Source organism: Lynx canadensis, chromosome A3 (genome assembly GCF_007474595.2).
Source record: "Lynx canadensis isolate LIC74 chromosome A3, mLynCan4.pri.v2, whole genome shotgun sequence".
Taxonomy (NCBI): Eukaryota; Metazoa; Chordata; class Mammalia; order Carnivora; family Felidae; genus Lynx; species Lynx canadensis.
In genome coordinates this window covers 3,803,309-3,873,466 of record NC_044305.1, presented here as the reverse complement: position 1 = coordinate 3,873,466, position 70,158 = coordinate 3,803,309, and the positions used below count along the sequence as shown (strand labels likewise).

The following is a 70,158-nucleotide window of genomic DNA, read 5'->3' as shown; positions in this document are numbered from 1 at the left end:
TGTCCCTAAGCTTATTTAGACAAAGTCTGGCTTCCCCTTCGGTTTATGTGAGGGTTTTCTCCCGAGCCCCAACCGTGCCTTGCCCTGCGTCCCTGGGTGTCCAAGGCTACTTGTAACCATGAAATCTCATTCACAAGTCTATTGTGATGGAGAACAAAGGCAGCCAGTCGACAAAGACCTCGTCAGAGGTAAGAGGCAACACTGCCCTGGGACAACCTTTTTCCACAATGCTTTTTCTGGGACACACAAAAAGTGTCAGAGTTCCCAACTCTGTTGTGGGAAATGTACCGGTGGCAAACACCAAACTGAAAAATCTTAGAGCGGATGGCGTTCTGCCTCAGTTTACCTTTAATTTCATTACCCCTTGCTTTGCTGGTTTGTTTTTAAACCCCCCCGAGACAAGCTCCTAGGGGTTTCCCCCACCTCTTTCCCAAACACACGGGCTTTGGGGAAGGAGGAGGGCGGTGGTCAAGAGAATATGTCAGGCAAAAAGAGGAGGCAATCATATGTTCCTCAGTGACACAGAAAAATACTGCATTCAAACCAATTTAATTAGCCGATGTGGAAAAACAAAAAACCAGCAAGGCCAGTGGCCCCAGGTGCTTGGTTTTTCAACTGATTTGATCAAATCGATGGATGGTCCTGCCTGGATGAATCTGTGTAAACACAGATCTCAAAACTGATTTTTCAAGAAAATCTAAGAGACTGATGCCGAATAAGTATTTAAGGCCGACAAACAAACAAACAAACAAACCCACTGTGCAAATAGCAAATAAACTGGTCTCCTGTCACTGACAACTCTGTAGGGCAATTTACTCTTTATTCTGTCTGGACATCACAAGAATCCTTTAATCTGAAATATTTTCCAAAATGTCATTAAATAACGTATCTCTTTCCAAACACAGGCCAGACTGGAATAGAGGCCTTCATTTCTCTACCTGGTGGGATCTGACATTACAATTCCCTTTGACAGAGAAACTGGTCAAAAAGAGTGTGGTTGTCTTCAAAGTCCAGGCAAGTTTGAAAATTGTAACTCGGGTGACCCGAGACGCACCGTGCGCGAGAATCTCGGTCACAAACTGGCACGGGTGATGCTCTGCCCGAGGCATGGGAGGGCACGGGAGTCCTTCCTCGCCTCTGTGTAGTGATCACCCCTCCAGGGAACCGGCCTCCGAGAAGCCATTGAAACAACAGGACCCAGGCTTGCAATGTTCCACCTGGAGAAAGAAAGAGTTTCTTCTATAGAAAAATTGTGTGGTCTGGACCGTCGGGGCCGCAGCCGCATCTGGACTGTCTCTGGCCCTCATTTACGGAGCACTGATGCTGGCTGTCCCGTCCTGGCCCTGAGCCTGTAGCCACATCGGGGTTCGTGCCTTCCATGTCATTGTCACTGACTTCTCTGCCCTGTCCCTTCTCCTGTTATTTGTTTTAATCAAGGAGTCAGAGCATCTCTTTCACTTGAAACTGTTATTATCTTTAACCCCCGCCCTCCACCCTCCCTGCAGGTGCCTTTGGAGAATCCGCAGCTGACCACGCACATCGCCCAAACGGTGGTCATTGTCACAGTTCAAGCGCCCCGCGCTGTGCCGGGCACCTCGCGCCCACGTTATAGCAGCAGCAGGCCGCGGATCGTGTTTCAGGGCCCCTCCCTGGGTCGCGCGCTGTCCCTCCCTGCCGCCTCTGTCAAGTGTGGGAGGGAGAAAGACTCTGAGCAGGTCACTGCAGACGAGCTATGTGTCGTAGATGAGCTGAGAGAAGGAAGGACCCCTGTGTCCTAATTACTTTTTGCAAAGACTCAGGATTTCCCTCTCTGCCCTTCTGGTCTAGACGAAAGGGTTCTGACCCCTCGCTTGGCCACCACTGACGACAGGACTGCTTTTTTGTGGGGGACCGGAGCTCTTTCCCCCTCCTTTAAAAAAAAACGTATTCCTTTAAACTGCGGTAAGAACTCCGTAATGTAACATTTACCGTTGCAACCATTTTTAAGCGTACCGTTCCATGGCCTTAAGTACATTCCCATTGCTGGTCCGTCCCCACCACCCGTCTCTGGAACTGTTTCAACTTGCCAAACTGAAACTCTGTCCCCTTTAAACACTGACCCCCTTCCCCCACAGCACCCCACCCCCACCATACCCCACCCCTGGCGCCCACCATTCCCCTCTTTGTCTCCAGGAATTTGAGGACTCCAAGTAATTCATGAGAATAGAATCGCAGGGTGTTTGTCCTGATGTGACTAGCTCATTTCACTCAGCACCACGTCCCCATAGTTCATCCCCATTGTGGCAGGTGTGAGGACGCCCCCAACCCACCTGTTAGGCTGCGTAATGTTTCTTTGTACGTACGTGTAGACCACGTTTTGTTTATCCATCAGCCATCAGTGGGCAGTTGGGTTGTTTCCACCCCTTGGCTGAACAAGCGCTGCTATGAACGTGGGTTTGTATCCCTGCTTTCGATGCTTATTTTCTGTTTTTGTTTTTGTTTTTGTATTTTTTCTGATAGTTTCCATCCTAACGGGCACGGATTGACATTTTGTGATTTTGATTTGCATCTCCCTAGTGATCAGTGATGTTGAGCATCTTTTCATGTGTTGGTCATTTGTATGTTTTCTTTGGAGAAATGTCTATTCAAGTCCTTTGCCTATGTTTGAATCTGTTTGCTTTTTTATTGTTGAGTTGAGGATTCTCTGCATATTTTGGATATTAATCTCTTACCAGAGATGTGACTTGCAAATATTTTCTCCCTTTCTTCTGTGCTGTGTGTTCTGTGCACTTGCCTTTTTGCTCTGCTGGTGGTGTCCTTTGATGCACAGATTTTTTTTTTGATTTTGATGAAGTCCAAATTGTCTGTTTTTCCTCAGTTGCCCGAGCCTTTGCTGTCATATCCAAGAAATCATTGCCAAACCCAATGGTATGAAACGTCTCCTTTATGTTTTCTTCTAAGAGTTTTATACTTTTAGCTCTTACATTTGGATCCTTGGACGATCTTGAGTTAATTTTTGGTACAATTTTGTACAATTATATGGTGTTACATAAGGGTCCAACTTTATTCTTTTGCATCCCGCTTTTCCAGCATTGTTGAAAAGACTTTTTTCCTCGTTCAATGGTCTTAGCACCCTTGCCAAAAGTCATTTGAGTATATATACAATAGTTTTTTCCCTAGGCTTGCCATTAGAAACTTTTTCTGTATTTATGCATTATTTGAATTTGCCACATTTCCACGGCATCTGTGTGATTTTGGTTCTTGTCTAGCCGTTCCATTAGATTATAAACTTTCTCAGGACAGTGCCCAGATTTTTTAGCGTTTTGTAACTTGGTGTTGCCTAGGGACCTTGTTTTTTTTATTTATTGACGTTATCTGACTGATGTAGTCAGGTGTGCATATACCTGAGTGACCTGGTAGGTGGGTCCACCTTGATCGCTACTTGACGCTGGCTGCCCTTGGGCATGTGACAGGCAGACTATGCAATATTCTAATGACCTTGGATAGCCAGCCTCCTCCTCTGGCCCATAGACACCTACCCATTACTTCTCAAGTGTTGAGCAAACAGGTGAGCCTCGTAGGTACATGGTGCTGGGAATGTGGGGATGATCACTGGTCTCTGGACCCTCCCCCCATTATCGGTGGGGGACAGTGGTCCAGTAGGGAACACAGTTGGGTTCTCTTCTGAGTCCCTTCTTCTGGATCGTCTTCCTCTTCCCAGCTCTAAACTCTGGATCACCTCACATCTCAGTCTCCAGATGTCTTCTCGACCCACATTTACTTCTGAAGTGAGCTTATCCCTAAAGCTATAAATGCAACCTATCAGCTCACCACTCCCCAGTTCTAATCTCCAGACCCAACCATCCCCCTTGTGAGACTGTGGTTAAGTCTCTGAGCCTTTCTGAGCCTCAGTTTCCCCATCTGTAAACAGGGATAAAATGACCTTCCTAACTGCTCTGTATTAGAGAAGTTGCTTGCCAATGTCTGACACCCAGCAGGTACCCCAAAGGTGATAAACATTATTTTCAGTTTATCTCACGAGGGTTCTGCTGTAGGACGGCCCTGCGATCACTTACATGATCCGGCATCCCTAATGGGGAACATTTGGGGAAAAACTGAAAGCAAGAAGTCAAATATGGTGGATGCCAGCTTCTCTTGGCTGTTCTGCATGTAAGGCAGGCAGCTCAGAGCCCCTCCTGGTCTCCTCAAAGTGTGAAGTATGTGTACTATTTGTACTTTTCCTTGTTAATCCGTTTTTCCAAAGGTTTTCACTTGTCGCTCCCTTTTGTCCTTCAGTCTGTTCGGAGCAGTGATCTTAACAGATGCCAAGATTGTTCCGAGCTGTAAATGACTGTGGTGTTGAGAGATGGTGGCTGGTGACAACGAGGGAGTCACGGAGCCAATACATGGACCCTGTGTCGGGGGGGAGGGGTGCTTTCCGAGACGGGCCGCTGCGACCCCTGGCCTAGCGCAGCGTTCCCGCCAGTGGGTGTGCAGAGGGTGGGGGCGCCTAGAGCTGGAGGGAGGCCCTCTCCGGACTCTGGGTTACGCGGTCAGCCTTCGAGAATAACTTTTCTCTCTTTCATCCCGGCACTTGTGCGTGGGAAGCATGCTTTGATTTGGAAGCAGAGGTGAGGGTTGGGGTAAGAGAGAGAAAGCAGTTGAGCACTGCGGGAAGGGCCTTCTCAGCTGGGGGCACACGGGCCGCCCGCCGTCCGGTTTCCGCTACGAAGAGTGTATGAAGAACCCCCCTCACTCAGACAGAACTTCCTGGGTTCAGACCCCTCCCACACTGTCCCCTCTGGGTTTCAAGCCAGAACCCTAGGAGGTGTTTCCTGTCCTTCCCAACAGTCTTCTGTCTCCCCTCAAGTTCAGGACAGCGACCCCCTATCCACAGTCTCGCTTTTCACGGGGCCGGTGACTCGTGGTCAACCCCCGTCCAGTCGTCAGGTGGTCGGGCGCAGCCTCGGGCTGTGTCGCTCACCTCACTTGGCATCACCATGGAGGCAGCTCATCGCCTTACATCCTCACAAGAAGAGGGGAGAACGGCACAAGAGGCTCTTCTGAGAGAGAGAGGGAAGCCACACTCACATAACCGGCATGACAGGGTATTGTGGTAATTGTTCCATTTCCATATCGATGCTGTTGACCTCTGACCAGGCCTGTGTGTGAGTTGCGCTTTCTCGTAGATATGTGTGCGTAGGAAAAAGCAGGCGTAGGGTTTGGGGGTGTCCGTGGTTTCAGGGATCCACTGGGGGTCTTGGAACGTATCCCCCACTGATAAGGCGTGGGGAGGGGGTCCTGCACCTACCAAATCCAGTCGGCTCTGCCCCCAAAACATTTTCTGACTCCGATCATGATTCTTTGTTCCTACCACCACGATCCCAGATTAAACCACCAACATGTTCTGTTTGGTCTGTACGAGCTTCCGGACTGATCTCCCTGCTTCTGTCCTTGGTCCCTACAGTCCGTTCTCTACATGCGGCTAGAGCACTCAAGGGCCCAAACGCAGATCCACAGAGGGTTATATTCAGGCCTTGAAACCTGCTTTGGCACTGGTTGGTGCGGCTGGATTTCTAACCCGTGTGGAGTCAGCCACCCGTGTACTTCTTACCGTCTCTCTCTTGTGGTGACATGGCGGCGTCAGCCCCATGCCTGTCCCGCCATTGTATGTATTCAGGGAGCAGGTAACTGGGCTCCCCGTGTACCGTCTACAGATGGAAGGTAGTTTTGCCCCAGGATGGATCACAGGCAACATCTCACCCTTCCCTGGTGCAGACCATGTGGATCACGAGATCTGGAACTTTTGAACAGATGGTATTCAGATGAGGTTTGGGACATAGAGTTGAAGCCATAATGGGTTGAGACTTTTGGGAATTTGGGGTGGGGCGAGTGTGCTTGGCATGTGGGACAGATGTGAATTTGGGGAGGCAGACGCCAGACTGTAAGTGGGTTGAATGGTGACCCTCCCCTAACCGTATGTCCACATGAAACCCGTGAATGAGACCTTATTTGGAGGATCTCTGCAGATATAATTAAGTTAGATGAGATTATTCTGGATTAGGGCGGGCCCTAAATCTGATGTCTCCTGTCCTTAGGAGAGGGGAAGAAGAGGCTGTGGGGTGGGATGGGGTCAGAGTGAGGGCTGATGGGGGCTACCCTACCCCAACCCAGAGCTCCAGAATCTAGAAAGCACCAGAAGGAGTCTCTGCCTTCAGAGCTTGATTTCAGTCTTCTAATGGTGAGATAATGAATTCCTTTTCTTTCATGCCACCAATTTTGTGACGATCGGTTACAGCAGCCACAGAAACCTAGTGCACATCCTTCAGCCTTCCGGTCCTCCTCTTTGTCAAGTGCCGGGCTCGATTCCACCCTTCTGGGATCCTCAGACTGGCTGTTTTCTTTCCGGGAACACCCTTCACCCAGACCCGTCAACATCTGGCACCCTTTCATCTGGGGGTCCACTCCAACATCAGCTACCGAGAGTGGTCTCTGCCAGCACCAATGTGAACGGCCTCCCTGGCTGCTCGGGGTTGCCCCGCCATTCCTTCCAGTTCATTCCACAGTCTAATTATGTTCTTCCATGTTCTTTATTCTCCATCTTCCCCCAACAGAACTATAAGCATCTTGAGGGCTGGGACTTTGTTCCTTAGTGCCAGAGACAGTCCCTGTGTCATGGATGGTCTTAAGTAGATTTGCTAAGTGGATGGATGGATGGGTAAGAGGCAGAGACGGCCCCGGTCTTGCAGGCTCCTGTTTTCTCACCTTGTGTACAGAGGCAAACGTGGGGGCCCAAGGCCACCAGCAAGCCTGTGACGGTGCTCACGGTGCACCCCGTGACCCCGGCAGCTGGCAGGGCTTCTGCCCTTTGCCGTTGTGTTCCTTCCTCTTCTGGCTGGAGACTCTTTTCAGGGGTCTGGGGTTCCCATCTTGCTTGGTCGCGGGCTCTCCCGTGCCCCCGTCACCCGCCAATGCCTGGGTGCCGACCGCTGGCCCGGCGAGCTCAGGTGTTCGAGTCTGCTCCTCGCTCCACCCCGGCTCCAGCCCTTCTCTTTGTTCTTTCTTCTCTTCTTTCGAGTACCGATCATCTTGCTTAACGAGCCCACAGTGATCAAGGGCCATTCTCTCCCAGGCAGTGGAACTCCAAGGTGGGTGGGCCACAAGGTTGGGCACCTGTGCCGAACACACACGTGGGTGTTGAATGAACCACCAGGCCATCGGCAACGGCAAATGGCATGGTTATTTTGAATGATCTAAATTTGTGACTCACCCACCTTCTGTCTCCTGGAGAGACTCCAGTCTGCAGGGGAGTTGAGGGACCCTCAGGCCTGCATAGAAACCAGTGGCATCTCCGCTTTCCCTGTGGGCTCCCCCCAGGTGGTCTGCCTTGCTTCTGAGAGAATAGGGGAGTTGGGGAGGGGGCGGCAGCTGGAGATCCCTCGTGAGGTCTGGTGGCATTGCCAGAGGGTCCTCTCGATCCCGCCTTGCACGTTCCCAGCCTCTGCTCCCAAGATGGCGAACACAAGTCAGCTCCTGGTGGAAACAGGCACACAGGTCTGCAAGGCCAGAAGATTCCTGCCTTCTCCCCTAGAGAAGGGGCTGGGTCCACTTTCTTCAACATGAACCCTAGTTATTAGAGCACATCTCAAAATCAGGCACTCCTCATTCCCAATTTGTGGATGCCAGCTCGGTTCAGCAAACTCGCTTGATGAGCTGTGGAAGAGACACTAAGGATATGAACGTGATAATGACGTGGACCTTCCCCTCAAGGGGCTCCCCTTCCATCAAGGACGTGCTGCCACAGACGAGGAAGCGTGAGAACGTGATAAGAAGCCTGGGTGTGGTGTCAGACAGACCTCAAGTCTGGCCTAGGGCCTCCCTTTGTTTTGAGCTTTAGGACCTAAGGCAAGTTATCTAATCTCTGTGCCTCAGTTCCCCAGATGGTGAAAGGGATCATAAAGGTATCTACTCCGTGGCTGACCCGGAGGTTCAGAGCAATGAGATAGGGAAAGAGCTCATTACTGTGGTGCCTGGCACACAGCAGAGACAATAAATGATCGCTATTAATCATAACCAATGATTTGTAGATAACTCTGTTGACTCCCGTCTATTGGGTTTCATTTCTGGCCACGTAAACGGCATCCCTCCCGTGTTTGCTTCGTACTCGGTACTGTGGTGGAAAGCTGGTCCCAAAGGCATTTGGGGAGCCAAAGTAGAGCTCTTGGTTTTGAGATGGGCGGTCTTCTGGAATTGTCTTCAGACTGTCTCCTGAAGTGCCCCAAGCCTCCCTGAAGCAGACATGATACATCAAAGTTTTCAACTTTTATCAATAACTCCTACACTCTGCAGAAGAAGTGACCCTGGGGTTGCTTTTGAGTCCGTGCCTGGGAGTGCCTGGCGGTAGGGTCTGTGGCTGTGCGGTAGTGAGGAGCCCAAGGAGGGGGAGCAAGGTTCACTGGGTGATGGGAATGGAGGGTGGAGGCAGCCGCTGGGCGCCCGGGGCCGCCCTTTGGAATGAAGGCCCGCAGGCCCCGGTCTGGCCACACCCTCAGCCACGATCAAGCAGGTCAACCAGCGCTGGGAGGCTGGGAGGCCCACTGGCCTTGGCCCAGAAGGAGGCTGGGTGGAGATCCCCGGGCGGTGCTCGGAGCTGCTCTCCCATTGGCTGGCCGGCCCTGCTCATTTGCATGCCGGGATGTTCCCTCTTCCCTGCTCTTCCCTCCCCGGCACCGGGGCCCTTCCTTCTCCCTTCCTTCTCCGGCGGCTTTCTCTGATTCCCAGGCTCGGTTGGACTGTCCTGGCCCAACACCCTGAGCTCGACGTTGTGGCCATTGTCACATGAGTCCCCTTAGTTTTGTTGGGCTCATGCCGCCTCCCTTGCTAAGGGGTAAGCATAGCATCTGAGGCCAAGTGCCCGATACACAAGCCGAGAGCAAGTGTGGGCCACTCCCCTCGCGGGGCTCCACGGTCACCCTTGTCATCGTCAGCATGGCAGCAAAGCTGTCACCAGCATAGAGCTGTTCAGATGTACGTATCATTGTGTAAGTCGCCTCACTTAGACTCTTCCCAGCAGCCCCGTGAGCCGGCTGGGGGTCACTGTCGTCACGGTTTTTCCAAGGAGGACACAGATTTGGAGAGCTGAGCAGGGTGTTCACAGCCAGCGTGGTGAGTGGCGTCTAAAACCGACCGGATACGGATGTCCTGGCCCACGGCTCCCTGCAGGCAGGCTCCAGTGCGGGGGGGGGGGGGGGGGGGGGGGGGGGATAGCTCCGGGGGCGTGGGGCCCTGGGGCCAAGGCCTCGATACTAATCCCATCGTAAGGCCCCTCCCTGGTTCTGCCTCCAGGACCCGCTCCCTCTGCAGACAGCTTACCTTGAACACCTCCCTGATGATGGTTTGCTTTTTTTTTTTTGCACAAAGAGAGGGCCAGCCAAGAGCTGAGAGCCTTTGGCACACAATCCTATCTGGTTAGACATTTGATCAGGCTGTTTTACACTTGCATTTATGTTATTTTCTAGTTACTTTCTCTGTAGGGCATGCGAAACCGGTTTCCGTTTGTGTAAAGGACATTGTCTCTTTCTAAGGCAAAAATTTGGAGGAGAGACGTTGTGGGGTCAGAGAGATATTGAGTGAGTGGTGGCAGAGGAGTAGCGGCGATGGGCCCAAGGATGAGTGTGTGACGTCCTGCCGCATGGTCCGCAGGCCATGCTCACACTTGGCCTCGCGGCTTCAGGATGTGCGTCAGCCTACGGACCGCGGACACCGGGAGCCCCTCGTCACTCCCGCCCCACGTCGTGGTCTAGCGATTCCCCACCTTTCCTCATCTCCCCTGCTGATCACATGCTTCTAAGGTGCAAAGAAGTGTCTCACTTTTGCGTACCCCCAGGCACCAGGCACACTGCTCCCTAGTCGCTGGTGGTCCATGGATTGTTCCCTCGTGGGCTGAGCTATCACACGACAGTACCTGCCTTGAGCGTTTGGCATGAGGTGATCACTTATTCGTAAACTCGAGGAAAAGGCCAACGCAACTCATCATTTTCCTACTTGTAAGCGTCTCCTGGCATCTCATTCTTTCTGGGCTGTGGTGGCCACAGCAGGGAATGGGGATGGCTTCTCTACCATGGGGAACTGAGAAGATTGGAGAACACAGGAGGAGATGCAACCCGTAGAGACCTTTCGAGAAAAAAGATGAAGTGTAAGGCAAATGTTGCCTGGCATGTCATTGGCTCTGACGGGATCCTGTGCCCATCCCTGGATGAATCAGAGTCAGGCCAGAATTAAAATTCTGACCCCACCCCCTCCCAGCTGTGTGACCTTTGGCAAGTCATTTCTCCTCCCTCGGTCTCATCCGTGCTATGGTGACAATGGTGGTACCCACTGGGTAGGGGTGCCGTCGGGATGATGTGGAGAGAGTGTCGGGAAGGCATGAGTGTCCCTGTGGAGCATCTACTAAGTGTCAGGTACGGGGTCACAGCACTGAACAGGGAGACGTGGCCAGTGCCCTCTAGCAACATCATGGTCACGGTCACCGTCACCGGACCATCCCAGAAGTAGGCATTTTGTCACGGTTCTGAAGAATGTTGTAAACGATCAGTCCTGAGAGGCCAGGAGAGCCACCGGTCTTGGTCTGGGGTCTGAGGGAGGTCAGATGACTCTGTGAAGAGTGACCGGTGGACTGGCCTTGTCACTGTCCCCACGTTCATCCCGCACGCGGTTCCCTCTGTCCAGAACGCTCCGCCATCTTTGTTCAGGGCTGGCCTTCTCCTTCAGCTCTTCTGCTAACCGGCCTGTCCCCAGAGTGCCACCCTCTCCACTCGGTGCAAAGTGGGGTCCCTTGCCCTGCCCTCCTGGTCACTCTCTAGCTCTCCCTTCACGCGTGTTCCCTTATAGAACTTGTCCCAACCCCAAATCGCATTAGTTAATTATTTGTGTTTTTACCGTTTACTGTCTTTCCTGCCGATTGCACGTGGGCATCACGGAAGCTCGCGCCTGGTTTGCAGTCCCAAAGGCAGCGTCTGGGGCACCTTCCGGGGCACCATCCGGGGCACCGTCCGGCTCCTGGTCGGGGCTTAACAAATAGTTATTGAATGATGAAAGGAACAAACTTAGAACCCTTTTGACTGTGTTTTCACTGTGACACCAGTTGACATCCTCTGGAAACTAAGAGTTTAATCCTACGGTTAAAACAAAACAAAAAAAGGCCGTACTGTTTCCCTCTCTTGCCCCTCCATCACCACGTTCGGGCAGGAGAGCTTGCTCGCTGCTCTCTGGCTCTGGGAAGGTATCAGGTCAAATCCTGCCCTCACTGCATTTCTGAACTTGAGTTATGACTTCCAGACTCGACGGCTTTGCTCCTTTGTTCAACTGATGTCCTGCAGAGGCGGCTTCTCTCGTCCTTTTAGAAAGAAATCTTGCCTACACAAGGAAATGTGGAGCTCATTAAAAACCCGGTTGTGAAATTTCTTTCTGAAGGAAGTGCGTCTGTGCTACAACTCCAGAAGTTCTGAGGGATCCCTTCCTTATTTGAACTTCTGGAAAGTTCGGGAATCAGGCGGCGCCTTCAGATTCTGTCCTGCCTTTCCCCGCTCCCAGGCCATCTCTGCTCCTTCACCCTACCTGTTTTCAGGTCCCTCTCACCCTTGGTTCCTGTACTTGTCCCCCAAGCCCGGACGGTCCCTGGGTGTGAGGGAGACCGAGGTGAGGAGGGCAAGAGTGTGACACAGCACAGAACGTAGGCAAATCCAACAGGTATTTTTTCCTCTGACCCTCGGAGTGGAAGTTTAAATATTTCCATGTAAGGCAATGCAGCTAGCCGGGTGAGGAAGCCCTCCTCAGACCCCAGTGACCATGAATCACCTGTACTCTACGCATTCCTCTATTTTTAATTGCTGCTGATTCTCACGTTTTGCACCTTGGGGCCCAAATTCATGTTCAGGTCAACCAACGCTGACTACCGATTCCTCAGGATCGAGGTGCCATTTTATGCCTCCTGTAGGATTTCGGTCCCTGCCCGTGGTGGGTTTCACACCTCCCTTACCATGCCCTTGACCCCGTAGCCTGGCCGTGTCCTCCGAGTCACAAGAGCTTGGCTGCGGGAGCTGCCTTGGCCAGTGGGATGTTCACAGACGTGGTATCGACAGAGGCCTGCGAAGGGTCTGTGCGTCGGGTTTGCTGTCTCTGGGGCCCCTCTCTCTGCCGTGGGAAGGACACGCCTGGGCTGGGCTGCTAGAGGACGAGTAGCAAATGGAGCAGAGCTCGGTCATCAGTTTTTTCCTACCCAAAGTCAACCTGGATCTCCCGGCAGCCAGCTGGTAGCCAGTGAGCCCAGCAGGAGCGCGGAGCCGCCTCGTGGACAAACGCTCTTTCTCGCCATCATTATGGTGTGGGGATGTTTGTTACATACACTGTCGTGGCCGTAGACGACAAACACATCGTCCTCCAAGGACGTCTCATCTACCAGGAGAGAACAGTATGAGTACAACTCTAACCATAGCTGCTACTACAGCCGGGTAACCCTTTTTTTTTTTTTTTTTAATTTTTTTTTTCAACGGTTTTTATTTATTTTTGGGACAGAGAGAGACAGAGCATGAACGGGGGAGGGGCAGAGAGAGAGGGAGACACAGAATCGGAAACAGGCTCCAGGCTCTGAGCCATCAGCCCAGAGCCCGACGCGGGGCTCGAACTCACGGACCGTGAGATCGTGACCTGGCTGAAGTCGGACGCTTAACCGACTGCGCCACCCAGGTGCCCCCGGGTAACCCTTTTTAAATACTTGTTCATTTTGGGTCAGGCCCCGTATTCAATCGTTTGCCTACATCCCCTCATTTAATCCATGCATTGGCCCTACTAGGTAGTTCTTACCGTTATCCCCATTTCAAAAGCGAAGCAACCGAGGCTCAAAGAGGTGAAGTGACTTGGCCAAGGTCACGCAGCTGGCACGGCTGGTAGCCAGGATTTCCACCCAGCCAGGTCTGGCTCCAGAGCCCAGGAGTGTTACCGTTAGTGTTGCTACAAGTCTTTAGAGGCTATAAACAGGTGTAAGAGGGTCAGAAGGTATTTCCTGTAAGCAAGCAAATCAGGGAGAACTTCCTAGAAGGGGCAGCATTTGGGTTTTCAAGTGGCTTTGGGTAAGATTCATGCAAATGGGGTGGAGGGAATGGAGGAGAGTGCTTGCGTGAATATTTTTCTTCTGCAAACAGATCAAGGCGTTGGAGAGCCGCTGGAACCAAGTTCCCCATATCCAGAGACTGGTCGCGTTGGGCAGACACAGGAACTCACCATGTTATGAGCTTAGGAAGGATACAGTTTGCGATGAATTCCTCTGATAAGAGTCAAGGCTACTTCAAGGTGGGTAAAACAGGCAGGTGCGTGGTGGCATGTTGACTTAACTTGCTCAAAAGCATCTCTCCCACGAATCTACTAGGATGCCTGAAATTCCCACCTCCGGCAGGCACTGAAGGCACCCGTTAAAAGCACGCATGTCGAGATAAGTGGAGAGGGTGTGTTTGTATGGGTGAGCGGTCCAGGTGGGGGCTCCTGGGAGGGGCTCGGGGAGGTATGAGTTGGAGGCGTCGCTGAAGAAAAACAGGTCCCGACGCGTAGGACGGGGGTTCCCAAACTAAACCTGCCTCCGCCGAGGGCTGATGCTGTTGAAGGTGGAGACTCTGTCTCTCTCTCAGGAAACGGTCCCTCTGGGGCACGCTGTTGTGCCGGGTGGCATGGGGCTCCGGGCTGGCATTGCATGTGATGGCGGTCTAACGTGCTGTTTCAAGGTTGGGGCGGCCCTCCCTCCCCTCCACGCTGTGTATTTCTGCTGCCACAAGAAATGGTTTTGGATGAGCACTCGTGTCTCGCTTGCTAGAAGCGTGGAGCCTCAGATCTCCTGGACAGGTTTTAAATCTTTATTTTGGTGACACTTCCCATCCCCTGTCCAGGTCAACGAGCATGCCCGTGCTGCTGCTGTTCTGGAGACAACCATCGGCAGCTGCGTCTATCGCCAGCTGATACTTGTTGACCCCCTCATCTCTGCACCGGCTGTCTCGACAGGCTACTCCATCCAGGGTCGCGATAAGTTGGGGCAAAACATCAGGATGCTTTTGATACAGGTAGCAGAAACCTAGGTTGAGCTGGCTTAAACAAAGATGGGAATGTACTGGTGGATGTAGGTGAAGAGTCCTGGGTGCCATGTTGGACCCAGGGGCTCCACCCATAGTCTCAGCTCCCTACTCCTACTTTCTACTTCTGCTCTCTCTGTGTTGGACAGACTTTTTCCTCGTGGTGACGAGATGGCTGCCAGCACCTTCAGGCTTCCCTCTGGTTCGCTCAGCAACTCCACGGAAAAAAACATTCAAAGTCCCAGAACTGAATCTCATTGGCTCTGATGGGGCTGGGCTTGGCTCACGGCCCCGTCCTCCAACCAATCGTTGTATTCAAGGTTGTGTAGATTTCCTCTGGCTGCTAGAACAAATTACCACAAACTCAGTGGCTTAAAATAACACAAATGTATTATTTTTATTATTCCGGAGGTCTGCCTATCTCAAAGGTGTGGTGATGCTCTGTTTAGTCCACAGACATAAGCCTAGCCCTGGAGCCCCACACAAGCTGCACAGAGTGTGGGAAGAGGTAGTTTCTCAAGGGAAGAGATAGTCCAGACCTGGCGGAACAGGATGTTGAAGGGGTAACAACGGCAAACGTCCACCACGGAAAATGCAGGCAAAATTTGGGAGCTCCTTTAAACGGGTTTTGCTAGACTCACTGTCAGATTCCTTCATGAGATCAACCGATTTCTTTTAGCCCTTCAACGCACGCAATTTGGCAGGGCATTTCATTTCAGTGGGAACTTTATACACGATGAATGCCGCTCTTAACACAAGGAGGTTGGAGCCGCGTACATCCTGCAGGGTGTCTTACAATGAGCCCCATGCTGACAAGGAGGTGCCCAGCTAGGGCTTGGATGCTGTAGAAAGGCACTTAATTATCTGGTTTCTGAGCAAGTCCAGGCTTCTGCTGGTTAGGCTGGTCAGGAGGAAGAAACTCCAGGGTAATGGAAAACTACATAATGTATTACGCTACTCTTAGTTAAATCCCCTAAATTTAAAAGAAAACAATCTTCAAAAGAGTCATAAAGCACATGAAGAGCTAACTGGAGGCGATGCTTATCTAGATAAGTCACAGTATTCTTAACGGCTGGATTCTGAATCCAAGTTCAAGTGAGAGGTACAGTCTCAAAGATCCAGCTGCGTATCTGCCTGCTTGGAAGAAGTGGATGGAAAGTAAACGGAACGACCCTGCCCTGCACTTGGCGGGATCCCGGAAGCGTCCTGATACACCGCTCCCCTCGGGGGCGTGCTCCATGGTGGAGACCACCAGGGAGGGTTGGCAGATGCTGGAGGAGGAGAGGGGCCACTTATTAGTGTCCGCTGCAGAGGGAACAGGGTCCTTTGAGTGACCTTCCATCAGAGAGGCCGGGAATAAGAAGCTAGACGTGTGGCGAGGTGACGATTTGTCAACGATATGCAGGAGAAAGTGAGGATGATTATAGACCCGGGGTAGGAGTTTGAGAGGCAGTTGCCCGATGGCCATGAACTCCGTCCCTGGAATTGGATAATACTGAATCTGAATCCTGACTTTGCCACTTTAATAGCTGTGTGACCATGGGCCGGTCACTCTAACCTTTTTGAGCCTCTATAAGCGTGAGCCTTTTTTATCTAGAAAATGGGGATAATGATAGTATGAGGTTTTTTGAGCTGTCACAAGGGCAAAACCATGATTAAAACCCTCACCATCAGCTCACCATCGAGTCACGTGAATTGTCCGTTTCCCTCGCACACTGTTTAGCCTGAAGTCCGGGTGGACTGGTAGTGTTCCAGCCAGCATTATTTTTTCCTTTGAAAGTGACAGAATCCCAAGTAAGCTGAAACAAAAAAGAAATGATGAGCTATTACAAATGAAAGTGTAGGGATAGTACGGATTTCAGGCCCAGACAGATCCAGCTCCAAACAGGACACCAACCCAGTCTCTCCAGCTCTTGGCTCCCCTTTCCTCTGTGTTGGGTCCACCGTCAGGCAAGGTCTTTCTTCAAGGTGGCAAAGGTGGCTGCCCGTAGCTTCGGGTACATTTCCTTTCTCCTCCACAATCCCAGTGAATAGAGAACTTCTCTCCCAAGTGTTTTAGCAAAAGTCCTGAGATCGACCGATTCGTCTAACCTTGCCCAGCCCTGAACCGATCACAGTGGCCAAGCAGACAGGATCTATTGATTGGCCAGATCCCAGTCACAAGCCTGCGTTGGGAGTCCCAGGCCCACCGAGCACACGGACGAAGGATGGGTGGCCAAAAATAACCAGTGGTTCCTACAGTGGCCTTCAAGTTTACGGCTAAGGAATCCACCAACGCGCCATTAAGTGGACAGGTAATCCAGCAGAAACAGGACGAGGAAGCTTGAGAGTACTGACTCACAGACCACTCCCGATTTTCTCAAACCCTCCTCCCTCCGCACACCCGGCCACCATCAAACCACGAGGGCACATCCTCCTTCCCCTGTCCTCTCTGCCCTCCCCCTGCTGCCCTCTCCCCTCCAACCTGCCCCTCCTCGTCTAGTTTAATGAGATCTTTCCAGACTTCAGTTATCGGCAAACCAGCTTTGTCATCTTGCCAAGTCTCCAAACCACCTTTACGATGACCGCTTCATATTTTAATTCAGGTTACTTTTTTTTTTTTTTTACTTAAATTAATTTCGAAAGGAATTCTCTTCACCACCACACATGGAAAATCCAGCGTCACTTGCCACAAATACAAGACAAAGGTAAAGGTAAGTGCAATGAGGACATCACCGAATCCTAGGTCCAACAACAGAAACAACCAGATTCAAGAATCGGCATGGAACTTGGATAGACACGTCTCCAAAGAAGACATCCAAAAGGCCAATAGACACGTCACGAGGAGATGCTCAGTCGACATCATTCATCATGTGGGAAAATGCAAATCAAAACTACAGTGAGATACCACCTTGCCTCACACTCACCAGGATGGCTGCTATCAAAAAAAAATCAAAAACGAAGAAACAAGTGTTGGCGAGGACGGGGAGAAACCGGAACCCCCGTGCGCTTTGGTGGGAATGCAAAATGGTGCCGACAGTGTGGAAAACAGTATGGAGGTTGCTCAAGACACTAAAGACAGAATTACCATCTCATCCAGCGACTCCGCCTACGGGCATACACCCAGAAGGGTCGAAAGCAAGGTCCGGAAGAGATGTTCGCACAGCCGCATCCATGGCGGCGTTATTCCCAACAGCTAAAAAAAACACGGAAGCAACCCAGTGTCCATCAACAGGTGCTAAGCCAAGTGTGGCCTATACCTCCAAGGGAATACTATCCAGCCTTCAGAGGGAGGGGCATTCTGACACCTGCTACAGCAGGAATGAACGTTGGGGACATCGTGCTAAGCGAAAGAAGCCAGACACTAAAGGCTTGTCTGCCGTGGGGGAGAGAACACGGGGAGTTAGTGTTTAACAGGTACAGAGTTTCAGTTTTACGTGACGCAAGAGCTATGGAGAGGGGCCCAGCCCATAGCTGCACAAGAATGTGAATGCATTTAGTACCACTGAACTGTGCGCTTAAAATGGTTACGAGGGGAAATCGTATGTTATACATATTTTACCACGGTGTAACAAAAGAAGAGTGAGAGAGAGATCCTATGTGGATTCTATGGCCTGCCCGAGGCTCTAAGCCTGTGGCCTCTGCCTCTCAGCTCCAAAAGGAAGACTGTGTGAGAGTGGTTATAGACATTCCGGATTGAGGTGCTCTCCTGGGACTAGTCAGAAGGGCTGAGGAAGGCCAGAAAAGGGGAGAACTTTCTCCCTGGGGAGAGCAGATGTGTGGTTGACTGTCGCGGTGGGCCCCCGCTCAAATCGTGGGGCTCAGGTTGCTGACCTGGTTAAGGATCAGTTAAAATTCTCCCTCTACAGACCATCCAGCTGACGTGGCATCTTCTGGCCTCAGCACCCTGTATCCTTGGTTCTCTGTCCCTGCACTTCCCGTGCCATCGAGTAGATGAGAAGCCTCCAAGGGCAGGGCCGGAGCCACGCTGGTCTCCTACAGTGCGGGTGCCTGGTACGTCCACCCCGGTGGTTGGTTTTGGGCCATGCGGCCGAGGGCAGTGGACCCAGCCAGCGGTCTGAGCAGCTCTGACCCCTCCTGGGTCCGGGCACACCTGGAAACCACCTTCTACCCCTTTTCTCTTTTTAGCTGCTTCGTGGATTCATTTCCCTTTCTCCAGCCATCCCTCAGTCCAAGCCATTTTACCGTGTACACGAAGGATATTTTAATTCCACGGAAAGGATGATGCTGAAACGATCTACGTTCTAGCCCAGCAGGAACAGAAGATAACCCTAGCCTTGGGTTTCCCTCATTTTCAAAGCACGGGGCCCAAACACTGAAGCAGAGCCCCCCACGAAGCATCTGTCCTGTTCGGTGACAAATGACCCTCCAGGATGTCTTCCACGCCCCACTCCTCGACTGGGACTCAAGGACGGGGCAGCGTGGAAGGGGTGGGGGTGCGCTCCAGAAGCTCCCGCGTCAGCTCAGTTCTGGGGGCTTCGGCAGATTCTGCAGCTTTGAGTGGTGCACACAACCGACCATCTGTGGCGCTCGTGGGTTCCGTGGGTTCCGTGGGTCAGCACTCAGCCGGTCCGCTGGGGCCAGTCCGGGAGGCTGGGGCTCTGGGCACCTCTCGGCTCGTGCGTCCACGTGTCCGTGGCTGGCACTGGCCGTGGCTGTGAGGCCTCAGATTCTCTCCACGTTGGCTGCTCTGTGTGATCTCTGCGTGCGGGCTCGTTCGGGCTTCCTCCCAGCACGGTGGCCGTGTTCAGAGGACTGGTGTCCCCGAGAGAGAGAGCCGGGTGGAGGTCGTGACACCCTTGTGACGTTTGCAGCTGGTTAGGGGAGTAGTCCCGGGGGGGAACATCAGAGGACCTGGGACGTGTGTTATGTCGACCACCCGTGCCCTCCGTGTGGCTTGGCCCGTGAGCTGGCCATTCAGGGAGTCCCCGGGGAGTCCCCGGGCCGTGCAGGGAGTCCCTGGCACCCCAGTCCAGCACAGGTGCCCAGTGCCAGGTGGAGCCCTGCCTCTGCGTGTCGTCCCTCCCTCTGGCGGGGGGACGCTGGTAAGGGAGGGGGTCCAAGGGCGTCCAGGTGTTCTCAGAGGTCAGCAGTCGGGCCCAAATCCCTGGGAAGCGTTCATTCATTCACTCACCCGCTCCGTTCATTCATTCACTCCCCGACTCTTTGGTCAGAGCTTCCCGGGTGCCCAGGCACGGGTCTCAGGCAGGTGGTACGAGACAGCAACATAAAGCAGCCCTGTCTTCTGTGCTGCCCAGGTGAGCGGGAAGGGCCCTCACTACTTTGCACTTGGACGCCCTCGGAGGAAACGGAGTTCGGGAAGCCGGGAGCCCTCCGCTGGGCAGGAGGTCCAGGACGAGCTGCCGGCGAGGCCGGGCCGCCCAGACCCGCTAACCTGCCTCTGGGTTGACTTTGCTCCCCTGCCACCGCCCACACCCGCCGGCTCCGAGCTCCCGGGAGAGGCAGGGAGACGCTGCCTGCCGGTGCCCGTGAGTCACGAGTGTAAAGTGCACCCGGGGCCTTGGCAGGACGGTCTGTGCCAGGGTGAGGTGTCACTGGGCGACCACGGAGAAATGCTGCTCTCCAGGAGACCCTGAGATAAAAGATAACAGCCTCCCGGCGCGCGGCCGTTAATCGCCGGCAGCGCTCTGCGGTGGGAGCTGCAGGTCCCGGGACAGCGAGGCGGTGGGGGGCGAGGGGGAGCGCGCGCGGGTGCGTGTGCACACGCGCGCGGGTGCGCGAGCGTGCGCCGCGCGGCCTCCCGGCCCCGCCGCGCCCCCCCCCCGCCCCCCGCGCGCCGCCCCCGCCCCCGGCCGGCTGGGTGCGCCTCGGGCCGCCGCGCCGCCCGCTCCCCCCTCCCCGCCCCCCGCCCCGGCGCTGGGAGGCGACCCCCGGCGCGCCCCGGGTTCAAAGGCCCCGCGCGGCAGCCCCAGCCCCTCCGGGGGGCGGGGAGGCGAGGGGGTGGTGCGGGCGCCAGAAAAGCCCGAGCCCACAGCCGGCCCGGCGCGGCGATGGGCAGCGCGCTCTGACGCGTGTGAGCGGCGCAGCCAACTCCCGGCCGGGGCGCGGGGCGCAGCGAGCGAGCGAGCGCCGGCCTCGGACCCCGCGGCCGGAGGGCGAGGCCGCCGCGCCTGGCCCAGCGCCCTTTCTCGGCCACAGGCGTCCGTGCCCCCGGCCCGGTGCCCCGCGCCCGATCGGGGTTCATGGAGCCGGGGCTGTGGCTCCTGTTCGGGCTCACGGTGACCTCCGCCGCAGGTAAGCGGGCGGGGCGCGGGCCACTCCCGGCGCGAGCGCACACAAAAGGACCCCCGCCCGGGCCGGGGGGGCGCGCGGGAGGGTGCGTGGTGGGGAGCGGTCCCTTGCCTGGGTTCGCTCCCCCCACCCCCGGAGGCGCCCGGGGGCGGGCTGGGGCCGGAGGTTGGGGGTGGGGGCCGGGGGGGGGGGGCTCTGGAGGTTGCGGCCCGCCGGAAAGCCAGAGATGCGGCCGGCCCCGCGGACCGGGTTGAAGTTTTCACGAAGTTGGGAACTTTTCAAAAAAGTTTGCCAACTGTTCAGAAACTGTGCAAAGACGATTGCAAAGTTTTCAACGGGCGCAAGTACCTTGCGGACTTTGCGGAAAGTGAAAATAGCTTGCAAGCTTTTCCCCGAGTCATGCACGCAACTCGTAAACTTTTCCGAAACTGTGCACGTAGCGTTTGCAAACTTTTCAGAACATGTGGCAGAGCTTGGAGGCTTTACAGAAAGTGCAGCAAGTTTGGTTGTCCCTCTCCCCCAGGCTCTTGGGAACGAACGGTGGGGGTGTGAGTCGGGGGTGGGGGCGGGGGGTTCTGCACGCTCAGGAGCCCCTCCGTCTACCTCCCGCAGGATTGGTGCCTGGCCCCCAGCCTGGGGACGCTGGCAGGAGCGGCGTGCCTGGGGCCCCGCCTGCAGCCAGATCCGAGGGGGACATCGAGGGCGCCGTGGCCACTACAGCAGTGCAGAGTCCAAGTCCCAGAAGCCCTGGGCAGGGGCAGGAGCCAGGGCGGTTTGGGGAACAGGCGCCCGAGGGGGGTCCCGTGCACCCCCGAGCGAGGCGCTGCACGTGTTTCACCTACAAGGACAAGGAGTGCGTCTACTATTGCCACCTGGACATCATCTGGATCAACACTCCTGAGTGAGTCCGCCCGGTCCTGGGTGGTGGGAAGTGATGACAGGGCTGGGGGCTCCCAGGCCCGGCCCACATCCTCGTCCCCCCGGGGAGCGCCTTAGCCCGTTCCTGCCAGGTCAGCCGGGAGCCTGCCCTGGCACGGCCCCCAGCTCTCGCCGCCCCCCCACCCTGCTCCCCACGCCGCGGGCTCAGGCCGGGTCTGCAGGTCAGGGACATGTCTCCTATCCCCTTTGAGGGCCTGGCCGGGAAGAAACCCAATCTCAGAGTTTCTGATCCGGTGGAAGGGGGGAGCCCTCCCTCCGAGAGAGGTGAGCTGGCCAGAGGGATTAGACACCTGAGACGTCTTTCTTCGACTGAGGAAACTTATCTCCTGCCCCAGGGGCTAAGTGGGCCCCCTGCCCCCCGACCCTGCCAGGCTCCAAGGGGTTTCAAATTCCTCGAAAGCAGCGTGCTTTCCAGAGAGCACAGGGGTGGGCCTGGCAGGGCCCGGTGGAAACTTCCCAGGCAGGGTGAAATTCCACGGGCACCAGGCTCCTTTCTTCCTGGGGGTGCAGTGCCGACTGGTCCTGCCACAAGCTGGCCTCCATCACCCAGTGTCGCCCACCACCACCTACTGCCACAGACCTCCCCGTCTCCCCTCCGGCCCCTAGGGGCTCTTTCTGTAGGACCAGGGCAGTGCCACCGGGAGTCCTGGGGTCTGGAGTCCACCTTCCAAGGCCATGGGTAGAGAGTGCGCTCTGCCGTGGGAGGATTTGAGTGTCCCCCATTCACTTACTCGATTTGGGAATCTCCTTCCGCAGAAACATCGCCTTACAGACAGTAAAGAGGGCTTGACCTTGCTCTGGTCACCTGCCTCCTGGGCGTTGTCTCCCCCGAGCTCTGAAATCTGGGACTCCGTGTTCGGTTCCCCAGGTGTTCTTGGGATCTCTTGGGACTCCTGCTGGTGCCCTACTGGGGATTCCTGTCGAGGAGCTGGTGGTGAATGGGGACCTTTTGCTGGGAAAGGCGGCTTTGCTGCTGTGTTTGGGGCCACCCCGATTCACGTCCCCCACGGCTTCCTTCATCCCCAGCCTCTGAGCACGCTGGGTGACAGCTTTGATGGGCTCACCCGCCACGTTTCATGAGCCCCTGCAGAAGGAGGCACCGAGGAGGGTACCCCTGAGGGGTCGAATAGCTTTCAGACCAGGTGACAGGATCTCTAAGCGCATCCGGGGTAGGTCTGGAAAGTGACCCCATTATGCCAGAGCGGCAGACGGGGCCAGCTTCACTGAACCACCTCGACACCCGCACGGGGGTCCCAGGCTCAGAAGGACCCACGCTCGGTTTCAGTCAACACAGGACTGCGTCTTGCCTTAGCCAGGGGCCCAAGCTGTGCATATAGAAGGAGAAAGGAGAGCCGACTGAATTAGGGGCAGCGGGCCTGGGGCAGAAGAGGGTTCGGAGACCTCCCCCGTTCCCTGCTTGTCACCGGGCTCCCGGCCGCGGCTAGAGGCCTGATTGCTTGAAATGCGCCCAAGGGGCTCAGCAAACGCCCGCTGGTCTGTTGGCAGCCGTGTCTTGTAATTCCGAGTTGTCGCGTATGTAGCTGTGGGCCTTTGACTTTTTTAATTTTTTAGGGCGGCCGCCTTGCTGGCGTCCTCCCTCGCGGTTTGACCTCTTCCCCTCTTTCCTGACCCCGATTCGTTTTAAACACTAGGAAAGAAGGATGAACTATGGTGTTTGAGAGCTCTGTGTACAAAAAAAATGACAGCAGACAGATGGGCACTCTGAAGTAAGACAAGCAAAATCGCTTTCATAGGGAAGCTTTCTCCAGATGCTCTGCGTCCTTCCTTCTTTCCCCACCACTCCCCTCGCCCGCCTCTCTCCTTCCCTTTCTTCCCTTCCTTCCTTCCAAAACTCTATAGGTTGGTAGACAGGTCCGTAGACCTCTCGGACAGGACGGGAACGTGAGAAAATGGGCTAGGGACAGGGGACGTGGGCCTTCGGAGGATGAAGGAAGGACACAGCCGCCGAGCTGAGCCAAAGGGGCGATGGTGGAGAGCAGCGAGGTCTTTTCCGGGTCCCTCTCCGTTCCTGCCCCCGCCTCCCGTGGCAGACCCTCCGGTCCGTGGAAACTTCTCCCGCGTGTGATGTGCATTCTGGCCTCGCCGCTGCGCCGGGAACCGCAGGGGCCTTGATCTTCACGCCTACGTCGAGAGTCTTGACTTTGGGTGACGTTGCGGCCCCTCGTGTTGGCGCGGAGACAGACCCCACAGTCCTTCTCTGCCTCGGGAGGACATGGGCAGGCGTTCCGTGAGTGTGGTTGCTCGCGCCGTGTCCGAGGACCTGAAAGCTGCAGGTGGACCGTGCGAGGTACCGCCGAGGCCCCTTCTGCATCTTCGGTGGAAAGTCGACGTCCGGCGAGGGCTCGAGAGACCAGGTTCGCGAAGCATCTCGCGGGTGGAATTGCTGAGGGTGTCTGGCTCTGCCACAGACTTTTACAGGCTTCCTTCTTGCAGACCGAGCTCGGCGAGCGCTCTCTGCCGGGTGCTAGACGTTCGGGACCGCCGGTTGGCTTTGCTTAGGTCCGGCCGCCTGGCGCTTCTTCCTGTCTTCGCCGTCACTGAGGTTCGGGTCCGCCGTGCTTCCTCCCCCAAACAAGGCTTCTTGTTCCAGCGTGCGTGCACGCTCTCCAGAGGCCTGCGCATCCCAGCAGACGTGTGCGGGAATGTGGATTTTTCTCGGGGGGATGTGGCCCGTGACTTCCATTCAGCCTCTAGGAAGTGTGTGGCCGGCCCCAAAGAGGAACCCAATGTGTCCTGGGCAGGTGCACTTCCTGGGCTTGTGGAGGCGCAGAGCCACGGCACAGGGTGGTCTTCGTGACTCCCCTGGGCCGTGTCGGGGAGCTTTCGCCCCTCCCCCGACAATCCCACCGTCGCCCACAAAAACGGGAAAAAAGCCTCCAAATCAGAGAAACACATATCCCATCTTAGGATCGTGGAAAGCTTGCCAAGAATAAGATAACGGGGGAAGAGGTGGTGAGCAAGTAGCGTGTGCGCTTACACACATGTACACACGGGGCCGTCCTCTGCGAGTGCTTGAGAAACAGAAGTGTCCTCGAGCCCAGTGGGGGATTGTGCTGGGGGTCGCCAGAGAGAAAGAACTAATAGGACACGTGTGTGTGTGCATGTGTATGTGTGTGTGTGTGTGTGTGTGTGTGTGTAGAGATGTCTGTGCAAGTATGTGCACATACGCCCACAGGAGGCATTCTGGAGGCAGAATTCTTTCCTCGTCAGGCACCCCGGTTTGGTTTTGTTTTGTTTTTTTCCACTAAGGCCTTCGACTGATTAGTTGAGGCCCACCCACATTACGGAGGGTAATCTGCTTTACTCAAAGTTTGCGCATCTTAACCTTACATCTAAAACAAACACCTTCTCGGCAACATCTAGACTGGCACCTGACCAAGTATCGGTACGGTGGCCTGGCTAAGTTGACACATAAAATTAACCCCTCTGTTCCTCCCACTCTGTTCCCGAGAACTGACGGCACCTGCTGTCTGTTCATCGCTCCAAGGACATAGTGAGGGAGAGGCGTTGTGTGCTGTGATGGGGAGAGTGTTTTCCAGACGCAGCTCTGGGCCACGTGAACCGACCAAGGGGAACGCATTTATGAAGCGGGTCGTGCGGATGTGTGCAGTCTCGACTGTGGCGGAAAATCTGGGATCTACGGCCCCTGCTCGTGGGAAGGCACCAGACGCAGGCACTCTGCCCTGTGTCCTGGCTGGCTAGCGGACTGACTTGGGTGTGGTGACCCTCTCTGAGCGCCCCCTGGGTAAGGTGTCAGCGCCAGTGTGACCCTGGGGTGGTGGCCTCACAAGATGACCCGCCCGCCACCGTCGCTGCATCAAAGCCTGCCACGCTGACTCGGCCCAGCGGGAATGACGTTTGTGTTGGGTTCTTTTCCTCTCCCAAAGAAGTAGAACAAAAACGATAATGATGACGGTAATTAAAAAAACACTTGAACTTGCATTTTAATGTATTTTAGCACAAAAAGGCAACGCTGCCTTCGTCGTTGCCTCCTTTGTCGTTCAAGAAGGTCACGTTCACGTTTGCAAGAAGGCGCATTCCACACGTTAGACTGTCCCAGGGAAATGGGCGCACTTGGGACCCCAGCCTCCTGCCGATGCGAGGCCCGCTGCCCGCCCCCTGAGTCGGGACTGGACGTATTGTTGTAGCTGGTGAGGCGGAGGGTCAGAGTGTTTCTGGCCGTCGTGATAATCACAGCGACACAGACGATGACGACGATGGCGGCCAACGTTGACAAAGACCGACTCCCGTGTGTAAAGACGTGTGACAGTGACGCCAGAAGGGAGAGGGGACACGGAATATAGTGAATATATCGCCAAGACACGACCATAAAGATAACGGTACCACCTCTAGGCCGGGGCCAGTGCCTCCTGCCATGCCCCATGCTGCGGTTGGGGGGCGCCCGTGAGCAGAAAGTTCTTGCTCAAGTACGGCTGAGGTCACCTCCTTGGACGGGCTGCCGCAGGTCTTGCCTGGCCTAGGAGTGGGGGGTGGGGAGGGGTTAGCACTGAGCGAGCCACACCATCTCCAGCCCTCAGTGGCGCTCCTAGAAGGTCTAACTGGCATTGCGTTAGCACGGGGTTGACAGACCTGGGGGTAAAGGTGTGCCTGGCTGCCTCCAGCTGCCGATAAGCGGCTTGATAAGGACACTCCGGACAAAGGTTATTCCAGGCTCCGTGAGACTTGGTTCCGCCCTTTCGGCCCCTCCTTGCTTTCTCTTGCTTCCCTGTCCCCTTGGTAAATCATTGGAATGTTTGGGGCTTGGCATTCTGTGTAGGCATTGGCCTGGGGCTCCCCTCCGTTAGTGGGGAGGTGGGGACAGCCACCGGGGTCTGTCATTTCAGGATAATGTGAACGGCCAGTTTGGAACCTGTTTGTTAAGTGCCTCATGGCGAGGTCTCCGTAAGGGGTCTGTCCGCGTTCTCCTGTGCTCGCCCGAGTAAACGCCGGGCCTCTGGTCTGCGGGGACGACCCTGCCCAGGAGCCGAAGGGGCTCTGCCAGGAAGCCATTCCAGGAGACACTCTGCGCGCTGGTTTACAGAAAATAATTCGCCTTGCGCCTGCGAGGAGGACACGGGAGAGAAGATGCTGTCGGCCAGACTGGACGTGAGTTTGAACCGCTGACGGTTTTGCTTGACTTTGTGAGCCTTTCTCCCCGTGGGAACCGTGTCTGTCTCCTTCGAAATCTGGTAAATGTTCAGATCCAGGTTTTGAGTTCAGGTACCGTGTCCCTGGGGACACTTCAAGGCAAGATACGTCTTTAGGAGTTGAGGGCCTTGTGGCTAAGCCTCAGTTTGTTGGAGAGGTCGGTGCACGGAAGGTGACCTCACTGTAGGGGTCGCTGGGCCCCAGAGCCCCTTTCTGTGCCCCGGGGTGGGTGTGAGTAGGCCGGGGGTGGGGTGCAGGGGCAGAGACGGGCTTGGTCAAAGCGCAGCAGATCCCCACGATGACAGGGGCTCGAGGCGAGGGGCAGTTTGCTTTTCAGCTAGAAAGCGTGGAAGGAAAGGCGTGACCCCATGTGACCCCGGGGGGGCGAATTTGGGTCTCTGCTAGATGAAAGGGACCTCACAGCTGGGAACTTGGCCTTAAATCTGAAGGCAGGTGAAAGGCTCTGACATCTCCTGTCTGGTTTATTCCTGCAAGAATTTAAAACAAAGGAAGCTGGGAAGCAAAAGGCCCTTTCCTTCAGGAGGCCCTGTGGCTGTGCTGGGGCCTCGCCCGGCTTTTCTGCTCCAGCGCCCAGGCCCGGGCCTCCTGGGGACCCGCCACACCGCCGCGCACACCCCCAGGCGGCCCTGCGCGAGAGGCACTCCGCCTTCGGCAGGAGATGATCTCTCATTTCTGTGTCACCTGTCAGGTGGAAACGTGGTGCCGTGAAATGGGACACGCGCCCTCTTGCCCCTACTGGGGACAGGAAGGGAGAGCCGTCTTACTGCCAAGGGAGGGCCGCGTGTCCGGACAGAGTTTGGGATGTAAACTCCTGCCCACCCAGCAAGTGTCCCTCGAGCGGACCGACAGCGGGACGGGGTATCTGTCTGCCTCTCTCAGCCGCCCCAGCTTGGAGCCTTGGGGAGGCCAGAGCTTTTGGAGAGCTTGTCCAAGGGCTGGGAGGTGCAGACCTTCCCTTCTTCTGTGGGCTGCTCAGGCCCGACCGGGCAGGAGGCCTCGACACACAGTAACCCCAGAACGGGGCAGCTGGGGAGCCCTGTGTCCCAGCCCAGCAATTTACAGAAGGAAACATTCATTTCAGGAGTCCCTGAGAGGCACGAAGGCCAAAGTGGCAATGGGGCAAATGGCCCATGGCGGGGTGTGTGTCCGGGGGGGACAGCTCCACCCATGCCTCGGGGAGCGTAAAAGTTCTGCCAAAGGTCAGAAGCAAGTCAGCGAGAAAGCAGAGGTGTGTGTATCTTTCTCTCCTGGACTGTTTCCACGGGTGTTGGGCAGGGTCGAGGATGGGGTGAGGCCAGTGACATCCCTGAAGGTGTGCCCAAGCGTCCGTCGTAAAGATGAATGAATGTTAATGCGGTATTTAAAAAAAAAAAAAATTAAAGCAAGAAATTCATGATCAACAGAGTATCAGCATTTGTAATAAAGGCAGGACTGGACGTCGCTTACCCGGCCTGCCCCACTCGCCTTGCCCTGACCCCAACATTGAGTTCTCGGTTGGCGGTAAAGCCCGTGTCTCTATAGGGACTCAATTATTCTTAGTTTGTGATAAGTGGCCGATGGATCAGGGCTACCAAAAGGACATGACCCAAGGACGCAAACAAGTAGATCAGGAGGAAAACGAGTCTTTATTATAGTTGCGCTGGAGAGTAGGTCTTTGTTCAGTCGGATTTTCCATCCTTACAGTGAAGTTTCCTGAAAATTAGCAAGAGCGTCTTCTCTTACTGTGGATTCTTTAAAGGGATGTGTGATGGCGTCTGTATTTTCTTTTTTTATCCCTCTGCGAATACCCCTCCATCCCTGAAAAAGGATCTGCTCCTTATGTTACCTCCACTGTTTCCACTGCTAGGAACTATTTTGAGCCACATCTGTGTGGCTTTGCGTAAATTTGTAATGAGGCCGTGCCAGACAGACGTGGAATTGCCCACATTTGCCCCGGAATCCGTTAGGGTCACGGGGGGGCTGGGGAAGGAAACCCCACGTGCACGCTTTCGGGCCATACGAGACGGAGGGGAAAACACGCATCTGCAGGGTTCCGTAGATGGCTTCGTGCCCCACATAGCGGAAGGCTTTGTCTCCCCAACTTCTGTTTTGAGCCGTTAACTCTCAAAAACCTCACAGCACACCATAAGCACGGAGCATTTTTCTGCTCCCCTTTCCTTGGACCCCTCGTGCCTCCAGATCTCCTTCCATGGGTGTGTGCTGTGTTTGGGAAGAATGTGCCTGTGTCCCAGGGAGCAGGTGCTGTGATAAAGTCTGTGGCCTCGGTGTTATTTTTCAGCTTGTTTAGATGGGAAGAGGACACAAGACATGTAAACAATCTAGGCCAACGCGTGGTGGTGAGACCCTGGAGTCTGTTGGGGGACAGGGACCCCGCCGCCCCGCCATTTAGCTGTGGTTTTATTGCTGGAGCGAAAGGTCGGGACTGCTCCGGCCAATGCTGTTTGGAGACGGGGTGATGCGGGTGTTTGGGGATCTCTAGGTGGAGTATGGAGATGGACAGACATTTCCAGAGGTCCAGCCAGCCCTTTCCTTTCTCAGGCTCAGAGGAAAGGTACTCCCCGGGGGCTCTCAGTAAGCTAGTCTTCCGTTTGGACCAGAAACCTGGGTCAGCCTAGCGACCCTCTGGAGTCCCCTCTGGTGCCTCACCCATTGATGCAACTGGCTTTTCCGTCGTGCCACTGGTGTGGCCAGCAGGAGCTCTTGTCAAGACATAGATCTTTCACTTCGAGGAATCCGGAGACCCCTTCTCTCCAGGAAAAAACCCTCCAGGATGGGCCAGTTGAGGGCAACAATAGAAGTCCGATATGTCAGCCAAGAAGGCAGAACATTTGGGAGATGGGGTGTAGCCCAGAAATAACGGCTCGTTTAGAAGTCACGCCTTCCTTCCTCCGTTCATTCAACACGTACCTGTTACTGAGATAATTGAGGTGTTACTGAGCACCACGCTGAGCCAGATGCTACATCTGCGTGCGGAAGTGAGCAAGACAGAAATGATCAGTGGTTCCGGTTGGAGAGGCCCAGTTAATTCTGATCAGGAGGGACAAGAAGGAAGCCAGTAGAGATGTAGAATAGACCATCATTCTTGGGTCTTAGTGATGGGGGTCAGCCCTTCGCAGACTCTGAAAATGTCTCTTATTCTCGTAATACTCCCAAACAAACAGCCAAGTCCTGGATAAGCTCAACCTTTTTTTTTTTTTTGGGGGGGGGGGTGGATGAGTGTCCTAAAAAATAGTTAACCACCAACACACAGCACATTGCTGACTTTTGATATTTCTAAACACTGGAGGATCACTGGCTGTTTTCGAGGCTGCGGGAGGAGGAATCTCCACACGGGCTGGTGGCCGGGCGAGCGGTCCGCCTTGGGGTCTTTCGACCCTAAGATGCAAGGATTTTCTGCAGGGGAGCAGAGCTACAGATTGCCCGTTCATTTCACGTTGTTTGTGAGCATAAGATTTGTGTCGTCCCCTTTTGAACCAGAAGGCACGTGTGTATCTTCTGCTTGTATAACAGGGTCGCTGAGGAGCTGTATTTCCTGGTCTGTTTTCTTTCCTGGAGGCCGGAAGGGCCCCCTGTGGGTTGTCTGGCACGAGGCCTGGCCCGCAGCAGACTTGCACAAGCATTTGACGGGTGGACGGGGGATCGATTCGCTGGAGGCGAAGGCTTCCGAGGTGGTCAGCTGAGAGTCTGGGGCTCGGCTCCGGGCATCTTGAAACGGAGGAGAGTGAGTGGTCCGCCTGCTTTAACCTGCCCAAAGCGCGGCGTGATTCAAAGCAAACATTTCACAGTGGGCACACCTGGAAGGAGAGGACTCCAGCCAGCTTAGTTTGCTGGGTTTTGTCCTGACTCTGAACCCACTCTTTTGTGCTTTGTTGCGACGGAGAAAATTTCCGGCAGCTGGAGACACTCTGGGTCTTCCTGTTGAATCCAAGAGGTCACGGTCACTTCAGTCGCAAGAAAGTGAGTTCCGGATCAGCTGGCCGTCACTGGTCACCAGCCACAGAAACCTAGTCTAGACTAATGTGGCATAAAGGACATTTATTGGAAGGACACAGACTGAGAAGAAGAAGCATCAGAAGCAGGAGGGGGACCGGGACTGCGGGCCCAGGGGCTCAATGGGACGGACAAGGCAGCATGGGGCCCCCTGGGAAACAGTAGCTTTCTGATCTCGTGTTGCCCCACTTGGGCATCTTGGGAGAGACAGGATCCCATTTGCCCAACTCGGGTCACCTGGTGAGTCCTCAGGGGCAGGTGAGGCACATTGATGGACAGTCTCGCCGAGACCTCACACGGGAGGGAGGGATAATCCCCCAGAGGAAAGGTAGGCGCTTAGATTCCAGGAGACAAACGCAACCAAGCTTGGCCTCAGGCTCTAGAGGATTCCAGGCTTTCAAGTCCTTTAAGAGGGGTCCTCCTGACTCTGGGCTTGCGTCCCCCCTGCCTTCTCACCTTTGGGCTCAGCAGGTGCACTGGGTGCTCGTGGAAGAGAATGGCCATAGCCTGTGGCTACTCTCTCCTGTCTTAACTGGTCCAGAGTTCTTTCTTCACAGTTCTCCCCGGTTAGGGGGACCAAGGCAGTGAGCGAAGGTAGGTCACACTTTCTTCCTTGCCCAAGAAGACATTCCTAAGCTCGGGACTTGCCTTCTGTGGAAGGAAGTTCGGGAGACCTGAGATGGGGCGGTCGTTAGAAGGCGCACTGGGGTTGAGAAGTGGGTTCTCCGGGGAGTGGCGGGAGGTATCTGATGACCGTGTGGGCTGCGGGGTCGGCCGGCAGGGTCACACCTTCTGTACAGTATGTTCCCTGGGCCCAAGGGTGAATCTGCCTCTGCTCCCCCTTCCAGAAGGAAGAATGGGAGCAGAGGAAGTAGAGCCTCAAATTGACATTCCGATGGAAGTGAAAACAATCTGTTTGTGTCAGAGACTGGAGTGTGGGCTTTTTAAATTGCAGACGGCTCTATTTATAAAAATGGTATCGAGGGCTGATTTTGTCACTCTGTGACATGTGTGTCCTGTGACCTGTCTGACCCGGTGCTATGGGACAGGCCACCAGACTCAGATGCCCACGAGGGCCGGACAGGTAACACAAATGAGCAGAAGGAGAGGTGTTTGCAGGGATTGGGGCAAAATAGAGCGTTCATGCCCCATCTCTGACTTTGTCACTAGGCTTGTGATGACGGTTGAGCCACGTTGGGGATTGGGGTTGGTGTTGACACAGCCTCTAGTTATCTGAGAGAAGCTGGAAATCGGGATGTTCAATTTCATAAAAATTGTCAAATGAAAAGAAAAACCCTCTGTTGATTGGATGAAACCCATAAATTGCCAAATTGCCAACCCCTGTGGTGGGTTAAAGCTGTGTGTGAACAGGGCCACTTTGTCTTGTCTGTCTTGTTCATGGATGTTCACCCAGAGTCCAGTCCAGTCTGATATTTGCTGAACGCTGCTCAGCGGGGTGGGGGGAAAAAACTGGGTTTTCAATGACAATTTGATAAACTTTCCTGGGAGATTAGAATTTGGTCAGTGAATCTCTTTTTGCTGCTTCTGGCTGGCCCCTGCGAATGTCTCTATCCCTCCTTTAAAGTTCAGGTATAGGGGCGCCTGGGTGGCTCAGTCAGTTGAGTGTCTGACTGCGGCTCAGGTCATGATCTCGCGGTTCGTGGGTTCAAGTCCCGCGTCGGGCTCTGTGCCGACAGCTCGGAGCCTGGAGCCCGCTTCGGATTCCGTGTCTCTCTCTCTCTCTGCCCGTCCCCTGCTCGTGCTCTGTCTCTCTCTCTCTCAAAAAATAAATAATAAAACATTAAACAAAATTTAAAGTTCAGGTATAGAAGCCAGTTTCCTAATCAGAAAGATGGAGATAACAAATCCATTTATATGAGAAGGCAACACTGAACTTAAAAACAGAATCTTAAAAAAAAAAAAAAAAGGCAATTTTCCTTATTTTAAAAACTTCTTGCAGAGAAAAATCAAGCGCTTCCTGTGCGCTATCCCCCCCTGTGATAAACTTTCCTGGGAGATTAGAATTTGGTCAGTGAATCTCTTTTTGCTTTTGGATTTGGATTTGGAAGTTTAATATTTAACAACATTCGTAGATGACATTTAGGAAAAAGTGGTAAATAAGGAACACCGTGATAAATAACACTGGCACCGCCGTCCCCCATCAATAAGGAACGTACATAGGTGGCAGGACAGTTTATTGCACGGACAGACACCATGTGAGCCGCCGCGTGTGAAGGTACGCCGGAAGGGTGTTCTGTCTTGTCTAAGAGCATTTGGATTGATCTTCTCGTCTGCGTCTCCTTTGTGTGGAGCTCTTGTGTTTTAACCGAAACCCGAACAGAGGAAAGAGCTGCCTACTTTTTGCAAAGAACCGCCTTCTCCAAACCCTGCTGTTGAGCAGTGGGCTAAACCAATTGGCCAGAGAGGGTGCTGGGCAGGGGTTCTGAGCCGAGCGGACTTCATTTTCATCGGTCCACCATTAGGTGCTTCCAATTCGCTGTTCAAGAAACGTTAAAAAGTGCGAACGGGCACCGAGACGAGTGAAACCCAAGTGCTTGTTGGACGGGCCGTGTAGAAGGACAGAGCGGCCGGAAGGAAGCATGGCAGAGGACGGCATTGCTGCGCCTTATGGCGCTCTGGCCCCTTACTTGCCCGTCTTTATTGCTTGCTCACACATCTCAAATGCAGGCGGGGTGGGTGGGATTTTCCTGCCTGCTAACAACTCACTTGAATTCCCAGACCAGATGAGTAACAATGAGAGCTATCGTTAGTTTACTGCTAGCTTTTTGCCGACTGTTTCATTATGTAGTGCAGCGTGTCACTCAGTCTGTCCAGCAGCCCTTTTGTAGGTCAGGAAACTGTCAAGAGGGTGGAGTGATCATCATGTAAGTGCTTTACGACATAAAATGCAGTCACCAGCTCAGCTTTCTCTGTGCTTTGTGTACCTGGCACGTACCCGTATATATTGGCTTACAATGTCTCCTTGACCTGGTTTCGTAGCCCCGGAGTGTGTGAACTCCTGAAGACCTTCCTGTATCCCCATCACATTTAGAATGATGCTAGGGACATATATATACGTACGTATGTTTTGTACGCGTATATATGTAATGCTTGACAAATGTTGGAGATTCTCATGAATTTGTATATATACGTATGATATCTATATGTAATATATATGTATAATACATATACATTATACACGTATTTGTATAATGCTTGGCAAATCTTGGAGATTCTTTGTAATGAGTTTGTGGTTATCGAACCTTTTAGGTTGGAGAGGATCCTGTCTTATCAGACTGGATTCTCACAACTCCTCCCATTTGCTCAGCCTCGTGCTGGGTCCATGGCAGGTACGGCAGAAGAGACCAGACTCCTCCTCTTGAGGAGCTGGTGAGTCACCTTTAGATCTGGACCCTCAGGTCCCCTGCGCTGGGCCCTCTGGGCTACAGGGCTGCCTCTGGCCCTCCTCTTGGCCATGTCTCCTACCCCATCCAAGGAGTCTATGGGACTAAGCGTGTACCCCTTCTAGACCGTGTTCCGGGTGTTCAGGATCCTGGAATCCTTTACCCAAATGTCCCCAAGCCCGCTTCCAGGGCCCATGCGGGTATCTTCCGGAGTCTGGCACCCAGGGATGGCACAGGGCTCCAGGCACATCCCCCAAGGTCCACAGTGTGGCCAGGGGGTGGATGAGGCCCCCTTGGTGTGGGACTGAGTGGGATGGAAGAGAAGGTGTGAACCTCCTTGGGTGGCCACCCTCCAACACAGCTCCAGGATTCTAAATTCAAGCCTGGATGTCCAGGGTGTTTTGAAGCCATGTTTGTTCAGGTAGGAAGGTAGAACCGTCTTACTTAAGAGCTTATCAGGTTAATTTAAAACCTTCAGGTTGTCGGCCCATGCCTCCATTGGAACTGGAGCCTGGTTAGAGGCCGGCTTTTCTGGGGTCTGGACCACCTTCTAAACCCTTCGTTTCTGCAGCTTCTACCCTCCCCAACCCCTCCTGGAGCTCAGCCAGCCAGCCAGGAGGGGGGGAGCATTCTTGGACCCCCAGGGCTTGGAGCAGGGGTTTCTAGGCCCAGGATGGGAGGGGGGAAGAGGGAGGGCAGTGTCTCTCTGTGAACATTCTTTGAAAATTGCAAGGACTCATTTGCATACGAGCTCCTTGCACTTGACTGCTGGGAAAGCGCTTAGCTTTGCTCTATTAACAAATACCATGTTGCCTTGTTTCCTTACTTGAAACACTTTGGAGTGTTTTCGCCGAAGTCGAGTGGCTGTGCACACGCAAACGCACCATCAGCTGACGGCAATTTCAAAATTGGAAGTCTTGCCGTTGATGGAAACACGGGAGCGTTGTTACTCCTCGTGTGTAATTTTCACCAAGAAATGGGGACCGGGTTTGATGTCAACACTTTGAGACTTAAGGCGGTCCTATTACCGGAAGAACATACCTTTAGCCAGATCCCGCCTCACGACAGTCTCCGTTGTGCTGCCATCCCACTCCTGAGAAGAAATGGGATTCTAGCAAAGGTTCGGCTCAGAACGGGACTGGGTTCTGCTTGCTTTCTCCATTTTGCGAGCCAGTACCGAGGGCAGGAGGCAGCCACCTTCTACCCATTGGGAAGGAACCCGCCACAATGCGGAGCACAGACACAAGAAGATGAATGGGGAGGGGGCGCTCCTTTGCTCTGGCCTCCGACCCAGCAGGGGGGGACGTTGGAAGTGGGTTCCAAGCGTCAGGTCGCGAGGGGGCGCTCCCACCCCCGCTCCGCCCCCACCACCCCGAAAAGACTCCACGATGTTGATGTGTGTTTCAAATTAAAGTAAATCCAATTTGATTTTATTTTGAGAATTCAGAGAGGATGTCAGAATCCCCTTTGAGGCGGGTGATTGGTGATGCTCCGTGGGGCTCACAGAAACCAAGGTGGCTCAGCTTGGAAAACCAGGCCCTGTTGGAAAAGTAACTTTTGGCCACATAAGCTTTCTCTGGTTATTAGCAATTTGTCCCCCAGTCCCGTTCAATGGTGCTAATGAGTTAAGCATATGCTTTTAATTTTTCCCACCACACTGCCGCCTGGCTGTCTTCCCCCTTCTCTGGAGAGTGATGGTTTGGATGTAGATGAGCATAAGGAAAAGACAAATGTTAATTGTTCCAAATGACACCGACAGCCTCGTCCAGCTCCAGCCGTAAGTGAGACGGGTAAACGTTTTCAGACTTCTAAATGAGATTTTTTTAAATAAGCCTTTCCCCAAGGACAGTTCCATCCTTGCCTCTGATGTTTGTGTATTCGAGGAAACCCGTGTTTGGAGGCCAGGATGTGTCCACAATGGCCATAATTACATTTGTGTATTCCCGTTAATGCAGACGGCGAGGCGATGTGCGCACACGAGAAATTGGCTGTTGGGCGGGCAGGGCACGGCCGGCCTCGGGCTGGGAGCTGGGCGGGCCTCTTACTGGTATGGATGACCGGCCCCGGGCGCTCGCCCAAGGACGAGGCAGACCAGCACGCGTGACAGCCAGAATGTCAGTGTCCGGGGTTCGGGCCCGGGAAGACAGCCCAGAACCGCCCTCGAAGGACCCGGGACTGGGGGCGCACCTCGAGTGCTGACACCTCCTCCCCCAGCGCCCCCCACCGCCCTACCCCCTCGGCCCCAGCCCCCTTGCTGGGGGCTTGGGGAAGACGGCTGAAAGGTTCCCTGCAGAGGTTTCCTGAGACCCAGAGCATGGGGGACCATGGGGACACCAGTTCTCAAGGTGTCGCTGGACCCCACCTCTCTTGCTGGATCCACGGTCTCCCAGCCCTGGCCAGCTCCGCCCCCACGGATGCCCCCGGAGTGGGGAGGCCTGTGGCGCTCGTCCACACGCGGCCCTGACGCTGCTCTGTCCTTTGCAGACGGACCGTGCCCTATGGACTGTCCAACTACAGAGGAAGCTTCCGGAGCAAGAGGTCCGCGGGGCCGTTCCCGCAGAGCCCACAGCCGTCCAAGCGGACGCTGCGCTGCGCTTGTGTGCGGAGTCGGGACAGCGCCTGCCTGCACTTCTGTACCCGCACCCTGGCCGTCAGCAGGTACGACGTCCCCGTCACACTCACCCCCGTGGTGCTGCAGCTCCGGGCGAAAACAGGCTGGGAGAGTCTGACTGCCGCGCGGGGCGCGGGGCCTGGGGCAGGAGGGCTTGGGTGCGCCCTGGCTGGTGTGGTCCAGTGGGCTGCACACCGCACGTGGGTGCCCTTGGCTCTGGGGGTGGGGGGCGGGTGGGTACCGCGTCCGGCCCCCTTGCTGCCTTTCAGAACAGAGCCCGCAACGTGGCCCTGGCCACGTCTGGTCTGCAGACACACTTGTGGACCGCACGGCAACTATGCCAAAATCTCAGTGAGTTGCCAACATTTAAACGTTGAAGAATTACCCACCCTTGCCACACGCGTATTTTTAGCTTCTCGAAGAGCCGCAGATGGGACGATCTGGTCGCAGGAGGGCCCCGCGTTCCCTCCTGGCCAGTATAGGCTGGAACTGAGGGAGCCACTCACCTCTGAGGGAGATGTGCTGCGTCCATTCCCCTGTATTTGCACATCACCTCACTCTGGGGACTCCTTGAGTTTGAGACCTTGTAGCCCTAACTCTGGCTGCCGGAGAGAGGTTTGTGAATCGGTATGGACCCGGCTAAATGGGCAGACCGCGGGTTTGACGTGGGACGACCGTTGACACGGGTGTCCGCTCAATAGGCAGGTGGTGGCCTTAGTAGTCGGGGACCCAGGGTGCGCTGTCGGAAACCCCAGGGCCAACTGCGTTCTTCTTCTTGACTCCTTAACATCTGATGAATAATTGAGGGAGTAGACGCTCTACTTTGGTAGAAATCCACCCACTGGGGGCTCAACCTTCAGAAACCGTGCCTGAGACGTGGTCTTTGGGGAATGTGCTACCGTGCTCGTTGGTGGGGAAGAGCAGGTCCTGATCTGACGACCGAAAACCAGCCAGACAGAAGTACAGGCCGATTCATCCAAACCAGCTCTCTCTCCCCCCAGGAACTCAAGGACAGCAGAAAATCCTGACGAAGAGGAACAACTAGCCGGCGGTGCCGATGGAGGCCTGCGTCCGAGGAGGTGAAGATACTTTCTGAGGCGTCGCACCCTTGGGGACAAGGAGGACGTGGTGGCGAGTGATCCGTGAGGGCAGCTGGTGGGAGCCCCACCACGCGTGGGGCGCTGCACCCACAGAACCAGGCCTCTGGTAGACTGTCCCTGGGGACAGAGCAGGCTGAAGCTGTGGTCACTGTCATTGCCCTGCCCCCGGCCAGCCGCTCTTGTCACGGGAGTTGACCCCTTGCCTCCCTTGTAACTCTAGAGCAGTGACATCCGGCTCTGGGTTTCGCTGGGCCTGGACACAGCTTGCTGACCCCTGCTGTCTCCTGCTGCTCGGAGACACCTCCCCCCGCCCCCACCCAGCCCCGCCGCCTTCCCTGCCCAGGCTCATCTACCTGGGCCCATGCTTCACTTTTCCCGAAGCAACGTGTGGTCTTTACCACCCCCCACCCCAATCATTTCTTGTTTTCAGCAGCTGATTCTGGATGGGGGGTGAAACCTGGCAGCACACGGTCTATGTCCCCCAGTCGGGCTTATGATTTTTTTTTTAACCTGCTTGTCTTTTTTGTATGAGAGATTCTGAGGGTTTTCTGCAGCCAGACTCGGTTTACTTGTCATTCTATCAATCAGAAATTGTTATTAGTGGCTCGCCTACATATGTGCAATGGGACGGTAATTTATGTCCATAATAATAGCCTGGAGGTGGCTTGGGTTCCTACAGGGACTGATCAAGGGGAGATTAAACCCTGCTCAGTATACAGGAGGCTTTCCAAATCGGTGGCAGTCGCTTCTAGTCGTCCGGAGAGATCCGTCAGCATCTGTAATACGAACGGAGAGGAGGGGGGCGGGCGAGGCGGCAGAGAGAGGCCCCGGGAGAGCGTGAGTCAGGCCCCAGCTGGTCCCTGCTTTGCCTCTTTTTGCTTTGTTCTCTCTCCCTCACCCCAAACCCACGCTCCTCTCGGCGAGGACGGGCTGTGATTAAAACCATCCATCCTTTACATCATTTATTCATTCACTCATGCATTCATTCAGCAAAGATGTGTGGTGCACCTGCGACATGCCGGGCAGCGCTCTGGAAGTCGGGGACGCGGGAGGGGACAAGGCGGAGGGGCTGCGTTTGCGGAACTTACAGAATGTGGGGAGCTGACCGCAGACAAATACACTTGTCCCCCCTCCCCCATGGGGGCTTCGTTCCAGACGGACCACGGACACGCCCATAGGTACTGCATTTTTCCCTACACACACACACACACACACACACACACACACACACACCTCTACCAGCATGTCGCGTTGATAAATCAGGCACAGGGAGAGAGTAACTATGATACCTGGTCATAAAGTAGGACAAGTATGGCAATCTCCTGTAATAAAAGTCACGTGAGTGTGGTCTCTCTTTCTCTCCCAAAACGTTGGGTTTGTACTCACCCCCCTTGTGACGAGGAGAGGTGGTAAAATGCTGCGTGAAGATGTGAGTGAGCTGAATACACGGGCCTGTGACACAGCGCGAGGTTACTGTTGTCCTCCTGACGCTGTGTCGGAAGGAGGAACATCTACTTCCGGGCCGTGGTTGACTGTGGGTAACTCAGGAAAGCAGGGTCGGGACAGGAAGTGCCAGGGCTGGGGGTTGCAGTTTGGGATTGGGTGGACAGGGCGGTCTCCTTGGCAGAATGATCTGCAGGAAGTCAAGGGGTGAGCCAGGGGGATGATGAAGGGGAGGAGAGTTCAGGGAGGGAGAACAGTAAGTGCAAAGGTCCTGTGGTAGGAATATGCTGGGTCTGTTCAAGGAAGGCCAGAGAGCCCCGCACGGAAAAAGCGTGAAGTTGCTTTTGCTGTCGCTGCTCTTAACTGTTCCACTGAACGTCCAGAAGGTGAGGAAGCACGCACACGTGTCCCCACTGGGGCCTGGAAAGGAGACTCTTCCCAGGTTTTCACGATTCATGTAAAGCTCCCGTAAGAAGCTTTATGTGGGAAGAAAAGTCTTTTCTTATAAGCCATGGTCCCTGCTTTCTTGCAAGACTTGACTTAATAATTCCCGGATAAGCATTCTCAGATTGGAAGCTGCCACCGTCCTGAGCTTGTGATAATCAAAGACGGGACCAGGCTGTGGGGCACCTCCCAGCGGCCGCCTCTGCTGGTGTGATTCATTCGCACCTTCCCGGGTGGGTGGCAGGCTCTGAAATTGGCACGAAGCGCTGGTGGGAAGGGTCACTTCAGAGCAGGGGACAGGGCTAGAGAGGGAGCTGAGAGATGTCCCCTTTTCCAGCCGGTAAGCGCTCTCCTTCATAACGTACCTCTTTTTCTCTTTTGCCCCTTTCTCCAAGATAGGCTGAAGTCCGGGACCGACCAAGCGAGCAGGCCTTAGGCCTCTGGCATCACGTGCTTGCCCGGCGGTGGGCCCCCCGCGCTCTGCCTCCCCCTCTGCTGTGTCAGGAACCCCTGCGGACACAGGCCAGCAGCACCCCGTTTCTGGGAGGCCTCAGTTTCCGCTCCTTCCCGGTTCACGTTCCCAGCCTCTTGGAGGACCAGGAATGAGTTTTGCCTGGTGGGGGGAAAACCCACTCAGAAGGTCCGCACCTAACAGTACACCCCTCACCCAAGAATGCCCCAGCCCCAACGACCCGGTTTCTCTAATGGGTAAAATGATCCCAGATGTGCCCCAGAGCCTGACGCCCGCGGCTCGGGTTTCATGCAGGAAATTGTTTTTGGAGCGCCGTGGCACACCCAGCCGCTTGCTGGCTTTTGACTTCTCTTGGAGTATAAGTGGGCTCCAGGCTGACTTTGCAAACGTAAACACGCGTCCCCTTATAACCGATGCGGCGGGAGCATGCGACGCTCCCGTCTTGACATCCAGAAGGCACGCGCTGTGGGCTAGGGAGGGCGCCAGGCGCCGATTTTGAATGCGGAGCATAGCTTTGCAGGAGTTGAGGACTTTGAAGCTTCTAGGAGGATTTAGACTGCGATTTTCAGGTGTGCACGGTACCCACTAAAAGAATGTATCTTTGAGAAAGAGAGGACGAGAAAAAAGAAACCTTGATGTTTGTGACGAGGAAAGAAGAACACGAGTATGGGTGGGCTTTGAACCCCGACACATGCGGCTGCGAGCCTGTCCTCGATCAGGTGACCTTCTGAGCCCTCTGCGGACAGGCAGGCCAGGCACTACCCAGAGAGCCGCAGTAAAAGCCGCCAGCCTCCCCTCCAGGCCATTTGGGTGAATATTCGCTTTCATGAACAAATGTGGATCTTTGGGGAATGGCTTCAAAATAAGCCACAAATGCAAACTCTTTGTAAATTATGTAAATTCCTATTTACCTATGTAATTGGCAACCACTGGGGATTGTAACGCCCCGCAGGTCGCGATCTGTTTCCGCTGTGCTTTTTATGGCCGGCCCAAGATTACCGTGCGTGTCCGGCAAAGTATTTGGTGCCAACGTCATTGATGCAGACGCCCCCCCCCACACACACACACCCACCCCCAGCTGGCAGAGAGATGAGAACCCACATGGGAGGCATGCCCAGGTCACCACGCGGGGAAATTTAAGGTGGTGAACGACAGAGCGTTGGCCTTGACCAAATGCTAAATTCTGCGTGCGTTATTTCATGAGCTCTTACGGATAGAAAAGGGAGTGCCTATCACCCGGAAAAGGAGGGCAGTGCTTTGCTAGCAGGACTGTGTACAGTTTAGAGAAGCAACTATTTATTGTGAAACTCTTTATTTCGATTCCTTTACGTGGATCTGTTCAAAGTAAAGCCACTGTGTATATATAGGCAGCTTTTAAATTGTGTTCTGGATCCGAACGCATATTCCTTAGAGCTTGAGTTACATTTTTAAAACGCATAGGCACCGTTTGGCTCTGTGGCAGGATGCTATCTTGGAGAGAAATTCATCCGTTGTACTAACACTCAGAAAATACTGTCAAATGCATAATAAAAAAAAATCTAGAAGTTCGCTCTGATTTGTGGGTTCTTCTCGCTGGTGTTATATGCCTGGTTACACATCAACTTTTCATGGACCTCTGGAGAGCATGGAGGGAGTTATAGTCCAGGAAGTAGAATGTATCCAAAGTCAATTACGGAGGGAGGCAAACAAGCACTGCTTGGATTTTAAGGAAGGAGCGGGATTTGGGGACCATCCGAGGAAGAGAAACAACCCAAGGCGGTTTCAGAAGAGAGAAATTTGGGGAGAGAACTGGCTCCTTCCTCTGGCACCTGTCCCGTTCACCTTGGTGGCACCGCAGAGGCCATGGGAATGCCAGAACAGGAGTCCGGGGACAGAGCGGTCACGGTCAGCAACCTGCAGTTGACCTTCTCAGCCTTTCAGATGGGCATTGTCTTTTGCTCTGCTGCTCACGGTTTGTGGGAATGAGTAGGCTCAAGTGACCACGTTTTGTTTGATATTCTCCACAGGTTGCAATGGTTTTTAAGCCTTGAGGACGACAAGGGTGTCTTGGGTGGAGGGGGTTGGAAGCATCCAGAAGGATTTGGGTTTTCTTCATTTTCTTGTCCCCTTCCCCTCCTTCCTCCCGTTTCCTGTCTCTCTTTCTCTTGCCTCAAGGATTGGCGCCTACCAGGGGCAGGGAATTGGACAGACGCTCAGCTAAAGAGCGATGAGAAACCCATTGTTCTGAGCGGATTTGATCACATCCAATCTGAGAAAACCCAAGAGCCTCTCGTTTTAATTAAGCTCATTTTGGAGAATTTTGACTCGGATGAACCGGTGGCATCAGCACGAATTTTTCTTCCGCAGGATGTGAAGCGGCTCGGGAGGAGCCGCCAGGGTCCACAGGAGGCACGCGCAGGGCCCGAGGTCGCGCTGGCCACCGCCAGACTGCAGACGCCACGGGAAGCAGGAAGAGAGTTCGGGCCCTGGGAGCGGTTGAGGCCCGGGCCTGCCCGGCGCTCCTGGGATCGGGGTGGAGGAAGAGGAGGGGAGTCCGGGACGTGGGGGGCGGGGCCAGCTCCAGGGGTGGGCAGGGCCCAGGGCGGGAAGCAGACGCAGGGCTCGTGGGTCACAAGTGGAGGACTTTTCTAGATTGAGAGGGCAGAGCGCCGGCCAGGCGTGGCCGTCCCCGCCAGGTTGTGCGCCCGTGAGGCCAGCAGGGAGGGCGGTCGCATCTGGAGAGCTGGCTTTGCCACCAGATCATCAAAGGGCCCAGCCTTAAACTGGGCCTCCGTTTCCTTGTCTATCAAATGGGTATGGTAATGCCAGCCTGCCTACCTCATTGCTTTATCCAGAGGTCCACGGAAAGAAACAATCTATGTAAAAAGGTTTTTACATTTTTACACGTTTGAGCATTTATTTTGAGAGAGAGATACCGAGAGCATGCACGTGAGTGGGGGAGGGGCAGAGAGCGAGGAAGGGAGAATCCCACTTAGGCTCCGAGCTGTCAGCACAGACCGTGACGTGGGGCTTGATCCCACGAACTGTGAGCTCATAAGCTGAGCTGAGATCAAGCGTTGGACGTTTAACTGAGCCACCCAGGTGTCCTGTAAAAAGATTTTTTTAATCCTAAACTCACAGGCATTAAGATACAGTTTCCGATTCTTCAACGTTTGACCTGAATTAGTCCCTAGCTCCTAGTTTTTACCAAAAGTTTCTCATGAAAGCGCATCTTTGAATTTAGACTGTTCCTCAAAGTAATAGAATTTGATTTATAGAAATTGTCAGGATAGTTGATTCCCCCCCACCCCCAGAAGATATATATTCTCTAAATCCCCAAATTCTTTTATATGAATTCTTAAGTATCTCACAGCTTAAGCAAATCACTTACCTGTTATTCAGACCATTATAAACCCACTTGGGTCCTTCAGTCAGTGAATATGCAATTTCTTGTTTCTTTGCTAGCAGGAATGCTCGGAATTATTGAGATCTGAGTGGTATTTAGTGCAGGGAAATTTAAGAGTTAGTAACCGTCAGGGGCCAGAACGAGTGAATGCAACTAGGCTTCTGCCAGGCGTGTGTCGTTAATCCTCCCAGCGTTCCAGAACGATGTACTGAGTAAATGACAACAGGTGAGGTGATCAATGGAGGAGGCCAAGGTGTGAGGAATCGTCCCGCGATAGAACACCCTCAGCAGGTGTTTGTGATGCCTTATACGGCGAGACGAGGAGGCGAGGTGTTGGTCCAGTCTGGGGGTGGAAGGAAGACTTCTCAGAGGAGCTTAAGAGTCAGCCAAGCCACGCGACAGAGGAAGGGCACCCCAGGTAAGGGGCAGAGCCTGAGCAGAGGCTTGGAGACGTCTGTGGGGGCTTGGGGGGGGGGGGGCTGGGGGAAGGCGTTGGAGTTCCGGCTGCGGGTGGCCCAGGGCCCAGTGGGAGGAGAGCAGGTGTGGGCGGGAAGAAAGGGGGGGGGCAACGAGGGATGTACGGCCACGGTCGTCCCAACAAGCCCCCCTCTCCGAAACAGGTGACCGTCTCGTAACAAGTAGCGTGTCGGTGTCGAGAAGGTTTGTGCTTTGTTGTTTTTAGACACACCCCTAGCTCACAACTGCCCAACACCCGGGAAAGGGTCCCAGGAAAGAGGGGCCCGGAGCTGGAACCGGACATTGTGCGCCTCCCCGTGGGTTGGGTCTGGCGCACACACGGTGGGTGTTCGCGGAGTACGTTCGAATGAGTAAACACCCGTGGAAATATCGAGGCCCAGAGGGCTGGAGAGTACCTGTCTTTGGCTTTGTGGGCCGCATGCGTCTGGGGCCGCCACTCCGCCACCGCGACGACCACGATCGGTAATCCATAGAGAAGGGCGCGGCCGCGTTCCAGAAAAACTTCACCCCCAGGGACAGCCGGTGGGCGGATTCGGCCAGTGGGCTCCTCCCTTCCCGGCCCCAGAACACACAGCTCTGTGAGTCGTGCATTTTCTGTGTCCCCGTCCTGGAAGTGTCTTTATGTTGGTGTTTCTAGGTGCTCGTTTGGCTAGGGGTAGGGTATCAGGTTGACTGCTGTGTCCCCTCGGCTGTTGGGGGACACATTCTCTCCTGAGGTCAGGCACGGCCGGCTAGCCGTCTTCGCTAAGACCCACCGCTCTCCCGGAGCCGGGCTTTCGTCTTTTCTCTCTGGGGCCTTCAGGACTTTTCCTCTTGATCCTCGATGCCTTGCAGTTTCCGGAACAAGTATCTCCGTGGGCGTGTTGGTTTCCTTGGGTTTATACCAGTTAGCAGTACCTGCCCGGACTCTTCTATCTGGGGACCGCCATCCCCCAAATCCTTTTATTTATGTGCTTTTTAAAGTCTTTACTTATTTTGAGAGAGAGCGCGGGCGGGCGTGCAAGTGGAGAAGGGCAGAGAGAGAGAGAGAGAGAGAATCCTAAGCACAGAGCCCGACGCAGGGCTCGAACCCACGTACTGTGAGATCACGACCTGAGCCGGAGTCGGACGCCCAACCGACGGAGCCACCCAAGCGCCCCCGAACCTTCCTTTTAACGCTTGCTCCCCAACACCACTTCTCTGCCTTGTCCTGCTCTCTCTGGGGCACCCACGTATGTGCTAAAATATGTACTGCATTTAAAGTACACACTTTCTCCGCTTCTCCCTTCCCTGCATATCAGATACTCTTTTTTTCTTTTCTTTCTTCATGTGAGTCTGAGTGTAGTATTGAAAATCCAGACCTATCATTAGACTATATTTTAGGTCGTCCAGAGAGCACGTTATCCCGTAAAGCTGACCGACTGCCTGTGACTCAGCAGATGTTTCTAAGGGACTCTGCTAGTGCAAGGTGCCGCGAGGAGCCCCAGTGAACACTACGTTCTCCCATTTGTTCAAAGTCTATGCCGCCTTTTTAAAAATTTAATTTAATTTAATTTAATTTTATTTATTTTGAGAGAGAGAGAGAACACGAGCAGGGGAGGGGCAGAGAGAGAGGTAGAGAGAGAGAATCCCAAGCAGGCTCCGCACCGTCAGCACCGAGCCCGACTTGGGGCTCGACCCCCACGAACCATGAGGTGGTGACCTGAGCCGAGATCAAGAGTCGGACGCCTGACCGACGGAGCCACCCAGGCGCCCCAAAGTAAGTGCCTCCGTTTTACATCTTCACGATCATTCCGTGATACGGGCCTTGTCGTTTTTCTCATGTTACAGATGATCGAGAAAAGCGAGGCCCAGAGAGGTCACTGGCCCACAGTCACGTCGCTGGTCATTAGTCCTCAGCTCTGTGCACAGCGCCCACTTGTGCGAGTATAGAATTAGTTAGTGGCAAGGCACAGTGCGAAAGTAAGGCTCGTGATCATTGTATGAAGATTTTTAAAATTAAAGCATTTAGTAAGTGGTACCCTTACATGATTCAAAAATGAAAACTACCCCCCAAATCACCCCCACCCCTTTTCCTGCCCACCCTGCTCTAGAAAGTCACGTGTGTCACTTTCTGATCCCCCTGCCACCGTTTCATTGTGAAGACACAGGCGAAAACGAGCACCCAGTCTTGCTTCTCTCTGCTTTCTTCCGCAAAAGTTAGCATCCGACACCGTGTGATTGGTTTTTTTTTTTCTGATACCACCTAGGCGTCATTTTTCGACACCAATTCTCCAATTCTGTGACACCAGCTGGATATCCAACAAGCCAATTCAGTTCTGACACTCTCTACCCAGGGTGAGCGTCAGATCTCCCATCAGTCCCACGAGACTGCCCCCCCTTCAGACACCAGGGCGGGCGGGGTCCCCTGGTGACCCACGCTTCGGCCCCGCTGACTACAAATTTGAGGGTTCACACAATCCTTGCCCCCCATCAGGCTTGATAATTTAGTAGAGTGATTCCCAGCACTCAGAAAAGCTCTCCTTGTTACAGTTACAGCTTTGTTCATCAAGGACATAACTCAGGAACAGCCACATGGACGAGATGTGGGGGGTGGGTTGTAGGGGAAGGTGGTGGCAGAGTGGCACAGAGTTTCCATGTCCTTTCTGAGCCCGACACCTGCCCAGCACATCAATGTCATCACCAGCCCGGAAGCTTCCAGACCCCCCTAGGGGGTTTCGTTGAGGGTTCATTGTGTAGACACAAGTGATTCGATCACTGCCCGGTGGTGACTGAGCTGTCTCCAGCTCCTCTCCCTTTGGAGGTCAAGGGGTGCAGCTGAAAGTTCCCCCCCTTTCATCCTGGCTTGGTCTTTCGTGCCCTTGGGCCTCCGTCCGGAAGAAGTCTGCCCCTCCTCCCAGGAGTCCTCTCATTAACATACAAAAGATCGTAAATTTCAAGTTTTAGGAGCTCTGTTCCAGGCACTGGGGACAAAGACCAAACATTTATTTTCTATGCCATGAAGCCACACTCTTTTTGACCTTGCTATTTGGCTTAATATGTCTAGGAGATGAGCATACCATGATGTATTCAACGGGCACCCATGGTGGACAACTGGGTCACTTTCTATATTTTGTTGTGACCAGCGATGCTACAGTGGACAAGGCCACAGTGCGTGCACCTCTGTCCTTGGAATAATTCCTAGAAGGGAGATGGCTGTGTGAAAGTGCCCACGCTTCCGTGGTTTGGGTAGATAATCCTCACGTTTGAGGAATGTGTTGTTATCCGCTAGATAAGTAATCTGCCCGAGGCTCAAAAAGGAGAAGTGACTTCCCCAAAGTTGACAGCCAATAAGGAGGTAGGAAGGACACAACTTATTCAGGGGTTGGAGAGGCGTGGGGACTAGGGTGGGAAACGCTGCCGGGGGGGGGGGGGGGGGGGGGGGGGGGGCGGGGAGTGAGATAGAGAGGTTTTATGAGTTGGGACTTTAGGAAAACAGCAACTAGGAGGAAGATTGGAACGGAAGGAGGCAGGAGCCATCAAAGGTTGTCGAGAAAGGTCAGTCCCCCTCCACATCAGGTCCCTGGAGGTGACTGATTTCTTTGGGGAATTTTGCTGACCCTGGGAAGCGCAGTGGGAACCATTAAAAACGCAATACGTTCCTTCCTTTGTCGTCACTGTCAAAGCTACTCTCAGCATGGGCGAGGACAGCAGCCATTTTCTGGAAGCGCAGGGGCCCCATCTCACAAAAATAGCTTTTGCATCTTTTTACCAAGAGGAGAATCTTTTCCTCCCTGAGAATGCGAAACACACGGTCTGTATCCATGCACGCCAGGCGTCTTGGCGGGGGGGGGGGGGGGGGGGGGGGGTCTGTAAGGCCGTTTAAAAAACTTGATCCCACCTCCCGATGAGATCGCTGTGGCAAATTTGGTAGCACATGACCCCACTGCCCTGCCAATCTGATGGACCAGGACTCGGTATGGAACAGACTGTCCACCAGGAGCCCAGGAGTGGAATGGTATGAGCAAGCTGGTCACATGTTGGGGGTGAAGGACCTCAGAAAGGGCTCCCTTTTCTCCCTTCTGCAAAGAGCACTGAAGAAAGCCAGACTCTAGAGACAGAGGAGCAGGGAAGCTGTGCTTCTAGAAGAGCTCACCCCCACAGGGCCTTGTCTCTGGTCCAGCTTCTTGGGGGGACTGGCTGTACGTGGGTTTCACGCGATCAGACATCTTCCTTTCAGCAAAATCCCTCCCGTTCCGGAAGCTCATGTCGTGGGATAAAAATTCTCCCGTGGGCACTGTCTTCTAACTTAGCAGCAGGAATCCAGTAATGACCCGCTCTTTTGCTTCAAGTCCAAGGGAAAAGCGAGAGCTCCGTCCCTGGTTGCTCCTGTACCAAATCCTGGCTCTATGGTGATTGGGCCAACCTGGGTCACATGACCTTCCCCCAACCAATCACGGGGCCAGGACGATACAGGGCGAGGATGGGCCCGGGCTTAGATACGTACAAAGCTCTTGGACCAAAGGGAGTGTGGACGCCCTTCCCAGAAGCAGGGAAGATGGCTGTTGGGCAGCAAACCCCACAAGCAAGTACCGCAGGTGGCTGGCAGTCCAAGGGTGTTGATGAAGACATCATGCCTGCCTTGAATTAAGTGAATTAAGTGGAACCATCAATTTTCATCAATCTCCAGCCTGCCAGTAGGAGAGGCGTCTTGACCGGCTTGCTCAGAGACTTCGTTCCGAGCACACGCCGCCCCGTGTTTCTCACTGGAGGAGACGTGCGGGCATCTTTATTTCTCTCCGTGCCCCGTGGCCCAAGAAACCCCTAGCGTCCAACGTAAGGGAAGGAGATCACTCAAAAGGAAAACGGGCGTTCTTTCAGAAACGGTGTTAGACGAGCATGCCTCCCACTTTGCAATGCAAGCACAAGTTCAAGGCCGACGAGTGTCAGGGTCATCCTAGGACGCCTGGGAAACCTCCGCCCACAGCCATATCCCAGTCAGACCCAGGCTCGGGGCGTCCAGAGTTTCAAAGTTGAACCTTCAGTATCTTAAGTATTCATGCGTTTAGTTGCTTGGATCAAAAACCAGGGGGAACATTTTCCTACGAATTAAGTGACTAACCTTGGGGTCAAGGAGCCCTAATTATAGGTATAGGTTAGAGATAAGGGAACCCCAGGATACATCGGAATTGCCATTGAATCTTCTCCAAAGTTATTCAGTAACTAATGCTGCCTCAGGCATTTTAAATGTGACCCTAGCTTAGAAATGGGGTAGGATGAGTTCTAAGGGGCTTTATTTACCCTTCGTCCTGGTTTATATAAACATTAAGTCAGCGTTAAACACACACACACAAAACCAGTTCCTAAGAGCCTACTATTTACCAGACACCTTCTCTCTCGACACCAGCCCAGCTGCCCCCCGCCCCTCAGCCCCGAGAGCCTCTTGTCCTCAGCCTCTGCTCCTGCTTTCTGCCTCCCAGGGGCAGAGATTCCTCCTCAGAGCTGGTAGAACCAGAAGCCGGGGGGGGGGGGGGGGGGGCGAAGGTCAAGGCTCAAGACCTCACTGTTAATTCATAAATAGCTTGTCCTGCCCATAACTTAGTCATTTTTGCTTAGTGCCCGTTCCTCCCTTTGCCTCCCTCGTGAGGGTGTGGGTGTCTGTCCTGTTTACTGCTGTAATCTCAGTACTTAGCCAAGCACCTAGCCCTCGGTTGCATTTGGCAAACATCCATCCTGTGAACGAAGACGCAGTGAGCACGCCAGGGTCTCGCGGTCTATCGGACAAGCAAGCGCACCCACTGTTACTGGCCCAGGAGTTCAGTGACACGTGGGGGCACCGCGGGAGCAAAGGGGAACAGGGTCCCCTCTCCAGGACGGGGCTGTCAAGGATAGGGCTCCCGCACTGATCTCAGTGAGTCACTACCTTCCCCTGCCCCGACCCAGGACAGTGCGACCCGTGCCCGTAGGGGAGTGCCCACCTCGCCGTCCTCGCCGTGTCCACCTGAACAGTGAGGATGCTGTCCCTGAGCTGTTTGCAGACCCCCTGCCGGCCCCGGCCGCTGGGATTTTCAGAGATCTCCGGTCGCAGTGCCCTGAGTACGTAACAGTGCACGCCCACCCCGGGCCAGACTCTTCTGTGAAAGTTTCTGGGAGGCTTATTATTATTTTTTTGCTTGAGAAATTTATGTTCGATCCGGCTCAGGGAAAGTGGAAAAGGTCATCTGAATTGTCTTGCGATTTTTAAAAAAGTTTGGACTCCATTAAGAAGAAATCATTCATCTGCTCGGTTGTGTTAACCATCGCTCACATGATTACGTATTCATATGGTAGGGTCGCAGTTGACTAGCTGACATAATGTTTGTTTGGAAGGTGTTTAGTAAACTATTTGTCATTTCGTTTCACAAGTTTTTGTCCTTGGTCTCTATTTTGTAGCCAAGAGACGATTTTTTCAACCCTCAAATATAGGCCCTTGGAAAATTACTAAGCCACAGCCGTGTTCCTGTAGGGAAGGAAAATGGCCTTGATGGTGAGATGGCTCCAGCTGCCAGGAGGGTTCTGGACTATCACGGGTCCAAGTACTGCCTAAATTCAAGTGATCTGTCTTGAGAGAAAAAGCAACACGCTGGACGATTTTGTGAGTTCTCTGTCAGGCAGCCATTGCTTCGTTGCGGACCATCTCAAACTTTGGTGGCTTAGAAAAGTAGCCATTTATTTTTCCCATAAGTCTGTGGGTCACCTGTGTGGTTCCGCTGCCCCAGGCCGGGTGCGGCTGACCATAGCGGGCTTGCGTGAACGTCTGCAGTCGGCTGAGGGTTGGCTCAGGACTGGCTGGTCTGGCATGGCCGTGCCTGGGGGCACTGGGCTCTGTCCTGCGCGATGCCTTGTCTCCCAGCAGACTAGCCTGGGTCTGATCTCGTGGCAGAGCAGGAAAATGGGGAGGTGAGGGGACAGGCATGTGGGGTTCCTGAGCCCAGGCACCTCCACATCCTGCTGTTCAAAGCAAAGCAAAGGCAGCCCAGATCCAAGGGGTGTGACAATGAATTCTTTCTTTCTTTTCTTTTCTTTTCTTTTCTTTTCTTTTCTTTTCTTTTCTTTTCTTTTCTTTTCTTTTCTTTTCTTTCTTTCTTTCTTTCTGTTTATTCATTTTTGAGAGAGAAAGAGCATGAGTGGGGTAGGGGCAGACAGAGAGAGAGAGACAGACAGACAGAATTAAAAACAGGCTCCAGGCTCTGAGCTGTCAGCACAGAGCCCAACGTGGGACCTGAACCCACGAACCGCAAGATCATGACCTGAGCCAAAGTCGGACGCTCAACCGACTGAGCCGCCCAGGAGCCCCTAAACTCTATTTCTTGAGACCGTGACCGCACAATCACATTGCGAAGAGTGTGGATCTAGAGAGAGGTGGAGGGTGGGAGTGACAGTTTGGTATTTATCACAGCTGAAGAGCAAATCTGTCATTTGTGTTTCTTATTTCACGGAGACATTTAGCCCTGGCGAGAAATGATACTCGGGTCGACCCAAATTCTGTCTGTGCCATGCAATGCAAAGTCGTCTCAACCTCATGCCAAAGAACAAAGATGCAAGATGCACGTTTGCTGAGATGGTCTTTCCCAGCCTTGGTCTGAGGGGCGTCCATGAATACAGGCCGGGCCTGGAGTTTCATCGGAGGGCATGATTGCCCGGGCTCTGGGAGCTGTAACTCCGCTCTTGTCTGTCTCCTCGTTGTCTGATTTGAATTAACCTCCGAGTCCTAACTGCTGCGTGAACTGGAGATGCCGATGTGAGCTTCCCACGGGGTCGCAAGGCCTCCGTGAGGTCATACATGTCAAGGGCTCGGCACTGAGCGTCCTCGATAACATTGAGCGTCCTCCATCAAGGAGGTTTCTGGCTGGCTGTCTGGAGCCCGGCACCAAGTCTGCTGAATTCAGGGAGTCTGTTGAATGAACGAGCTAATGATGTGAGACCAGTTTTTCCAAGAGCAGAGAAATGGAGAGCAGGCAAGGGAAAGATGGCCAAGCTCTTGGGATCTCTTTCGGAACAAAACAGCTCCCCGATCCCTTGTCCCGTGTCCAATGCCTGGGTGATTATATAGCTAACAGGTGACCAGCCCAAGACTCCTGAAGGATGGGAAGAAGGCTTTTTCTAAGAACTTTGAAGTGTTCCTTTGCTCTGTTAGGATGGTAAAGACGTGACGACAGCACAGGGTAAGAGAATATTATGGGAGAGGTTCCAAGCCTCTTGAGCCGGGTGTAGATGAGGCACTGATTGTAAGCCCTCTTCTGACGGACAGTCTTTGCTAGAAGACAGATTGCAGCTTGGGGTGGGGGCATCGGTGAGAGAGGATTAGAATGTTCTCAGGGAAAGGGGCTATGAATGGCTCCTCTCTAGACGCTGGTCACATTTGAAATGGGACACTTTGGCTCAGGAGGAACCTTCCGGGCATGGGAATTCCTGAGCCCAGATGGTGGGAAAATCCTCTCCAAACTTTGGGATTTGGGTCTCTGCAGCTGGGCGGCAGCTGTGGGCCCGGGACCGGGGCCAACCCCAGGTGGTACCACCTGTTCCAGTTAGCACATTTTCTCACCCTCGTCGGAGGCCCGCCCCGTCTCACTGCAGACTTGCAGGGGACTTGGAAGAAAACGGAAAGACGCTGTTTGTTGAAAGGATTAAAGAGATGGGCGGTCAGCCTGGAAACCTCCCAGAAGCTTGGGGTTAATTACCAAAAAGGCCCGGAACAGCAGAATTTGTGCTGTTTTCACTGATGCCTCAATTAAATCATCCCCTGACGTCACATTTTCTGCACCTGCAGGGTTATGTGGTCAACACCCAGTAATGTGGACTTCATAAATTTAGAGTTTACAATTGTTCCGACAGGGCATGGGTTGGGTCTTCTCTTCGAATTATCTATGAAAAAGCAAATTAAGAGCATAATCCTGATTGCATGGGACGTGGCCTGACCTGTGGTTGGGAACAAACCCTGTGCCCTTTCAGAACATCTGTTACGATGTCATAAATTAATAGGGTAATTACCAATGGTTCCTTTTCTAGGTCTTCCAGAATTCTGATGGGTGACATTCTCTTGGTTTTTGTTGGGCTTGAAGTCACTCACAGTGGCATTGCAAGTGGCTCGTTACAGCCCAGTCCTTTGTCATGCCCGTGGGATACTTTTTGGCCACAGCGACGCCTAGAAGGAGTTAAGGGCTTATGTCCCGAGTCACGCGGCCTGGGTCCCAGCCCCAGCTCTGCCGCCTGCTTCCCTGGTCAGTTCCTTAATCTCTCTGAGCCTCAGTTTGTCCAATGGTAAAATGGGGCAGTGGACGTGCCCGCAGCCTCCTCCCAACGGTCTGAGCCAACGCGCCAGGTGTGTGAGCCGACCACCTTCGAGGTGGGTCCGGCAGCCCCGAGGACTGCCGACGGGGTCTGCCTCTTGACCGTGGCTCCGAAAGACCCCCAGCTGGAACCACCACCCAGCTAGCACGACTGCATTCCTGAGTCGCAGAAACTTTTAAGATAAGTGTTTATTATTGTAAGTAAAGTACTACCGACAATAATAGTACTGAGTTTTTCTGAGGATGGAATGAGTCAATGCAGGGACAGTTCTTTTTTTTTTTTTTAACGTTTATTTATTTTCAAGAGAGAGAGAGACAGACACAGAATCGGAAGCAGGCTCCAGGCTCCGAGCTGTCAGCACAGAGCCCGACGCGGGGCTCGAACTCACAAACCGCGAGATCATGACCTGAGCCCAAGTCCGACGCTCCACCGACTGAGCCCCCCAGGCGCCCCCAGAGACAGTTCTTCATAAGGTCTCAGCATCCACTAAGTGCTCACAAACGGTGGAGATGGCAAGTTTGGGGCGAGGTTGCCAGATTTAGTGCATACAAATATAGGAAACCCAGTTCCATTTGGTTTCCACATAAACAATAAATAGAATTTTAGTATACCTCCATCCCATGCAATAGATGGGGCATACCGTGTTGAAAATTACTTGTTGTTTATCTGAAATTCAAATTGAACTACACGTCCTCTGCTTTATCTGGTAATCCTAGACCGAGGGGATTTACTTCCTCAGATTCCAACAGCTGTCTGTCTCTGGTGTGGTTTATCCTTTTATTCCCTAATTGAAAAATAAAAATAGCAGTTTCTGAGGGCTAGCACTCATTTTGGCAGTCATCAAACCTGGCAACGGTACAGAGGTGTTGTCATTCTCTTCCCATCCTGGGCAAAGCGTAAGCCGAGCTGGTCCTCACGTAAACAGTTTGTCAAAGTTATTGAGGAACTTGAAAATGCTCAGACCTCAAACTCTGATGACCAAAGTGTACTTCACAATGTTACTCAAAATAGCAAAATAGCTGGGGGGGGGGGGGGGAATCCATTGCTTAAATAATATTAATAATATGAAAATTTCCCCTAAGTTTTCCAACAAGAAGCGAGATACTCTCTGACAGCTGTCGGTAAATTTAGGTTTTGGTGGAGTGACAAACAAACAAACAAGAAAATGTGGTCTCCTGGTTTGGCTCTGGTCGGCCTGGGAACAGGCAGTTTGGACGTGACCTTGCACGGCCACAGGCACGTCTCTGGGCGTCCGCAGTGGTTCAGAGCTCAGCCCCAGACCATCGACTCCAACTCTTGATTCTTTTTTTTAATCTTTAATTTTTTTTAATGTTTATTTATTTTTGAGAGAGTGTGAGCAGGGGAGGGGCAGAGAGAGAGGGAGACACAGAATCCGAAGCAGGCTCCGGGCTCTGAGCTGTCAGCACAGAGCCCGCCACGGGGCTCGAACTCACCAACCGTGAGATCATGACCTGAGCTGAAGTCGGATGCTTAACGGGCTGAGCCACCCAGGCGCCCCCGATTCTTGATTCTTGACCAAGTTCCCAAAGCTCAGTGAACCTGGAAGTCAGGGCGTTAGACTGAAGTCTCAAGAAACACACAGAATTCAGACAAAATGGCTGTTATCGCATAACCTGTCAGGAATACCGTCCTGGCCAAAGTGAGGGGCTCCTGACTGTCTGGGGTGGCATAAAGGTCCAGAAATGCTTGGGATCGGCTTGGCAGCCAGGCACCAGAAATATGGTGTGCTCCTTCTGGCTCTTTCTATCTGCAAAGGTAGTCTCGGGCGTTTGCTGGAATGTTAGGTGGGTGAATGGTGGCCTGGCCAAGCCCCAGCTGGAATTCACAGACTGCTTGACACCCTTGGGTTGGGGGGCGAGTCTCCGGCGAGGCTTCCTGGAGGACACGGTACAGGAGGGCGGGTGGGGTCCCAGTGGGGTCCCCTCCTCTCCCTTCCCACTGCAGCGTGGACGTCAGCCCCCGCGGAAAGAGGCAAGAGCCAGAAGGAGCTGACCTCACCCAAGGTGGTGGAGACTGTGCTCAGGCCGCTCAAGGGGGCTCCTTCCCCTCCCGGGCGGCAAGGCCAGCTTCGGGCCGGCTTGCCCGTGGGACACGGGAATCCCCGGGGCCTGGGCCCACGGCACTTCCCGCCTCCTGCAAAAGTGTCATGACTTCTTGTAAAATTGGAAGAAACATGAGTATCATAATAATAACGAATGTCTAATAACAAGCCCAGCCTGGATTACATTAGTCTGTGTAACTAACAGCACAGTTGTAAAATGTACTTAATAAAGCTTTTTATGGAGGCAGGGGACCAGCAAGGCAAGGGTGCCCGGGGGCCCGTGAGGACCGTGGTTTCTCTGCAGACTCAGCGGCTTGGTCCCACTCCTCCAGGTCACTGCGCACGAGCTCTTTGACGCTCTCTGCCTCGGTTTCCCCATCTGTGAAGTAAGGACACGTTGTCGTCGGGGGGTTGTGAGGGCCGCGGGAGGTGAGGCCTGTAAGTGCTCAGAGCAGTGCGTGCTGGGCACGTGTTATCAGGAAAAGGGACGAGGAGGGGACAGAGAGGAGGCGGGGGAGGGAGGGTCCACGTCTGCATCTCTGCGGGTCTGCTACGAAGTGAGGCCCTTCAGCGCCCTACCCCCTGCAGTAGAAGCCCCCTCGGGGGTGCTCCGCCTCGGCGGGGGCATGATCACCTGGTGTGGCGAGGCTGGGGTGTCTTCCAGAGAGCCGCTGGGAGGGACGGGTGTGGACGAAAAGCAAGTCTCACAGCCGGCCCTTGACACAGCTCGGGAGAGCACACAGGCCAGAGGTGGAAACAATTACTCAGAACCTAGCAGGGACGGGGCTCTGGGCTCAGCTCTGGGGTCAGTGCCTGCCTTCTAGAATCTGGTCCTCTGGGTCCAGCCTTCCAGGGCGTGGTGCTCGGGGCGCTGGAGCTGGCCCCAGGGGGCGAGGCCGTTCTGGAGACTGCAGTGCGGGGCCCCCGTGAAGTCTACGGGCCCAGAGCTGGATGGCTGGGGTGCGAATCCGGGCTCCCTGCTACCTGGCTCTGTGACTCGGGGCAAGTTACTCAACCTCTCTGTGGCCTGATTTCCTCACCTATGGTGTTTTCGGGAGTCAAGTGAGGAAACCCGTCTAAGTGTTTGGAAGACCGGCGCAGACTCCCCGTTGCTTTGGTGAGCCCAGTGTCGCAGGAAGGTATCGTGAAGACTTCTCGGAGAAGGCGGCCTTTGGAGAGGCCTCAAGGGTAAAAGCGCCCCAGAAGGTGCGCCCCAGACGGTGCGCTCATTTCAGACAGAGGGAGGGGCAGGGCTGTGAGAGCAGACGGTGTGTTGTGGACCAGCGTCCAGGCCCCCGGGGCGGGACGTGAGGGACGTGTCCGAGGGCAGGTGAGCGAGTGCACGTGAGCGTGTGCCTGTGCATGTGTGCGGGTCTGCAGGGTGGGGGGCGGGGGAACCTGGGTCTTGGAGAACAGCCGGGAACAGGGGATAAGGCGCTGTGGTCATGCAGGGCCCCGTGAGAGCAGGTGGGGTTTCCCCTGGAGGCCTGGGGGAGTCATGACTGGTTTCACATTGATGGACGGTGACAGTCAAGGTCACGCTTTGGAATGGGCACTCGGGTCCTCCACGAGGGGTGCACGGACGGGGGTCAGACAGGGCCCTGGAGACCCTGGGGCACTGGAACTGTTGCCCAGCTAGGCAAGGGGTGCCGGAGGCTGGATGGAGCTGCTGGGCCCTCCCAGTGCCACCAGCACGCTCCCAGGAAGCTGGTCCCCAGGAGAGATTTATAACCGGTGACGTCTCCCACCCCATCCTGTCCCTCGTGGGGAGAGCTTGGCCGCCATTGAACTGGGGTTCACGTGGAATGCAGATTCTCTCCTGGAAAGCTCGGAGGCCTCTGGGCTGAGCTGAGCTGTTGTGTAGCCCAAGTTCATACGTCAAAGACGGCACTGCCGGGCAGCCGTGGGGCCAGCGGGCCACCATCTGACAGGTGGCCGTGCCTGGAACGTGTCATGTGACATCTTCTCGTCTGGGCCCAGTCACACCCCAGCAGATGGATGAGAACAAGGTGCTCTGGGGGTGTCAGCCGGCAGCCGAGGCATCTGCTCCGTGCTGCCCCCAAGATGTCACTCTGCCTGGCGACGTCGCCCTTGGTGATGGAGGTCGGGGTCTACTGAGGGCCGCGTGTCAGCCCTGGGTGAAGGCCTCGGCTGTGGTCCCCGTAATTCTCACTGCGATCCCGGGGACCATGCTCACCTCCGACCCGCAGATGAGGAGATAGGAAAGGCAGGGAAGGGGTCAAAGCTGTACTTGGACTTTGGACCTTTGAGCCCCCGGTCTTAACCTCTCCACCACCTTTCTAGACCGGGGTTTCCCAGCCTCGACATGCCCTGGGCCTCACGGGATATTTAGTCACCCCTTGGTGGTGACAACCAAGATGTGCTCAGACCAGATGTGTGAAACTGATCGCAGTTGACCCAGAACTAATTCCTCAGGGAGGGGTGAAGGTGACCTCAAAATGCCTCCAGCCCCCCCTTTCCTTCCAACCCAGCCTCAGCACCAGCGCCGTCTGTGGGTCTCAGCTGCTGACACGAGCCCGGGCCTTGTCGCTTGCTGGGCGGTGATGCGGCCGGCCTTTCGGATCTGTTTGCTTCACTGACGACACCTCCAACAGAGCCCGTCTTAGCCTGGCGGCCTTCACGTGCCCCTTTCTCGAGCCTCAGACCCCTCTCAGGTCAAAGCGACCAAGGTCGAGCACGTGGCAGAATCCCAGGGATCTTGAGTCACCTGCACGGCGTAGGCAAGTGTGTGAGGAGGTGAGTGCACAGACCTAGCGGCACGTGTCACGATGACAGCCGCCTTTCTGGAGGGTGGCCAGGCGCCAGTGCACGAAGTCGATGCGCTCTTGGATCGAGCGGGTCGTTCCGGGAAGAATCCTCCAGAAGTGCAGGTGTATCTGCTGAGGGCCGTTCATCCCAGCCTTTGAGGATCGGGAAAAAACAGCATGCTCAGCCACAGCGGATGGGTGACGAAGACCCCAAGGCCACCCCGGCACCGGTCACCTTCAGAAACCAGAAGCGCGTTAATATTCGGGGGCGTGGCGTTCTCAGCAGAGAAGGGGAGGGAGACTGGAGGGCCGCGGCTCTGAGCCAGGGGTCACCGGGGGTCAGCAGCAGCATCACGGGGGCCTGGAGGCCGAAGGGGGGGGGGCCCTGGACTCTGGGTGAGCTGGGAGCCGCCGGAGGGCTGAGAGCAGGGGAGTAACATCACGGGATCTGTGCTTCCGGAAGACCGCGTGGGCTGGAGGGTGGAGAGCGGACTGTGGGGTGAGAGGGCCCGGGAGGTCTGTTAAGGAATTGGGGCCCAAGGATTGGATGAGGAGGCGGAAGAACCAGGCCTGGGGTTGGCCCAGAGCCAGAGGGAGGCACCGTCGAAGGCTGGCACAGAGAAGGTGTGGGGATAGCTTGGCAGCAGAAACAGATCAACATCACTGCCGGACTCCGTGAATCCAGCCATTTTCAGTCTCTGTTACTCTCTGTTTGGGATCTGTCACCCGGGGAGGGAGGGTCTGAGGAGCCAGCCTGCTCGCGAGTCTGCTTCTTAGAGACCTCAGCACTCTGCACTCACAGTCTGACCTGAGGGTGTGCAAGGGCGGGAAATAGGTACTTGCCCCAGAAGGATGACGTGACGCAGAGGAATTGGATGCTGAATAGTAAAAAAAAAAAAGACAAGCTAAACCAGTGGCCACCAGGTTGGAGTGATTGCAGAAAAGTCTGCAATTGTGTTGTTTTTTTTTAAATTTTTTTCTAACGTTTATTTATTTATTTATTTTTTTTTTGAGAGACAGAGACAGAGCGTGAGTGAGAAAAGGGCAGAGAGAGAGAGGGAGACACGGAATCCGAAGCAGGCTCCAGGCTCCGAGCTGTCAGCCCAGAGCCCGACGCGGGGCTCGAACTCATGGACTGTGAGATCGTGATCTGAGCTTAACTGACTGAGCCACCCAGGCGCCCCTGCAATTCTTAACCCCACCGTGTATTTGTTGGGTTAGCAACGTGACTTGGTGGCTTGTCCCATAAAGACATAGGCTTCCCTGTCTCTTGAATACGGGCTGGCGGGGGGCTTGCTTTGGTCAACTGAGTGAGCGCGACAACGGCGTCCCGACCCGGAGCCCCGGGCATCTGGAGGCCTTGTGTGATTCTGCTCTCTCTTGGAATCCTGCCCAGCTGCCATAGAATAAGCCTGGAATAGCCCCTGGGGGATAAGAAACCCCATGTGGGAGAGACCAGTTACCCAGCCAAGGCCATCCTGGACCAGCTGACAGCCAGCCAACCCCACACATGTGAGAGAACCCAGGCAAGATCAGGGAAGCTGTCCATCTAACTGCAGCTGACCTTGGACCGTGAGTCCAGCTGAGTCTAGAACTACTGGCTGATCCATAGACTCATGAACAATAATATGTGTTTATTGTTTCAAGCCATTGACTGTTGGGCCTCTTTGTTATGCAGCAGAGGCCTACTGACATATGATGAATAGGCCAAGACAGGAGACTTGATTTGCCCAAAGTCATTGCTACTGGCATGTGTTGGATCGGGACATGGGCCCTGCCCCCAGCGGAGCCAGTCCCCTAGTAACATGACCAGAGTCAGCAGGGGAGGTTTGACTCAATGACCTAGAAAACTTCCAGGAGAAATAAGCATCGTGTCATGACCGCACGTGGCCTAGAAAATCTGCAGTGGCCCTCGTCTCCCAGACGGAGCAGCAAGAGAACATCTAGACATATTTGTAGCTCAGACTCTGTTCTCAGCACCCCCGGGGGCCTCCCGGCTCATGGAAATGAGCATATTGGGCTGTAGGAAGGCAAGAAGAACACAACAGAGACAATGATTCCAAAAGCATCTCTAGCTCATCTAGCAGAACACATGGCCGGGGGGACCTCGCGCTTCTGGAAAGGCGTGGCTCAGTGGAATGGGTACGAACGCTCTTCCCCGACTCTCTGCTCTGCCGCCGGGAACCGAGGCTCTACTTAGCAGAGGGAGGCCCAGGGGAAGTGTGGCCAGTCGGGTCCTGGCCCGGAGCCGGTGTCCTCTGCGGGACGTGTCCGAATCTCTCCCCTCTGTGACGTGGGGTAGTTACTGCGCTTACCCGAGAGGTGAAGAAGGGAGAGGACGGTATGACAGGGAGACAGTGTGGCGTAGCAGCCGAGACCGTGGACTTCAGGTCACGTAGGGGCCCTAGCGGCTGCCACTTAACTTTTCCAGCTCTAGTGTCCCCATCGTGGAAGGAAGACAAGAACATCCGAGCGTGGGAGCCAGAGGGCAGAGGTTAGGAACGGAGGCCATGTTGGGCCTGGTCAACCCCAAGCCCTCCTCCTCCCGGCACCTAGCAAAGTGGCTGTTGTGTGATAGGCTCTTGATAAATACAGGCTGAATCCACTAGAAACAATGTAGTAGCCATTCACTGAACACCTACGATGTACCAAGTGCCATCACGGTTCTCCAGAGAAACATCTATATCTCTATCATCTATCTATCATCTATTGAGAGAGAGAGATTTTAAGGAATTGACTCATGCATTTGTGGAGACTGGCAAGTCTGGAATCTGTAGGGCAGAAGGGAAACTCAGGTAGGATTTCTATGTTAGTCTTGAGGCAGAGTTCCTTCCTCTTCGGGGGGCGCCTGGGCGGCTCCGTCTGTAAGCATCCGACTTCAACTCTGGTCATGATCTCGCAGCTTGTGAGTTCGAGCCCCGCGTCGGGCTCTGGGCTGACAGCTAGAGCCTGGAGCCTGCTTCTGATTCTGTGTCTCCCTCTCTCTCTGCCCCTCCCCTGCTCACCATCTGTCTGTCTCCCTCTCAAAAATAAAGAAAACACGAAAACATAAAAAGAATTCCTCCTTCTTCAGAAAATGTCAGTTTTTGCTCTCAAGGCCTTCAACTGATTTGATGAGTCTCACCCACATTATTGACGGTTATCTCCTTGACTTAAAGTCAACTGATTGTCAATGTTCATCATGTCCATAATATGCCTTCCCGGTAACATCTGGTAGCATTGACCCAACAGCTGGGCACCACGGCGTGGCCAAGTTAACACATAAATTGAGCCATCATGCATACGTTATCGCTAATCTTCACCGCCTGCCTGATAAGTCCGTATTTATGGGCCTGTGCTAGGCCGAATTCTAGCATGGCCCCCAGGATGCCCCCCCCACCCCCGACCCCTGTGATGGCACTCTTTGTAGTTCCTTCCCCTTGAGTGTGGGCGGGACCCAGGAATGTAATATCCGTCACACCAGGATTAGGTGATGTCACTGGCATGGGGACGTTGTAGACATAACAAAGGCTATCCATCGCTGACTCCCAATTTGGTTACAAGGGAGAGTGTCTGGTGGGCCTGATAAGTCTGTGTCGAGAGGTCAGAGACAGAAATGAGAGGGATCCAAAGCCTGAGAAGGTTCTGACACGAGAGACTCTCTGGTGCCGGCCTCGGGGACGGAGCGGGCCACACGGCCGTGAACCGTGGGTGGCCTCTGGATGCTGGGAGAGGCCCCGGGCCAAGAGCCAGCACAGAAACGGGAGCCTCGTTCTTACAAACATGAGAAACGGAAGGAGCTTGGGGGCAGATTCCTCGCTGGAGCCTTCTAGAAGGAGCACGGCCCGGCCGACCCCTCCATCTCCGCCTGGCGAGACCCTGGAGAAATCTGGGCTTCTGAGCTGCGGATTGGCCGGGGAGGGGGGGGGACCCCACACGTTCCCCCAGGCCGCTCAGTCTGTGGTAAGCTGTGCCGCAGCACAGGTGACCGGTGCGTCACCCGTCACAGGTGAGGACACGGACAGCCCAGGAGGCAGATGGACTTGCCCAAGGACATTCCGGCAGGGGCTGCTTCACGAGCCTGTGACCCGTGCAGCGACAGGGGGCCTCACTTAGAAGGACCCCACGCTTGGTTTAATGCTTTGCTATCACGATCTTAAAATTCTTTTTTTGTATTTTAATGTTTTTATTTATTTGTGTGGGAGAGACAGCGTGTGAGCGAGGGAGGAGCAGAGAGAGAGGGAGACACAGAATCCAAAGCAGTTCCAGGCTCTGAGCTGTCAGCACAGAGCCCGACGCGGGGCTCGAACTCACGAACCGTGAGATCATGACCTGAGCCGAAGTTGGACGCTCAACCGACTGAGCCACCCAGGTGCCCCTCGGATGGGGTTTTAGACGTGAGCCTTTCCTAATGGGGTCTGAGTTCAATGGCAAAACCACAGCCTTACAGCAAAAGGCCCCTTGTTGCCGCCACCCCCTTTTAGCAAACAAAGTCCAAGGCGGTGGGACTCACGGGAAGGGTCTCATTCTCCTGCATGCTGGTTTATGGGCTTCTGGAAAGGAAGCCCAAGGGCAGATTTGGGGGGACACTTGCCAGTTCCCAGGCAGTAACTGCTGAGGCCTGTAACCCCGCCTCGCCTCGGTGGCCTCCCGGTTCTGTCCTCTCGTGGCCACACAAACCTCAGGGCTGATCCTTGCACACGGGGCTTGGCTTTATGGGCGGTGATGGGGAGGCCGGGGAGGCGGGTGGTTTGCAAACTGCAGCCCGCGGGCCAAACCCGCCCCCTGCCCCGTATTCGTAAGGCTCGTGAGCTCTACACTTTACACTTTCAAGTGGTTGACTAAAAACATAAAATAAAATAAAAAGAAGAATATTTCATGACATGAAAGGCTACACGAAGTCCCCGTTTCCGCATCCACAAACGAAGTTTTACTGGAACACAGCCACGGCCGTTCACGTGCGCGTTGTTCCTGCTGTGTTCCTGACACAACAGCAGAGCCGAGTGGTGGCTCACGAAGTGTGGCCTCTCACGGGACAAGTCTGCAGGGGCCTGGCTGGGACTCTGAAATCTCTCCCTGCTGGTTGTCACGGAGCGGCTTCCCTGAGCACCCCGACGACGGAGCACCCCCCTCCGGGAACCCTGGTGACCTCTCCCAGTCCGTCAACAGACGACTGGCGGCTGGCCGCCCGGGGCCCCCCTCGCCCCTGTGACGGCCTGCACCCGGGTCCAGGGTGTCACAGTCAGTCCCGCCCCGGTCCTATGGCGGCTCCTTCAACAGACCCTTCCTCTTGCCTCAGGGTCTCAGCTCATGCTGTTCCCTGTGCCTGGATGATCTTCCCCGGCCCCTCGCGCAGACTCAGCTAGCTTCTCCTCCTCGGATCCGGGCCAAAGAATCAGCAGAGCCTCCTCTCCCGGATTAGGCGAGATTCCCCCATCTCACACGGTCCGGTACCTCTTCCCGTCGTGCGGCACGTTGTTCTTCCTCAAACACTTGTGATCTGTTGCCTGCTTTGCCTGCTGTCACGGTCAGGGTTGAAGGGCGGTCACCTGGCGGGGCTCCGGGACAAGGTGGTTGGCTGGATCCGTTTCTCGTGGCCCCTGGAACAAAGCCCCACAAACTGGGTGGCCTAGATCGGGAGGGCTGTACTCCGTCACAGTTCCGGGGCTGAGGTTTAAAATCGAGGGGGCTCTAGGGGAGGAGGCTTCCTGCCTCTTTGAGCTTCTGGGGGGGCTCCGGGCATCCTGTGACTCGTGTCCCGGCAGCCTCTGCCTCGGTGGCCACACGGCCCCTCTGTCTGGGTCTGGCCTCTGTCTCCCGCGTGCGAGGGGGCCTGTCACGGATCGAGGGTCCGCCTGGGTGAGCCGGGATGATGTTGTCTCCGGCTCCTCACTCACTTCTGCAGAGGCCTTTTTTCCAAATTAGGTCACATTCACAGGTTCCAGGGATTGGGACCTGGCATCTTTGGGGGGCCATTATTCAGCATGCTACAGTTTCCTGGCTCAAAACGGGGAGGGGAGGAACTTTTTAAAAAATGACCTTTTTATTTTAGAACAGTTTTAGGTTTATACGATCATTGTGATGAAAACGTGGAGCGTTCCCGTGCACCCCACACCCCGTGTCCCCTGTTAGCATCACACTTGCAGAGGCAGTGACGCCCACACTTCCTTCAGGTCCCTCCGGTTCTGCCCTGCGCCCTAGGACACCTTATGATGTCGGGTCGTCACGTCTCCTTAGGCACCTCTTCTCCGTGGTACTTGCTGAGACTTTCCTTGTGAGCTGTTTTCTAGAATGTCCCCCAACTTGGGCTGTCTGATGTTCTGCTTGTGGCCAGACTGAGGGGATGTTTGGAGCAGGGGGTCCACGGAAGGTGCCTGTCCCATCGCGTTGTATCAAGGGTCCACACTCTCAACCTGATGGATGGCTGTTGATGTTGGCCTTGACCCCCTGACTCAGGTCCTGTTTGGCAGGTTTTTCCACTGTGGCATTTCTCCTGGTTCTTCCTCCCTTTCCCTGCTGTCCTCTTGGGGAGGAAGTCACTGTGGAAGCCACACGTAGGGCCTGGAGGGGCACTCCACCTCCCACAAGCTGGAAGGTACATAAACCGTTTGGGAATCTTCTTCATGGGAGATTTGTCTCTCCTCCCCAGTTTATTTATTTGTCCCGTAATCTATTTAATCAGTATGGTCTCATGCATATTTATTCTGACTTTGGGTTATAACCCAATACTGCTTTATTTATTTTATCACTCAGATTCCAGCTTCGACCACTGGGAGCTCTCAAACTGGCTCCTGGGTCACTTTGACGTGGCCCCATCGCGGTGGCTGGTCATCATTCCTGTTGGTTTTTTTAAACCATTTCCTTGCTTTCTGGCACTAGGAGATGCCCCAAGCTCATCTTGTATATTCCTTTGCAGAATAGGCTACTTCTTTTTTTCTTTTAATTAATTAGTTGATTGTTTAATTGACATCCAAGTTAGTAAGCATCTAGTGCAACAACGATTTCAGGAGTAGATTCCTTAGTGCCCCTTCCCCATTTAGCCCATCCCCCCCCCACACCCCCTCCAGCAACCCTCAGTTTGTTCTCCGTATTTATGAGTCTCTTCTGTTTCGTCCCCCTCCCTGTTTTTATATGATTTTTGTTCCCCTTCCCTTATGTTCCTCTGTTTTGTCTCTTCAAGTCCTCATATGAGTGAAGTCCTAAGATACTTGTCTTTCTCTAACTTTGCTGAGCATAACACCCTCCATTTCCATCCATGTAGTTGCCAATGGCAAGATTTCCTTCTTTTCGATTGCCGAGGAATACTCCATTGTGTGTACAGACCACATCTTCTTTATCCGTTCAGCCATCGATGGGCATTTGACAGAATGAGCTACTCCTGCAAAACGCCCCGGGTCCTTTTGCTGGAGAATGGTGATAGAAACTGAGCCCTGGGTGCTGGGCGTGTGTGCTCCCGGCTATGGGGCTTCTAGGCTGACAGCAAAACCAATGGGTGCACACACACGCGTCTGAAAAATGTTTAGACACAACCACGTGTATCTATATTCAGCTCCACGTGAGTTCATCCCGATGCCTCCAGTTGTGACCCATTAGCATGGACCACCTTAGCCTCCTTCCTCTGCTTCTCCTGCTCTCCCCGTGAGAGAGCTGCTCCGGGGCGGCCTCAGCTTCCCCATCTGTAAAGCACGCGGCTTCGAAGAAGAGACGGCCAACCGGGCCCGACACCCTAGGACGCCAAGTTAAAAACAAACGTGAATAAGCAGTTGACTAAGCCAGGTCCTGTTTGTTTCATTGAAACACTGCAGATTTTTCCTAGTGGGTCTTAAAATTGTGCTCTGGAGGAATCTTTTACCTTTTCCAGGATCTGTGTTGTCACTAAACAAAGCTGTCGGGAGCAAAACCCAGGCATAATGGCATGAAAATGTAATGCAGCGTGCCCGGGGCCCCGCGGCAGCTTGTCGCCGGCTGCGTGGCTGACACAGCCTTGCTATGGGTTCACCGCGCACCGCCCTTCTCTCCCCCCAAGGATCAAGGCCCCTTTGTTGGGGGAGCAGGGCTCCGGGCCGGTGGCTCCAGCGGGCCACCCGGGCCACCACCCAGCTCCTGCGGACGTCCGCTAGAACGGGGAGACGCAGAGAGAGAGGCAACGTCAGAGTTGTCTTTGGTTCTCGTACAGGAATTCCTTATCCGGGCCGTCCTTTCAAGGGAGGATAGTGTTGACAGAGTCACTGGGCTCGGTCACTGTTTCACAGCTATTAGAGTGACCCTGAGCCAATCAAAGCAAATACTCATCATGAGAGTGGAATCCAGAACTGTCTAGTCCTCTCCTGCACCCCGGCCACAGCGAGCTACTCTTTAACCATTCTGTTGCCCTTACCCAGAGACAGTTGGCGGATGAGGTGGTCATGCGCATGGGTCCTTGGGGTCCTCCCCCAGTGATAGTTCGTGGGTGAGAAAGTCATGTGCTTGGATCTTTGGGGCCCACCTCTGTCCCCATCGAGATGTGAGCACCACACAGAGTGTCTTTCTTGTTCACCGTGTAGGTGGCCGAGGCTGGGGGCTCTGGCCTTCAGGAGACAGCCTCTGTGGGGACTGGGTCATTTTACTTCACTTCCCCAGGCCCCCAGCCTTCTTATCTGTGAAGTGGAGGTAATAACAGACCCAATAAAAATATGACTCTTGCTTTCACTTTCGAGATGAGGATCTGCCCACTAGGACATAAGCATTTTGCTTTAATTATCGGCAGGCCTTCTCTCCTTCCATCCTTCCTTCCAGTCATTCTGCATTCACTGAGTAACACCATGATACAAGGCTCCGTACGAAGCCCTTAGGAATAAAAGACGGATCGTTCTAGAAGTCCTTTGTTAATCACAGTAGGAAAAGATAGATAAATACCTACATTTCAACCCAGTCAGATTAAGGGTGGTAACAGAGGGCATGGGGGGCGCAGGGGAGAGAGGGCCCATTCCCCAAGTACGGTGGGAGGCAGAGGCAGAGGGAGGCGGGTGGGAGAGGGGCAGTGGGGTGGGGCTGTGTGCCAGCTGGTTGAGTTTGGATCCAACCCGCTAGTGGGAAACTCTAGTGTGAAATGAAATTTTAAGAGTAAAAAAGAAACAAACAAAAGAAAGACGACTTTATCTCACCCCGAAACTATGGCGGCATTCCATAATCCCAAGGGCCTGGAATCGTCTAAACTTGCTTTCTCTAACGGAGCGTGGCAATAACAGCATGGAGCGTGTCTGGAAGTCTTTCCTCGGAAGAGAGGCTGACGCTCTGTGCCTTTCTCCCCAAGGACAGGGCTGTTTATCTCCCTGAACCGTGACATCAGTATTGAATCCGCAAAGGAATTCGGGGCTAGTATCGCTGGGATAATGTCGGCAATCAATAATTTGTTCCCGGGAGAAGATGGCAGGGCTGATAGAACCTCACATGATGGGGAGATTTCTCCTTTCCCTCCCCCAGAGCAGACGTCGCTCTACACCTCACTCTGGCCCACTGGATTCCGGATGGTTCTATTTGTTTTCAAGGTCGGTTTAGAGGCTCCGGAGGTCTCCTTGGCCCCCCCCCCCCCGCCACACACACCTTTGCTTCTTACGGGTGGCCTCCCCTGATAGCATAGCTGGTCATTTCTTTCCATGGTCACTGGAGCTGGTTTTCCTTGGCTGAGAGCTTAGACCACCCCCCGCATTGCCCGCACCTGACCCCTTGGAGGAGTCAGGTGAATAACGTAACTGAAACAGGTGCATGAACTGAGTGGCTGCAAGACCGTGGGTCCCCGCGCCCCGGAACGATAGCTCTGCCACCTCTGGCTGGTGGACGCCCTTGGACAGCGGACTCCTGGTCGCCAGCAGCCTCAGTTTGCACATCTGAAAGTGCACGTGACCCTATCGCCCCTCCCACGGGGCTGATGTGAGCGTTCAGTACAGTAATTACCGTACCCAGGGCACGAGAAGCTCAGGAAGTGACTATTTTTAATATGCTCGGTGTTATTATTATTAATAGTCCATGTGGGGAACAAGGAAGGAGGCCTCAGGGGACATCCATTGTCACGGGTTTATCGCTCGGCTGCAGGGCCTCGGGGATGGGCCCAGGAGAACCTCAGGGCCATTTGCCAAGTGGCTCCTGGGATTCAGGAAAGCAGAAGGGAAATACGCCTTGGCCTCTTTGACCCCTGCCGGGCTCCCCAACCCCACTCAGCTACTGTGGAAGTCGGAGTCGGGGGCGCACAGTCAGGACCAGGCTTCCTCTGCTCCACTTCCCATTATCTTTGGGACAACCGTGGTCCCGGCCCCCTTTCTCCCTCTCCCTCTCTCCTCTCTCCCCTCTCCCTCTCCCTCTCCCTCTCCCTCTCCTCTCCCTCTCCCTCTCCCTCTCCCTCTCCCTCCCCCTCTCCCTCTCCCTCTCCCCTCCCCCTCCCCCTCCCCCTCCCCCTCCCCCTCCCCCTCCCCCTCTCCCTCTCCCTCTCCCTCTCCCTCTCTCCCTCCCTCCATCTGCTCTCAGGGACCAGGGTCCAGCCTCTAAGGAATAAGATTGTGATGGAATACTACGAGTATTCTCCAAAAGTGGAGGTGACTCCTGCATCCGCCTGGTGGGGTCCCCCAGGGGCCCTTGTGAAAATACGGGGAACCCGCTGCCCAGGGTTATGGTGGAACTTGGGAGGGGGTCCCCTCTGGGCACGGTCCCCAAGGTCACATCCTGGATATGGCCAGAGCTGGGGGTGAGGCCGTCCGTGGCATATTTCACGCAGACCGGACATGGGCAGGCGTGTCCCCCGGCCGGACCTCAGAGGGAAGGAAGGAAGCTGTAATTGAGCCTGGCTGGGCCAAGCCCTGGCTTCACGCACAGCAGCTCAGCACATCCTCACCTCATCCCGGGAGGAAGCGGATGGTCAAGGGCATGGCGTCCAAGTCGAATGGGGCCGCGTTCAGATCCCAGCTCTACCACTTGGCTGCTGCGTGGCTGTGGACAGGTCGTGGACTTCTTTGAGTCTGAGTTTCCTTACCGGGGCTGGAGGGTCAAACCCGAAGGCCGTGCAGGGGCTTCTTGGTGGAGCCACAGTGGAAAAGTAGGGCCGGGACTAGGAGACAGCTCACACACGTGATGCTCAAAAGTGGTAGCTGTTCCATCCCCACTGTAGAGACGAGGCCCTGGAGGCCCAGGGGGTCAGGAGCACGGAAGGCCCGTGCGGGGCAGAAGGGAGTGGGCAACACTCCCCAGGAGAATCTCACTCAGTGTTAGCAGAGAAGCTACAGAAACAGTGATAGAAAACCCCACTGACATCCAGGCAGCTCCAGACTCTACATTCCAGTCCCAAGAAGCTGATGAAAATCCACAGGCTCCTTGGCAGTCTTCCTTTGCCTTCAAACCCTGCCTGTTTTGTGCCAGGTGGGGGTAGGGTCCCTCCCTGAATGCCCACCGTACTTGGAAAGCCTTCCCCTTTCCTGATGACTGGCAACATTGTCGAACTTAAGCCTGTGGGGAGAGTCCCATGCGATGGACTAATTGCCCAGGCCCTCTAAACCCAGCATGGTGCCCAGCACTCAGCAAGAGCTTCATACATATGGATGGATGGATGGATGGATGGATTGATGGATGGATGGATAAGTGGAGGGATGGATAGATGGATGGATGGATGGATGGATGGATGGATGGATGGATGGATAGGTGGAGGGATGGATGGATGGATGGATGGATGGATGGATGGATAAGTGGAGGGATGGATGGATGGATGGATGGATGGATGGATAGGTGGATGGATGGATGGGTGGGTGGATGGATGGATAGGTGGAGGGATGGATGGATGGATGGATGGATAAGTGGAGGGATGGATAGATGGATGGATGGATGGATGGATGGATGGATGGATGGATGGATAAGTGGAGGGATGGATAGATGGATGGATGGATAGGTGGGTGGATGGATGGTAGGTGGATGGGTGGATGGATAGGTGGATGGGTGGATGGATGGGTGGAGGGATGGATGGGTGGATGGATGGATGGATGGGTGGGTGGATGGATGGGTGGGTGGATGGATGGATGGATGGATGGATAGGTGGGTGGATGGATGGATGGATGGGTGGATGGATAGGTGGAGGGATGGATGGGTGGATGGATGGATGGATGGATGGGTGGATGGATGGATGGATAGGTGGGCGGATGGATGGATGGATGGATAGGTGGATGGATGGATGGGTGGGTGGATGGATGGATGGATGGATGGATGGATAGGTGGATGGTTGGATGGATGGGTGGATGGATAGGT

General features: G+C 54.5%; 1 protein-coding gene across 2 annotated transcripts; it reads left to right on the top strand.

The window, feature by feature from the left end:
• Positions 1 to 20,296: 20,296 nt before the first annotated feature.
• On the top strand, positions 20,297 to 41,482 carry EDN3 (endothelin 3). Of its 2 annotated transcripts, XM_030309278.1 has the most exons (5): positions 20,297 to 20,348; positions 20,958 to 21,246; positions 36,353 to 36,526; positions 37,481 to 37,558; positions 39,866 to 41,482. In XM_030309278.1, the coding sequence occupies exons 1-5, from the start codon at positions 20,297 to 20,299 to the stop codon at positions 39,900 to 39,902; spliced, it is 630 nt and encodes a 209-aa protein (XP_030165138.1). In that variant the 3' UTR covers positions 39,903 to 41,482. The 2 variants fall into 2 exon arrangements, with proteins under 2 accessions (XP_030165138.1, XP_030165139.1); XM_030309279.1 differs by lacking the exon at positions 37,481 to 37,558.
• The last annotated feature ends 28,676 nt before the right edge of the window (positions 41,483 to 70,158 follow it).

Coding starts and splice junctions, on each gene's coding strand:
- EDN3 (XM_030309278.1), top strand. CDS start 20,297: ATGGAGCCGGGGCTGTGGCTCCTGTTCGGGCTCACGGTGACCTCCGCC. Junction 36,527..37,480: donor CGCACCCTGGCCGTCAGCAG/GTACGACGTCCC, acceptor CTCTCCCCCCAG/GAACTCAAGGACAGCAGAAA. Junction 37,559..39,865: donor GGAGGCCTGCGTCCGAGGAG/GTGAAGATACTT, acceptor TCTCCAAGATAG/GCTGAAGTCCGGGACCGACC.